Source organism: Panthera leo, chromosome A3 (assembly GCF_018350215.1).
Source record: "Panthera leo isolate Ple1 chromosome A3, P.leo_Ple1_pat1.1, whole genome shotgun sequence".
Lineage (NCBI taxonomy): Eukaryota > Metazoa > Chordata > Mammalia > Carnivora > Felidae > Panthera > Panthera leo.
This window is the reverse complement of record NC_056681.1, coordinates 75,966,155-76,038,243: the sequence shown is the minus strand read 5'-3', so window position 1 is coordinate 76,038,243 and position 72,089 is coordinate 75,966,155. Positions and strand designations below refer to the sequence as shown.

The window sequence follows — 72,089 nt, the reverse complement described above, 5'->3', positions numbered from 1 at the left end:
ATGCCATCCCCACAAAGCAGTTTTTAAGTGGGCAAAACATATTTAATGGTAGAGTTTGTGGCACCCAGAATGGAAATACAATGAAAACTGTAGGGAATATGTACTTACCCTAACACTAAACAGGTTCCTTATAATTCACATATACTCTCTGGGGGATATGGTATCTCGCATGTACATTCTAAGTGTTGCTAATGAAATGTTTATCATCTGTGGCAGCCTCAACAGAAAAGCATAATCTGTGGCCAGCTAAAGGGCACTGTTAACAACAGCAATAATGCATATTTAATATGCACATAATTATTGATCTGTTTAGTAAAAAAGCTTATGAATAATATTCATATTTAGGGCTAGGTGCTAAAGTATCCTGGGAATCAGGCATCAACAGCTTAGCAATTGATAGATGTAGACAGGTCAGACAATGTCAGTCTAATGGCATCTAATCGATAGAGACAAATATGTCAGAAAGGTGGTTTGAGAAATACCTTTATAATGTATAAAAAAGACCTGGTTCAGTATCCCCTTTCCTTTCTTAATACAATACACGTATTTTTATAAAGCAAGAGTGTTTTTTATTATGTCTATCCCAAGCGCTCATGGCAGGTCAAATTAAAATACAACATACGTGCAGTTCAGCCATCCTGCTCCCTATATCATATGATATATAAAAAAGCAGTGTCAACAACAGTACAAAACTTGTATGCCACTCTTAATATGTTTTTCGGCATTAAAATTTGGGAGCACTCTGAGAACAAACATTCAAGAAAAATCGTTTGAATGGTTTTACTGTCAATAAAGGCAAATTTTCTGATAAAACGTTGGGGAGCAGACCCTATGTGAGGCCACTGACAGTTCCTTTTAATACATTTACCTGATTTCTGTTTGGAGGACACATTTGTTGTGAAAGACAGGGTTATAGTTTTGTGGCACTTTAGAAATCTGTGATCAGATTTCTTATGATGGCATGAGTTGAAGTTTCTCTCTAGTTGACTGAAGGGAGAAGTTTTGTATTAAACCTGAATTTCCTCTTTCTTTCTCTTTCTTTCTTTCTTTCTTTCTTTCTTTCTCTAATGTTGGTTCATTTTGGAGAGAGTGAGTGTGAGTGGGGGAGGGGAAGAGTGGGGGTTAGGGCAAAGAATCCAAAGATGCCTCCAGGCTGACAGCGGCGAGCCTGATACAGGGCTTGAACTCATGAAATGGAGATGATGAACTGAGCTGAAGTCGGATGCTCCACCAACTGCGCCACCGGTGTCCCTAATTTCCACTTTAATAGTCACTGTAGAGGGAATCAGAATCAGTGCTTCATCTCAGAAGGCATTTAGATCCAGATGGCATTGTTATGTTTCTCTCTAAGATCTATGCAATAAATTGTATGAAATGTTATCAATGACTTTCTTGCTGGTAATTTTTATTTTTAAGAGCAGGTCACAGATGAGGTCCAGGGGACAAATTTAATTTCTGTGTGAAATAGTTGAGTTAGCTTTATTCTGTTTCATTGTCTCCTGTGAAACTTCATGAGAACAGAAATTTGGTCTTGTTTCTTTAGTAACTAGCAAGTATACTCAATCATGTTCTTTCAAAGGAACTAACATTAATAAATGCATGTAAAATAATATCGAAAGGAAGGTAAAGAAAAAGACTCTGTGGAAAGTTTTGGACAATATTTTTTCCATTTTGTTTGGGAATATTTTTCAGTATGGACAGTGATCTAAATTGAATGTGTTTCTGAAAGTAAGATATTCAAATACACTGTAAGATACTTGAGATATATTGAGAACAATTAGTAGTTCAAATATAAAGAAAAGGTATAATCTAAACATCTCATTATCAACTACAAAGGAGGCAATGGGCATCTTTACTGATGAACAATTTCACAGGTCAAAAAAGTTACCAATGGCCAACGAAAGAATAAGATTTTTTTTGATAATCCAAATCAATTATTCTGACATTTTCCCAGAAATGTTCATGGACATTTAAGAAGAATTAAGTATTTCTAATTTATCCAATGTCAAGCAAATGTGAACATAAAATTATGCCATCAAGTTCAATAGTCGATGAAGGACAAAATAAAATGCACTATTATTGTAACTGATACACATTTTTTTTCTGAAATACATATTTACTTTATGTACATACAAAAAATATATACATATATATGTATACATATACATACATATATATGTATATATACATGTACATAATATATATTTTTATTTTTTTAATAAAGGCAACTCTTTGCATTTATAAAGAAATGTTATTTAATTTTTACAGCCCTATATGACACCTTATGAAAAAAATTTTACAAACAAAGAAATTTTCTCTTTGGATCTATGTGCCTATTTTTTATTTGGAACACATGAACATCCTATGTATATATTTTTTACAAAATATATATCTGGTATAGATAGTAATGAGTCTGTTTTACTACACAAAAAGACAACTGGAGATGATAGAGGAATAATAATAGCACCGAAGGAAAAACAGAAGTGAAGCCTTCTACAAAACAAGAATTGATTCTGAGAGGGACCAATACATGTTTGCATATAAAAATTACACCTACTTTGAAAAATATAATGAAAGTGCTGAAATCTGGAAGTCATTCATGGAAAATGAACAATCGAGAATAAAAGGCACAAAGTGGGGACTTGGATAAAGTTGTGCAAAGTTCTTCCTGAAAATACTGATTACGAGCCAATGAAACAGAAAATTGGCTCCAAATCTACACACTCCCGGTTAGGACCTAGTTTGCTTTCTCTTCTACTATTCCTTTCTCTACACTTGTCTCCTCTTCCAAATTCCACTTCAAGTGCAGTTTTGGCCCTCTCTCTTCTATGCTCCCTGGGCTTGTACTGCCTGTTGGCCCCTAGGCTCTGAAGGTTCTGAGTCACTGTATCTTTGAATAAACAATCGTTACTAGTGAGAAAAGTTAGCCTAAGCAGAGAGCTATCTTCAAAAGAAGAAAGCTGGCTCTTTTGTCAAGGTCATAAGGAAATTTGAAAGGAAGATGAAATACTAGCCTTAAAAAAAACCCAACAAACAAACAAACAAAGAAACAAAACCCCACCACCTACAAATACATGATTTTCAGGTTGGTATGCATGCACCTTTCATCTTGCCTGCTTTGATTCAGCATTTTTGGTAGCGGGGGTATATAGGCATGTGGTAATTTTTTTTTTATTAGAGCTAAGGACTCTCATAGAGATAGGGGTAATCCAAAAGAAAAATAGTAGAAACCACAGAAGTTAATAGTATAAGTTAGTATTTAGAGAAAGTAAGAATAAGCTGTTACTGTGATCATCATCAACCTGATGCATTATATGCAACTTGTAGTCTGGAAAAGAGCGGTTTCAACTACAAAATTACCCTGGATTTCTTCCTTTTAAGTCTCTTACCACCTTGTATAATGGTTTCTATGTGTTTAGTTTTTCATCATTAGGTAACTTTAACTTAAGGAGTTCAAAGACCATGTCTTGCTCAGGCTCCTCCCGAAGTATGTAGTTTAGCATCTCAGTAAATATTTGTTGAAATAAAATGAACATACTTTTAAAATAAACATTTACTGGGGCTCCTGGGTGGCGCAGTCGGTTAAGCGTCCGACTTCAGCCAGGTCACGATCTCGCGGTCCGTGAGTTCGAGCCCCCCGTCAGGCTCTGGGCTGATGGCTCGGAGCCTGGAGCCTGTTTCCGATTCTGTGTCTCCCTTTCTCTCTGCCCCTCCCCCGTTCATGCTCTGTCTCTCTCTGTCCCAAAAATAAATAAAAAACGTTGAAAAAAAATTTAAAATAAACATTTACTGAACATCTATTATGGAGAAGGCAGTGTGTGTCAGTGGCTGGGAAAAGAAAAAGAATAACATTTAGGGGTTTAAAGTCTAGTTGAGTTGGTAGGTGTGCAGGAAAGAAAGATAAACAGTAAAGAAGATAGGGTCTGATAAATGCCAAGTGGGATTAGTAGGAAGCAAACAAACTACCAAAGTTAGTCACCCCTCAGGGCTGGGAAGGGTAAAGAAAGTATGGATCTCTTATATATCTCTGCTATTGCTCCTGAAGAAGAAACCTCCATCCTACATGCCGCTGTGTACATCTTTGAGTGGGATTCAGGGCCCCTAGCCCTATTTACCCCTTGGCTTTCCAAATACCAAAATTGGAGCGTGCAGAATTTTGAAAGCAATGAAGCATTCGAGGCTTTCTGTTCTTTCGATTAAAAGATTCAGCAGAGCGTGTTTAGTTTTGTCGCTTCTGAATTGGTCTAGGCTACTTCTCCTGATGCTAACTCAGAAGCCACCTCTACCTGAGCTGCATTGAAATGAAAGCATGGTGTGCCTAAAGAGGATGGGGGTGGCTGGGCGGGGTTTATCACAGCAGGGGGCGCTGCCTGGAAGGAGAAGAATTGGAAACCAGGATCCTACCTGGATGGGGCAGATGCTTCAGCTAGAACTGTGATCAGAGTGGAGGGAGAGGAGGCGGTGGCATCTAAAGAACAGAATGGCAGAAAACCGTAATCCCATTAGCGCTAGTTTCAGTAAGACCTAAGTCTCCATAGTTGAAGGCAGAGCTGGGTAACTAACATTTCAATTTTTATAAACTTTTAATTGAGTGCTTAATATTCATTCATTCAATCATTCATTCATCCAATCTATATTTAATGATCCCTTTGGGGATCTAAGGAAGGAACAATATAAAATGTATCATGTGCTACAATAGAAATTAATAAGTACAATGGGAATAGAAATAAAGGAGTGCATACTTTTGCCTCAGGGAGGGGGCCAGGGAATGTTCTATAAAGGAAGTGACCTTTGAACTAGATATTAAAAGATGATGGGCTTTCACAGGAGGAGGAGAAAGGGCATTTCAAAGAGCAATGAGTGAAAGTTGAATTATTTAGCTTTGCATGCACTACTGAAACATGGACTTCTCGACTGCTTATTAATCGTGTGGCTTCAGAGGATTTTTGTAAGGAAAATGAAACATGTGAACAAGGTTTGAGCCCTACACTGTTCCTAAATTTACCATTATTTGCTAGGTAACATGCTTGAAAAATCAGCCTATAAAGTTCAGGAGAAATTATGTTGAGGTATTGAATAAAAATGACGGATTTGGTTGAGAAAACATAATTTACTGAAACAGATGTAAATGAGGCATAAAGTAGGCAGTTAAAGCTTTTACTTTGTCCTGTTGGTATAGCCTCAATCTAGTCTTTGGGTAGATACACTATTTTACATAGAGATGGTCTCACAATGGGAACTTAATGAACATTTGATAAGATAATAGTGATTGGTAACAATAATAAAGATGATGATGGCCACAATGATAATATTGTTATTACACATAGTATCATTTTATAATATGTATCTCTCCTGCTTTTCAATTCCTTCCCATTTAAAGAGGATGGCTCAATTCCTGATGGATCAGCTGTCCTTAGATGAGTGAATTGTCAGGGCTTTCTTAGGATCCAAATCCACTCAACTAATCTAAATCCCCTCAGACACAAGTAGCCTTAGGAAAACCTAAAGTTTGAGCTAATTGGGTTGTATTGTATATAAGTAATTCAGATGAGGTATTGAAAACAAGATTTTAGAGTTTACAGAGGATACTAAAACTGGAGGCTGAGCAAATAATGAGGAACAAAACAATCAGACTCAAAAGGATTTGGATTGTATAAGTAATTGGATCAGCAGATGGCAAACGCAGTTCAGTACAGGAAAATGTAAAATAGACTTGAAGCAAAAGAAACAAACTAGAGAATATGCGCTAAATGGAACAATCATCCAGAACGCTGACCAGGAAATGGAAAGGAGGGGCTATTAAAAAACATAAATCATGGCAACTCTGAGCTTACGGCTAATTCTTTTGCTTTCAGATCCTATCAGAAAGAATGTGCATGCATATTATCTATAGTGGGAGTTTACTGGACCCTATGGGAACCAGCAGTATGCTTCAAATTTCAATCACGTCACCACTCCGTTTTGTCGAGGCACCTTTCAAAAATTCTTAAGGTGCTACTTTTTTGAAGGCAAATTTTTTCTCCTTTTTGTTTAGGCTTATGCTCATTATTCTATAATTATCCTTCTCAGACATTGCTGGAAAAATTCAGAACAATGTTTTCAGGATAGTTTACTAATTACCCTATATTTCACCATGTCAGAAAATCCCCAGGAGGATCCACAGAAGGGTATCACACTCCCCATTCGCCCCATTCCCTGATTGTATAACGTATACTTTGCAGGGGTGGGACCTCAACTGTTTAGTGAGGCAAAGGTATAGGCAGTGCATTTAAAATTCTCTGCGTGTGCATAAGAATTACCTGGGCAGCGAGTTTAAAAATGGAAATACCTAGACTCCTTCTCCAGAGGCTGACATAGACCAACTGAGAGGGGGCCTGGAGATCGGCATCTTGATGAAGCCCCTTGGTGATGTTTGTGGAAGATTTGGGAGACATTTAAAACAAACAAACAAACAAACAAACAAAAAACACTAGGTAGCTGGGGAAAACTGTGGAAAGAACACCAGTCCTGGTCCCTCCTCATCTAACTGAATGATTAACTTGTTGACAAACTGCTCAGGCCCCATGTTCTTTAAATGAGTATATTATCTGTCCAGTATATTATCTGTCCAGCATACCTGGCAAAGGAGCAAGTGAAATAATATCTGAAATCTTATTGCATACAAATATAAACCTAAGGTAAAATGCTTGCCAAAATGTAATGTGTACTATTGTGATCCCACAATAACATGCTGTTAAATGGATGATTGAGGCAGCCATCTATACCCAGCCGGAGTTAGATTTTTCTTTTTATCTGTTGCCACAGGAATTCTCACCCATAGTTGATCCCTGCAACCAAATAGGTACTGAAAGTAGTAGGTGTTTTCCTTTGTGTACTCTTTAAAAGTGCTAACAGAAGGTCACTGTGTCCCCATGGTTTTGTTACTCCCAGGGAGCAACGTTTTGAATAGCTGTCTTCAGGGTTTAGATTCAGATGCATACCCTATGGTCACTGGTACTCAACTCCAGCTTTTGTTGTTGAGAATGAAAATGACTTCCACTGGCCTGACATGCACATGATAATCACCCTTTCATCTCTACTACTGAGGTCAGTGTCTCATCTACAGAAAGCAAAACGAACCGGTCTGTTGACAAATCAGACTGAGTACACTGAGCAAAGTATCCTGTGAAATCAATTGATCTTGCAAATATGTAAAGATCTCTATACTTCTTTACGTATAGAAATTTTTGTACTATCCAGGCACCCTCCTCCAGAGTGTTGTCTGTTGGTTGAATTAAATGATGAACCCAGAAGCCATATGAATCGGCTAAACTGAGGCACCCAAAGACACTGTACTCTAGGCTGAGAGTCACAATAAGCACACAGGAGCGTGTATGTACAGCTTCTTCACGCTGGTTTTGGTTCCATAAGCCTCTCTTTGGAATAGTCTGTGAACACAGCTACCATGTAATTAGCTGAGCAACATAAGTAAGGTGTTTAAAAATATTTTTTCAGGTGCTTTTTTGTATTCATGATAGATTCTCAACACCAAAAATCAATCTCAATCAAAGCAGCAACTGAGTTTATCATAAATTAACATGAAAAGGTTTTCTACTGAGTAGATGGTTAATTACTATCTAATTTGAATATTTTTGCATATTAATGAGAAATGAATGAAAATCATTTTTAGATTTTTAACTTCAGCTGAGAAACCCATGGAGATAATGGATCCTTTTTAAGAGGCATGTGATCTCTGTTACTAAAGGAGATACCGATTTATTTATTTTTTTTAGTTTACTGGCTTGTTTTAAGTTGATTAATGGATTAGTGTTTTGCCATTAATAAACTATATCCAAATGAAAGACAACTTCATTATTTGACTTTGTAGCCCCTAGCTGCCTGCCAGGTAAGAAAAATGGAAAATAGATGAAGAGTTTGCTAAGGAAAAATATAACCTTGCATAGTCCTTCAAAATGTCTGTAGGCAGACATTTGTATGTTTCTGACTGTAAATGAATTTTTATTGTAACTTGTAATTTTTTATCACTTAAAGTTCTATATATATTGTTTACAAATGATATTTAGATTTAGGATATACATATTGAGCTGAAGTAGGGATACACTCTTAAAACTAATACTATTCTCCAGTTTGAAAAAGTGACTGACAATTGCCTCAGGCCTCAGAAATTATAGCCAGCCAGAAGTCGAAAGTCACTTTTATAAAGTCTCCTTGAAACCTTCTTTAGCATTGCAAACAAAGAATAATGTTTCTTATCTTTTTATACCCAGTTAAGAGAAAATTATTTAAAGAACTAACTACTTACCTCCTTCCAGTTTTCTCTTAACTTTTACCTTTTATTTCATACTCAGTACTTCCTTATTGGAGACACACTTTTAGGCTAACTTCCTTTCCCTCCTGGGGCGGGATCTGCCTTATCCAATAATTCCAGTGTATTTAATTGGGTCTAGTCAGTTTGTTTTGCAGACTAATGCAGACCGGTCATGATGAATGGAATTGGATAAGTATTTTTATACTTTCGAACTTCATCCAGGATGAGTGGTATAACAAGCTATTATTTTTTATAGTCCACATTCAACTTTAGGGACTTGGCTATTTTAATTATGTCATTACCACTTCAGCCCAACAGTGATTTTGAAAGGCCTCAGATAAACAGGAACGTTCTTGCAGATAAGCTACTTGGCACTGCATTTTATCCAGAAGAGTCAGTTTTGGATTGGACTCATACGACTTCAGTTGGGCACATAGGCCTCTGCGCATGATATAGAGTTCAAGAGATGTTTTGGATTGTTTAACTCAACAAAAGAGGAAAAAGTAGGGAAGAGTTTTCTCTCCGCGTCGAGAGAACATATCTTTTACATTACAAAAAAGTCCAAGTACATGAGATGGGCCATACCTGAAAAAGCGGTGGACGCTTCCACAGTCACTTCCAGAGTTGTTCCATTCACTACTCACCCACCATCGTGGTCAGGACCTTCTCGGCCAGCAAGTGAATTGGATTTTACTAATACACGGGTGATAGACTCTAAAAGTGGCATTGACAATACATCTGAAGAAAAGTCTGGAAAAGAGGCAAGCCATTTAAAAAAGAACTAAAAACCTTGATGTTTCCAATTGAGCCATATGCCAGGGTAACTCTCAGGATAAGAAATGAACTATATTTTATATGCACAAAGTAGGATTTTTTAACAAAAATATGAAATCAAGAGTGGCATTAGCATGAGCTGTCCACTCCCCCTCTCCTCCTTCTGGTCTCTTCCAGTCTCTTTTGCCAAAGAACTGAGAATGAATTTTTGAGAGCCAAGGATATGGAAAGGAAGACAAAATAAAGCTGGGAGAATTTTGGCGGAATTACATGCTTAACATACTGCACCATTTCTTTAATATATTTAAATAGTCCTGTGTCATCAGTTGGTGGCTTTCCTTTTCGACAATTTGCAATATATTTTGTTTTTCCTTAATTAAGCTTCACATGCTGGAATTAATTACTGCTGGGTAGTTGAAATCTGGTGGTCTCATTTTCAACTTCAGTTAATAGAGCTCAAAGTTTACATTTACCTCTGAAATTACCAACCTTACCAAATTATATTTGTCTACTTACATCTTCTAGATCATGAATATAGAGGGCAGCTGCAAGTGGCTTTTCATGTGTGACTCATGAGTCCATCTCTATTTATACGGAAACTGTTTATCATATGCAAGGACTCTATATTTCAGGATTACATGTAAAATATAAAGGGTGCATGTGTACCCCCCAAACATTAAAAAAATTCCTTTCCCCAGTCATTAAAATAAAATAAAGCTATATCAAAATTCCATTTGTCAAAAAGATAATGTGAAAATACTGAAGAAACTCAGTATACTAGCCTGGAATAGCTTTGAACTCTCTAGATACCATTATCTAAAATTAAACATTCATGGATTTTGAAAATTTTAGTAACTGGCCCAAAGGAGGAAACCAGCCAGAAGTCCACAGTTTGATCTCAAACATCCAGTGTTAAATAACAAAATGCACATGTGCACACACCTATATAATAAATTGCTTTCACATGCCTGCTGAGGCAAATAGGCAGGTATTATTATTTTTGTTTTGCAGATGAATAAATAAGGCTCAGTGATATTAATTAGGGTTACTCTATGAATAACTGGTCTTCAACTTTGGTTATCTAAATCACAGCCTGAGTTACTTTTCGCTTATACCGCAAGTACCTATCATAAAAGTAGGAGAGGAAGAAATGGAGGCAAGAGAGTGGAGGCTGGTCAAAAGAAAGAGGGAGTGGGATCCATACTAACATCTCTGCCTTTCTCTCTTCTACACATTGTTTCTTGTATTTCAACCAATTCTCCCATGTCATTGGTATTTTCTTTCTCTAGTCTATCTGGGTAGCTGGATTATTAATCAACGCTAAGGCATAACTGATGTTCAACTTAAATTTAGTCGATAGCAGTTATATACCTAATTAGGGCTTAGATCTACCAACTAGTTGAATGTGCTCTGGAGATTCTATATTCTACATCATTGCCTATGTTTGTTTCACCTCCTCATTTATTTAGCCTTCTATAATAATATTTACATATGTTAGTTCATTTGACTTTACAGCAGCCTTTATGAAGTAGGCACGACTCTGATCTTTATTTTACAAATGAGGAAATAGAGACTCAGAGAACTCAAGTGACTTCCCCAAGTGACAGAGCTAGGATTTGAATTGACATCTGTTCAACTTCAGAGCCAGAGAGTTACTCCCCACCTTGACAAATGGCTCTAATCTACCCACATGAGCTGAGCCATGTTGGGCAGGATATTTAATTGGCTGAGCGCCTTAATCTCCTCCTTATTTGTCAAATAGGAATAGTGACCACAAAGAGAGAGTTTTTTTTTTTTTATTTTGACCATTAAATAATACCATATTTACAAAAGTTTTTTGATGTAGTACCTTTATTATCAACATTGGGTTAAGGAGGGTGAATTGATACATGGAATATTCAAAACTTATAGACTAACCTGGAGTTAAAATCAGGTAGCCACAAGACTGCGGCTTTTGGAGGGTGGTCTTATAATTGAAACTTTGCAGTGGAGGTATTTCCTCATTTAATGGGAAGTCTTGTTAGTGTTAGGAGTCATCAGTTTTAACTTTCTATGACAAATAGAGCATACCACAGATGACTGCATGGTAAAGCCTCAGTCAGAAAGTGGAATTTACTTTTGTTCATCATCAGGAGTTTTGGTCATCATTGTGCCATTTCTGTCTTGGAGAGGAAGTAGAGTTGGGCACAGTGGAAACCTTTTCAGGCATATTCTTTTTTCTATATTGTTTTGCCATCCTAGTGAATGTATACATGTACACGCATCTATCTACACACACATGCATATCCATAAATACATTTCTTGTCTCTTTTCTTTATTCTTTTAGTCCATTCACCAGGTTTCTCTAAATATGTGATGATAATATATGCTTGATGAGACTGCCACCGTGAAGTCAAACCTCTTTAGGTAATCCTGAGCCTGATCTTCAGAAACAAAATAATAGAATTATTATTTTATGTTGTTAGGTTATAAATGCTTTATGTTTGCAAAGTGTTCTTAGGTTTATGTAGAATCAAGTATAGTGAGTTACAGCAAAGCTTTATGATAACTGGAACTCAGATTAATGTATTTTGCTTGGTTTTTAATATCATTTTCCACTGGAACATATATTTGGTCTTTTCGGTTTTGAACTGACTATTCCTATTTGGAATTAGAACTTCTAAGGAACCACAATTTTTTATTTTGCTGTCTCCACTTTTGTCCTTTTTATCTAAATATATATTATGCACAGTTCATTTTTAGTGTAGCTATTTGTCAGTGCAACAAAAACTTCTGTAAACTTGTACCTTTTTTTGTGTGAAGATCTTAAAATCAAAATAATCAACAGTAAACACCACAACTACAGCTGCAGTTTTAAATATTTTATAATCCAATCAAATTGTTCGAGTAGTAATGCATTTAAATGTTGTTATGGAATCCCCTCCAGACTTTTTAAAATGGTTACTCTGTTCCTGGGTTTACTATTTATGAAATTCATAAGGGATGACATTTTTTAATAATGGAGCATCTGACTTAGAGAGCAGTGTTTCTTTTTGTGTCTCAATATAATCTATAATTTTCCAGCCTAATTTTCAGAGGGACACCTCTACAAATTACACTTTTCTTAATGAACATATATACATCTGTTGTTGCTATTGTAATTAAAATGATCTGAAAGGAGAAGTTTTATCTGAGTCATTTAGCATATTTTCAGATATTTGGATAAAAAAGCAGTTTTACCTAAGAAGACAAGGTATATACATAAGGCCTGTAACCAAGTATGACAAATACATTTATAAAAGACTCAAAGCAGAGGTGACCTACAATTAGGTATCATGTGATATTTTAGGCCAGGCCTAGGTCCTGATATAATTTAAATTACTTTTAAATTGTGTAGACTAGAAAAAATAATGGGGATAGAGTTCTATTATTACCACTACAAATAGAACTAAAATTAACTGAAGCCTTGCTATTGTGCTATGTCTTGGGCTAAAGCACTTTATACAATTTATGCCACAATTTAATATGATTATTTCCATTTTTTCAGATGAGGAATCTAAGCCAAATAGAGGTTATGTACCTCAAATAGTAAATGTTGGGATCTGGGCTGACCTTAGAGCCTTATGTTTAGTACATATGTATTTAACTAGTACACATGTATTTAATTGTACATATTTATTTAATGCAGCTAATGGACAGAGGATGTTCATTTTCTGAAGCAAGGATTCTTGAACTTTCAAAACACTTACACTCAATGAAATGGATTTTTTTAATTTACAAAAGTTGGAACTTTTTCTCTTTAATGTATTAAATTGATCTAAATATTTAATTAAGGAATTTTGTGTCTGACTTAAGAATGAGAAAGTAAATTGATATCAACTATTTTTGTTGGCATTTATATAGGAAACCTAGTAACTGTTTTTGTGGTTATATTTTAACAGGACTTATTCAACTAATGCTTTATTACATACTCACATATAAATATTATTGGACACCATTAAAAAGTACTTTCATTTAAACTGAAATATGATGTAGAAATGATATTTTAAGACAAATGTGTAAGAAGAGAAAATAAAGATTTGCATTCCTTGGTCTTATTAGAGACCAGATCACATAAAAGTGCCCTTTATACTTTTACAGTTTGGCATGAAAAAAATTCAGTTTGGTGTTAACATTCTATGTATCTCTCTGAAGTATCACAAAATTTAAAAAGTAAGTACAACTAGTGAAAATACCTTATCCTAATATTCTAACATCAGAATAAATACATACAGAATAGACAAAAACATTGGATGGCACAGTAAAGTTACAGTGCATCTAAATTTTCAGAAATACTTGGGTGCAATACAATATGATCAAAGGAGACAGCAACATTTAAAGTCAAGGAGATATCTATTTAGTCCACCAAACTGCTCTTTGTTTAACTTTAACTTTATTTAACTTTATTTCCTTGTAATTTAGAGGAATAAATTTTCACTGAAAATGGAAAACAAAGATATAGATATGTTGGCCTAGTTCTATCAAATACTATTTGCTGATACTACTGCAAATATACTATTTGCAAATACTATTATTTGCTGATAGTCTTTGAACAAAGCAATATTTGAAAAACTGTTTTAATGCATATTATATGGGGGGGGCAATGAGTTAAGCACTCTTGTAGACAAATCATTTAACCTTCACACAATCTCTACAAAATGTCTATTTTCAAACAGTTGAGTTTTTAAAACTCAGTAGGCTCAATGACTTACCTAACAGCATGTAATTGGAAATAAATGGTAGGACCAAGATTGAGTTCCAGGTCTCCCTACCCAAATCCCTTGTGTTCTGGCCACTTTATGATGATCTTAGAATGTCCCATAGGCAGTAAATGCTTCCCCTTCAAGCCTCATTCAAAGCAATTTCTGTGCCTGAATTATTTCCCATGAATTTTTCAAGATGCCGGAAGCTACTTGGCTGCCATGAAATACCACGGTAACAAAAGCCACTTCTCTTCAGTCAAGTTACAAATATCCAACTGAACAATCAGGAACACTTCATACAAAATTACTTGGCATACATCAAATGTGCCCTCAGCAATTCTCTGAGTTCTTCTGTGGTTCTAGATGGGGCTTTGCCTCTGAACTTAAGGGATGCTCTTCTCTCCTACACCTGCACGCCTTCCTGAACAGATTCATTACTTCACTCTCTCCTCAAACTTCATTCTTTCTTGTTGAAGAAATTCTTCCTTGTGGAAACTGTCCCTGCTATCCCTTTGATGAATTCTAACCTGAACTCCAGGCAGTAATTGAAATTTCTTTTGCAGATATATTTCCCTAAGACACTTTGGGTTCCATGTTGAACATGTCTTTTCACTGTAAGTAGGGTCCCAGTTGTCTGACTTCTTTAGGTAAGTTACATGCTTGCTTTCCCTATAGACCTACACCAATTTTCTGTGTTTTTCCCATGGAAAACTTTAACTAGCTCCTTTGCTAGGCCATCCTTAGTTATGTATACAGTTAGAAAATTAGAAAGTGACTTATTGAAAATTTTATCAAAACTATTTGATGTGCATTTAAGTCAATTAATATCAGACATTCATAAGTGATACTGGTATAATCTTATCTTCATTTTGTAATATAAATCTAGGCCTTTTGTAGGATCTAGTAAAACTCCCTGTTCATATATTCAGCAATTATTTGGCAAGGGTCTATTATGTGCAGACACTCTTTTTGGAGAGCATGTATATGTCTTAGGAATCACTGTACATCCAGTGAGTAGTACTGTATATTATATGTAATAGGTCAATTGACAAGGCTTGCTGCTTGGCTAGGTGCTAAGAAGTTTAACAGTAACATCCCTTGACCCTCCCTGCCGTAATCAGATTTTGATCTGATTTGTTTTTCAGATTTTGTTCTAGTTTGCCTGTAATTAAATGTTCATAGAATCCCGAATCATATCCATAAGTGTATGTGATTATCAGTGCAAAATATCCATGCTCAGTGATGCATATTAGTTATGCTAATGCCTCCATCAAGTTTCTCTGGGTCTTGCTTGTGTCACTTTCCCTATTCCGAGTATTTACTTCTTTCAGTATGACAGGGCAACTTTAAAAGATGAGAACAAAAGTCCAAGTCCACTTAGTAGTTACAAAGTGAATCCACTTTGTGTGGCCAAGGGACCCCTGACAATGGACATGGCTTGGTCACAGCTGGTTTCTGCAGCCATCAGAACGTATCAGCTCCATCTGTGATGTCTATATCATCTGGCAATTCACGTCTTTTGTATCTAGTAGAAAATTCTAGCTAATCTGAGGACAACAGGGAAATAGATGTTTCCCAATGTGTGTTCTGCTAAACACCCATCCCAAAGGATATTATGAAAAAGAAAGGGGAGGAGGCTATATAGTTAATATTGTGGGGTTTTATTATATTTTTAATATTTTGGAAAACACTCACAAGGGATCATCGAGTTGTGTAGGATCATCGAGTTTGTCGAATAATTTCTCAAGGCTTTTAACATGCCAGTATTAACAGGGACTCTTCCAGAAAGGGATATAAGGTTTAGTGTTCCTAAAATACCCCAAATGTATTTTGACTATGGAGCCCTTTATTATTCTTTTTCTCAGAGCATCTCTAAGAACAACTGCTCAAAGAAACTTGGGAACTTTGCTTAGGGAACTCTGAAATACAGGACCACAAAAAGCATATCTTAGAGGATCAAGAGGTTCTCTGAGAACCTTAATCCAAGCTGTGTTACTAATATTACCATGGCATAATATTTAGTATGAAGTAAGCATTGTGAATTAAGGATAGGTCATTATTTTCATATTTTGCTGATGAAGAAACTGAAATGTAGGCAATTCAACTCGATTTCCCATGGTTTCTCTGTTGGGAAATGTTACAAAACAAAATAAGTGCAAAACAAACAAAAAGAAACCTAGGTCTGTCTGATCCAATCTGACAGTCATTCCCCTATACTGTCCATTTCTCACTGGCTTTCACTGGGCAGTCGGAGCAGAGAAATAATGCTAGTCTGCACCCCTCCTGCTCCTGGGCCATGGCAGATTTACAACCAAATCTGAGTTTTAATCTCAATGCTGAATAAGCTCTTGAGGTATAAGAGGATGACATCCACTGGGGAATTTTCCCATGAGTCTAATTCATAGCCTCCATTCTTGCCCATGTAAGAGGATTGGCTTTGGAACTGACAGAGGATTTAACCACCACAGCCACCATCACCACTGAAGCTGCTGGTATTTATTATGTGTGGGGTTCGGTAACAAACACTTAAAGTCATGAATGCTTTATCTCATTTAATCTGCCCTCTGAATCCTATATGGTTGGTAAGACTATAAAGACACAGATTTAGAGAAGTTAAGCCAATAATAAAAAGTTAAATAATTAGTAAACAGAGGATCCAGAGATCAAATCCAGATCTGATTGACTGCAAAGCCCACAGGCTTTTCAGTAACCATTTTGTCTCCAAAATCTACACAGATAATCCCTGTATAAATTTCTCCCTGGGGCATGAGTGGATTGGGGTATGAAAGTGCCATAAATTTCCTTTCTCTACAAATTTACCTAGTTTCAAAGCTGAGCATTGTGTTTTATTGTCATAATCCAGGAGAGAAGAAAACAAGGGAGTCAGCATCCTAGCAATTCTGATAGAATGCACCTTGACTCTGTCAAACTCCAGAACTGACCTTCCTGTGTGCTGAAAATCAGCATGGAGAAAGGGATTTATTTGGAGTTGTAACAGCCCTGGCATTTAGGCAACCCTGTAGGAATTGCTGCTAGGTGCATATTTTGTAAGGAATAGACCAATGATGGAACCCCCCTGGGACTGTTTTCTTTTACCTCAACCCAAGGTTTTAAGCACTACGGGCTTATTTTACTCATCAGGGTAATTATAAGGGATTTGACACTATAATCTGGAAAAAAAAGTTTTATTTTTTTGTGAATTGACTCTGTGGATAAAACATTTTTCTTTTCATTTCTAGAATATTTGCTTTTATGGCTTATAGGATCAATAACTTTTTGTGTTTTAAAAATTTCACAAAGCTTCTAAGAAGATCTGAACACAGATGATGGCAAGCAAAAGATAGACGTTCAAATGAAACTATTCAGGAGGTCAATAATTTAACACTTTCAGCAAGTATGTTATATCAATTCTCACACAGATCTCTAAGATAAATTTCTTCATTAAAAATCTATTAAGAGTTAGAAGGAATTTATTAAACAAATTATTAATATTTCAGGGCACTGCTAAATAGCAAATTAAAACAAAGCTAAAATAGCACAGGAAAAATATATTTCATGATTAAAAATGAATTTCCACTTGACAATGAATTTTACCAAAGGCTAATTATTTCTCAAATATTTCAGTTTGGAATCTTAATCTTTTTTTTTATTCATGAATTAACTAGTAGTCTTTTTCTTTTTTTTTAAATCCCGTACTATTTTGGGTCATGTGTTTCTCTTTTGAGGAAAGAAAGACACACATATACGCATACTAACCATTTCTATTGCCTGTTTTTCTTTACAAATGCATATCACCACAAATTATAGTACAAGAGTCATGCTCACTTTTCTTCCTCTTGGTCTTTGTGTATGAATGACCTTTGATGACCTTCAGTTTAGCCTTGGAATTTCAGTTTATAATAATAGCTGTGTATTCTATATTTGTAAATAATAAAATGTTGAACAGATGATGGTTTTAATGTTCATAGGATGTTTGTTTTATAGAAAATCAAATGAGTTTAACCAACAAACTTAATCAAGTATGGCTTTTATCAAAAACACTGAAGAACTATTCTTAAATCAGGTCAAATATTTGGTTCAATTAATTAAAAGCTTGTTAAGTACAATTTGATAACACTTGGTTGAATTAGCAACAATATGGTACTGTGAAGGCTTCTCAAGGGTTTAGTAAGAGCCAGTCATTTGAATTCAAACGTTTTTGAAGCATTACTTTATCTATGTAGAAACAATGGAACTTGCTTTGTTTTTAATGCTTTAATCCATCTAACCATGTATGCATGCATGAATGTATGCATCCATCAAATGTTTCTTGATAGTTTACATTAAAACACCGTACTTAGTGCAACAGCGTTAAGACATTAGAGGAACATTAAGACAAAATTGTGACTATTATCAAATAGCTGATAGATTAGTCAAGAGGATAAGCAAAGTCAGAGCTGCTGATTTCTGAATTTTGTCAGACATGTAAAACAATGTGTGACAAAAGTTGTGTCAATTTTAAGAGATTCTTGAAAGATGAGAAGAATATGGATACGTTGAGAGTGAGGAACATATTCTAGAATGGAGGAAATAGCATATTATCCTTAGGAGGACAACCGTAGAAGAAGGATTCTGGATGCAAGTTGTGAATTGAAGAGTATGAATTGCTAGCTTTAGAGGTTGAGAGGGGAGATTACGACAAAAAGCTTTTGGTAACAATTAATTTGGTGCAGAGCAGAAGTTGAGTTGGAATTGAAAGATAGGAAACTATTAGGATGGTTGCTGGAGATGTCCCAACATAGGCTGCAGACAACTTTGCAGGAATGAATGCCAAAGGAAAATGAAGCATCAGATGGGGAGTGGGCTATATTTTTAAAGTCCCTTCCAGCTGTGAGTTAGAGAAGTAGATTAGAACCCTGGGCTCTGGGTTGAACTCTCTAATTTGCATGCTGGTTCCACCACTGTGGACTGTGACCTTGGATGGATTACTTAGTTCTCAAGTCCTCCATAGTTTACTCGTCAGTAAAATAGGAAAAAGTTTAGATTCCATTTCATCATGTTAATGTGAGATTTAAACAGGGTAGCATATATGAAGCCCTTAGCACAGGGCTTCAAACAGTTAAGTCCTGATAAATGTTTGCCTGCACCGTTATTCCACTTCCAGACATTAAGGTTCTAAAGTATACTAACAGAAAGGGGAGAAAATGGGTTAGGTAGGGAAAGCAGTGCTGAAGTAGAATTCATGGGATTTGGAAACTCATTTGATCATTAAACGTAGATCAAACTAGGGTAGAGGACCAGGAGAAAGTAGCAAAAACTGAAAGTTTTAAGAATGTATAACTATGAGGATTGGATTGCTTCTCTATTCAAAATTAGAAAGGGAGATCCCCCTCTCCCCAAAAGAGATTTTTTTTTCCTGAATTTTCTTTTCTAAATTGAAGAAGTTTAAACACTTAAATTTATGAATTAAAAAAAAACTATTTTTGTGAACAGAATTGTTTTTAAATTGTTTGCTTCTAATTTGAGGAAACAATCAGTCATTTGACTTTTTTCCATTTGAGCTAAAAATCTTAGACAAAAGTGATCCTTTCAACATGCCTATGGACACTGAATGAGCATCCCGTACTTAGTGCAACAGCATAGACTAGTGGTGGGAAGGAAGATCGTAGCTAGGAGGTCTGGGACACTATGTGCTTTTCACCATATCCAAAGCCCGTTTTTAAGCTACAATTTGAACAAAATTATCTAGAGCAGTGTAAATAGACTATTTGACAAATGAAACAAAACTAGTTTAAGGGATTTCTATTTTAATAACATAAGGCTTATTTACTAATGACTAAGAATATTTGAAAAATGCTTTCTTTTTTTGGACTGCTTCAATAAGTAGCTTAATATTCAAATGTTGTAAAACGTACTTCTTTTTGCTCTAGTTGAAAATTTCAGCTATTTTAAAGAAGTCAGGCATTAAAATCTTTATTAGCTTTTAATTTATACCATGGAGGAAAATGATGTCATTTCCTTGCATTGAATTTTCTTATTCAGATAGGTGCCGTATATCAATCACTGACCATTTGTGTGCACTACAGAACACAACAGAGGGAACCAAAATTTGCTGAGACCCAGATCTTGAACTGACAGGTTTATGATCAACCATGTACACGACTTACACAATATGGACAAAAGAAGTTAAGTGCTATGTTACTTGTCTAAAAAGCCATGGAAACACAGAGGATGAGGGGACTAATTTAAAACTTCTAGGGGCACAAAAATCTTTGCAGGATTCAGTACTCAGGATATTGCCCAGCACAGAGTAGACATTCAATAGACATCTGTTTAATAAATGATCTATAAATATATTAATATCTCTAAACTTTATGGTTTAAAACAACTGTTGTTTTATTTCTCATGGGTTCTACGGGTGGGAATGTAGAAGGGGTTTGGCTGGGTAGTTGTGGCCCAGGGTCCCTCTTGGGGTTTGCAGTCATACAGTGACCAGAGCTAGAAAAGTGAGTTTCCAGCAGCTGGGGGCTCCTAGACATCTCTCTCTCTTGTGTTCTCACGACCTCCACACAGTCTCCTTTTGGTGGGTTTGGGCTCCTTCGCAGCATAGTAGCCTCTGTGCAGCTGGGCTTTGTACAAGCTTTTAAGAACAAGTATTTTAGTTAACAAAGCAGAAGCTTCACGGCCTTTAGCAACCTAGCCATATCCGCCACAGTCTGTTAGCCAAAACAGTCCAAAGCCAGTCCATTTTTAAGAGAGGGTACACAGATCTCATCTCTTGTTGGGAGTAGTGTCAAAGTTACATTTAAGATAAGCATGCAGGAGGGAGGTATTGTGGCTACCTATGAAAAATAAAAGCCCTGTAGTGAATTCAATGTAAGATTTTAAGATATGTAATGTAATGTTTTTATGTAACCTTCCTTTCTGCCTTTGTTTTTGTAAGGAACATGTCATGAAATAAGAAAAAAAATTTAGAAGTGTGTTTGGAATCAGAAGTCAGTATAGATTATTTATGAATCCAATTTCTACTCAGTTTTATATAGTGTTTCTTCTGAATTTATATCCTTTAATGTGTAAAGCCCTCATTTAGGCTATGTCTATAAGATTATGTGCAAAACATCGGCAAATGAAACAACCTGTCTAATTAAGTCACTATCACGACCAAAAATTAATCTATGAAATCAACTGTTTGGCATCATAGAACAACAACAACAAAGCAAACAAACTGAAACAAAGAAAAACAAACACACACACACACACACACACACACACGCACACACACACACACACAAGCAATCCCTGAAAGCAAACCAAGATAAAACTTACCACATGTATAATTTACTTTTCACTTGTCAACAAGTTGCTTTGATATGGCATAGAAGACAAAGTCTTATTTAAAAAGAATACATCTCAGATTTGATTAGCAAAGTGTTGCATGAGGGTTACAACTAAAAGGGTTTTGTTTTAGTTCACATGCAAAGAATTTCTTGATTCCAAGAGCTTTGTGACATACAAGAAATATTTCAGGCCAATACAATACCACTTGGTGCACCAGAGTGGCATAATTCACCTCTTTCACTTGTATGTACCTATCCCAACAGAGAGTAGAAGCACTGAGAGCTAGTAGTATAAACAGTAATACCTCTAGTGACTGAAAGCATGGTGGTAATTTCTTTTGATCATGTGACCATGAAAGCCATTTAGTGGAAAATGTGAACTAACAGATGTTTCAGTAATGTCCTCTGATTTCTGGAACTTACACCTCACAAAGGGAGACGTCAAGCACTGTATGTATAGTATTATTTTTTAAATTAGGAAGATAGGAGAGTATGTTTTCAAAGTAGACTCCATGATGCTCTTTGGATTACAAAAAAATTTGAGTACTTAAAAAAATACTTTTAATATTTTTCTTTTAAAAATTAAGTAGCACACTTAAAACTTAAAAGTTTTTATATATTAGGATTTTATTAGAGTTCTAGGATAAGGAAGCAGTCTGAAAAGAAAATATTTTGCCCCAAGTTTATCCTTATTATGATAAATATGGGAAAAGAAGCCTATTAAGGGAAATATTCTGAAAATAGCATCTGAACGTAGACACAGCTGATACAGAAAACACAAATTTTTATTCAAGTCATTACTAAAATATTTAAACATGAACTAGTGTTTAAGGTATAATATTGCTAGTGGAATCTGAAGGTTGTTTGTTGCTGAGAAATTGGGTGCTCATTTTATTTTCGAGAGGTTTTTTTGTTGTTATAAATATCTCACAGCATCACGAGAAATAATAGCTCAGCATCTATCTCTTCAGCTGCAAATACCTTTTCAGTTCATTCATCTCCTTCATGTGTTCTGAGCTGCTAGATTCAGACCTGGGGAAAAATATTTTTCTCTTTTTCTGCAGTATTTCTTGCTTTGTTTTAGTTACCTCAATAACTCTTTCCCTTTGTTCTCTTTGGAAGGCACAGCCATTAAAGAAGTTCATGACTTATATTTTCTGTCTGAGGCCCAGAAAAGTTTCTCAGCATTTTCTCAAAGGCACATGGGTAACCTTATCACTTATGAAATTCAGGCACAAACTCCATAATGTTTTAGCTAAAAATAAGTATCTGATTCCTTTCCCATGGCTGCGACAACATTCTGGGTAACAATGCTGGGTACAGAGAATCACAGAAAGTAGAAAGTCATAATTAAAATATGTATTTGTTCTGGTTCATTCTACTGGTACTCTCTTGCTTTCTTTTCCCCTTTAAGAGTCATTACATGCTTTCATTTTTCTAACCCAATTTTTTTAATATTTATTTTTGAGAGAGAGAGACAGAGAAACAAACAGCATGAGTGGGGGAGGGGCAGAGAGAGGGAGACGCAGACTCCAGAGCAGGCTCCAGGCTCTGAGCTGTCAGCACAGAGCCTGACACAGGGCTCAAACTCACAAACCACGAGGTCATGACCTGAGCTGAAGCCGCTGCTTTACCAATTCAACCACCCAGGCGCCCCTATGCTTTCATTTTCAATGTCAAAAAAGCTGTATTTTTAACATTAAAACTCTAATTTTAACACAATAAGAGGAAAAAAAAAACCCAAGGTACAATCTACAGGGAAACCCATCTTGGTGAGCCACCCCCACCCCCTACGGGGTTCTGGACCTGCATGCCCTGCGGCACTCCCAGTCACATATATGTACACACACGGGTGCATTCATGCACAGGCTGTGTGTGGGAGGGAGCTGGCTCAGGAGCAAGCATCAAAATAGTTTTAGAAATGACTGTCCTGCCTAGCACAGGCATTAGAGAAATATTCTTTGCAAAGGGAGGTGGGAAGAAGCATGTGTAGAGTAGGAGGTGGCATGGGCTGCCAGCCCCAGCTTTCCTCTCCCCGTGGCACCGGGCCTCCAGGGTACTCACTGCCTGTAAAAGGGGTCAGTCTGAATCTGCCCCAGAGGCTTTGGGCAGTCCTGAGTCCACACCCTGAAGTCAGGGTGGGCAGGTCCCACGGGAGCCCACAGACTAGCAGGTGTAGGTCCATGTGAAGGGCTAGGCAGGAGCCAGGGATGCTGGATCCCAGCTTCCAGCAGTCTCATGGTGGGCCGGTGGTTCTGATCTTCCTCATTCGATCAAGGTGGTTCAGGCTTGAGCCTTGTCTTAACACTAGGTTCCTCAGATTCTTTTCAGATTCCTCTGAGGAGCCCAGAACATTTTTCATGTCTTTTCATCTCCTGTTGTGTCCAGTGTGGCGTAGGCACAGTGTGGTGGCGGAGTTCATGGACATGCACAAGAGTATGGCCTCTTGATGTTTCTGGGGTGTCAGCTCCCTCCCTGCAGACAGTACCAGGACTCCCATCACAGCTTCATGGGGCCAGCATGATGCTCAGGGTCCCTTTGGCCTGGCTCAGCTTGGGTGAGTCTGGGAACCTGTAGCTGGCATGGGCTGCATTGGGCCGCTTGCTAATGTCCAGAGAGCTGAGCAGCTCTGGGATGTTCTGAGCACTTAAGGAAAAGCTTTCAAATTCCAACTGGGAACATCAGGTAAAAGCCCTGACTCTTGCATGTGAACACACAGGAGGAGATGACACTTATGTTCTCCTTCCGGATGCAGGAATAGTGGTTCTGGGGTCACAGGCCATGCATAGAGAAGAACTAGATTCCACTTAGGTTGGTGAGGCAGGCCAGGCAGGTCTTAGCACAGTCCTTACAGGCCACACTGGCAAACAAAACCAGTGCCATTTTGTGCAGGAGACAGCCTTGTCATCAGTTTGAACTTGATCTTGGCACTCACCGTCGGCATTGTGAACACCCTGAACTGCTCCGCACGTGCAGTGTGTGGGGCATGATCCCCCTTCAAGTCAGGTGCCTGCGCGGAATCCCGCTAGGCCACTCAGGGCGCCGGCTGTGCGCGATCGATCGCGCATGTCAGGCACAGCGAAGCCACCACCAGCGTGTGCGTTAGTTGCACCTCCTTCCCTCCTCCTCCCACCTCTCCGGCGGTCCTCGCAGCGCGCACCCGCATTGCGCAGGTAAACATGGAGCCGGAAATCTGTGCCAAGCGGAGGTCGGTGGTGCGCTGCATATCCAAGGAACGTGTCAGCGAAGTAGAGGCAGCGCATGGTGCCGGAGAGGGAGTGGTCAGCCAGCAGGGCTTGATGGGGACTGCAGCGGCGTCATCACCAAGTCCCGGGGGCAGGCCTGTTCTGCGTGTGGGCCTCCTGCAACTTGCTGTTAGCAGTAGCTGCCGTTTCTCGTCTGAGACGCAGCTCTTTTGAATTCATGGATGCGCAGGAAAGACTGGCGCTATTTCGCTTGGAGCACAGCCCCTTCATGGCCTGGAGCTTTTTTGGGGTGAAGGGTACGCGTGGCCAGCACAGGGCTCTTGCACTGGAGGTTGAAGAGACCATAGCCATGACTGGTGCCAAAGGCTACATGGCTCCCAGGTGGAGCATGACGGACGTGACGGCAGCTGGAGGCAGGCACTGAACCAGCACATGGGACCAGAAACGGGAGGGTGAGAGCTCAGCCCCTCGTAGCCCTTCCATGTGAAGCCCTGGCGGTCTCAGAGGAGGTCCATGCTGGCCATGCTGACCACCTGTTCCAACGGCACATCGTTAGTTCCAGCATCAGCACCTAGCCTGCAGTGCCCACCACCACCATCTGGGCTGTGTTCTTTTAGGGTGCCACTTTTTCCGCGCCCAGCCTGGGATAGTGACTGTGGATGTCTAAGAAGCCCATCTTGCAGAATGGTGGCCCGTCGTCTTGTGAAGCCTGTTGGTGTGTATGCTGGGCCAATGGGCCACACTGTTGGCATGCTTGCGATCTGCCTGGAAGAGGCCAGTTGTGCTTAGCTTGCAGAGCAGCCACAGCACCACGGCTGGAGACATCCCAGAACACATTGCCGTCCTCACTGCAGGTCGGCAGCAAACCTCACCGTGATGGCTCCTGGGCCAGGTTTTGACCCCTGGTGATGGGGCCAGCTGAACGGCGCTGGAGGCCGGCTGCGGGCATGGCAGCCCACCAGAGCTCAGGATGCAGGCCCACAGTTTGGCGGGAACGTTGGCGACATGGGCCAAGCAGGTAACAGCCAACGGGTAATCTCTGTCTTAATGCTGAGTGCTTACAGGAGGATAATTTTTCTAGATTTTAACTATACCATTTCTCAATACATGATTAAGTTGCCACAGTTGGCCATTAGTCTTTATTTGAAAGAGAAGCCAGGTACAAGAAAGGTGGAGTAATCAGAGTATTCAAGATGGAATCTACCTGAACTATTTGTACTATGAGACATGGCTTAGTTCATAACCAACTATATTTTATATCTACCAATTTCTAAGTCATTTTCTCATTAAAATAATGGTTTGACCAGGTGTACCTTAAAATGCCTTCAATCACTTCTGTGTTAATTTGAGAGTAGAGTTTTGGAAACCAGTGAGATTTAATTTTCAAATCCCATTCAGTTAAACCAGGGAGAGAAAAAAGGAGGGCAAATTGGAGTTTTTGGTTTTGCTTTTACATCTTACAATACCGTTAGGGCTTTTATGACTGAAGGGAAGTCATAACTACAGAAGAAAATTATGACAGTTCCAACATTTAGTACATTAAAAGGTTTTAAGTACATTAGCAAAGTCTCCTCAGTAAATTTGGAAAGAATGGGGGGAGAAATGTTGCTATTTGTGTTTTATACCAATGTCAGCAGTATTAAATTAGTAAAGAATATATAAATATTAATATTATATATTGGGGAGCCCTGAGAATATTATATATATATTAAATGCAAAAATACACACACACACGCACACAGTACAAACACAGAATGAGAATAGCTTAGCATTCCCAGTTTTTAAACTTTCTCTTCATCATCAATCGTTCCCTTTAAGGAAGTTTTTCAGGTAAGCATCCTAGAATGTTCTGTTTCCCACCTCATTTATCATTAAGTGATCATGTTTTATTTTTTGTCTCAACTGTGTAATGTTAAGGGGTTGATGGTCTAGTATATACACAAACTGACGAGAAGAGCTAGAGAAGATACCAGGAGGCTCATGATGAAACCTTTCTTAATGACATTTCCCTTATGAACACAGCTTGTCTGCAAGCTGTTACAGAATTGAGAGTGTATCACCAAATGGAAGTTTGAAATTGACCCCCCCCACACACACACGCGTGTGTTCGCGCGCGCGCGCGCACACACACACACACACACACACACACACACACACATACATCACAGGTGCAAAAATTCTGCATAGAGTTGACATTTGTCGTCTACTTTGGTTCCTAGACTGTCACTAACCTCACCAATGAGCAAACATAAGTACATCTGCTTTCTAAGAAAGTTCCCAATGAATTACAAATACTACACTATAATTTCCAAGTTAGTGTGATAATTCATAAACATTAGCATTGCTCCCAAACTATGCTGAGTAGGCAAAATAAATCATGAGTCACAAAATATTTGCTCCAAAGCCAAGCCCATCGTTCACATGAACAATTTTCAGAAATGATGCAGACAGACTTATGAACAACACTTGCTTAGTTTTAGAACTTTTCCTGCCATTTGAGACTATTCTTCAGCTTTAGGTTAAAGTCCTACAGTGAACTGAACACAAAGCTTAGAGATCAACAAATGTAAATTAAGATAAATGATTATATTTCCATTTAATATGTTGGAAGAGCATACTGAAGGAAATTTTACATTACTTAATTTTCTGAGCTCCAATTTTTGTTTTCTCATATATCCCAATACAGACACAGACACAAGTACACCCACTAGTACACACATGTCTTGACTTCTCTAAAAATGGGTTGACATTCTGGATTCAGTGATTTTCGGTGGTATAACCCAAACTTTCTCAATTAGGAATTTTAAGTGCATCTTCTAGGATCTCCGTTCATTCCTGTCAGATTTCCTTCTGTATAGGCATAGGTTTCCTCTGATAGTCAGGATCACCGTTAACATATTTGCGATCAGGTAGATGTCAACATGTTTTAACTTTTATTTTTTAACAGCAAAACAGCCCAGATTTTCTTTGTAATTTATTTTTGGTATCAGTATCATTCCATTTTCTCCATGCTGCCCTTTTGAAGTCCATTTAAATCTTCCTTAAAATATAGTGAGCACTCTTCTAGAGAATGCCTGACTTTATTTTAGTTCCTTTGATTTGCAATGCATAGCTTTAGCAATACATCTCAACATATTATTTGTTTTCATCACTGAAGCTCTTTGTTGCAAAGAGTTCTCAGAAGTTTGCTTTTTAGGACAACTTCCTAGACTATAAGGTTTCTACTTAGAACTCCTTGCCTTCTGACTGGTGTAATTTACATGCAATTTAAATTTTCTTGATTTTATTACATTAGGGAATGGCCTGACATGATTCTAGGTTTTCAAACTTCTGTATACTTAATGCATTAAGGGAAAAAAAATGCAAATTCAAACTAGAGGCTCAGGACCAAATAGGGAGCAGGGCATTGGCAGAATCTTGTGTGGTGTTAGCAGTGGTAGTTGGGGCATGGGGTTAGGCAGTGTTGCCAAAGGACATCTCATATCAAAAAGCAAGTCCGCTGATAATTTTACAGTGACTATTGCATGGATGCTGCTCTAAATGCTTCTTTATTCTTTCCCAATTAAGTTCGTATCCAGTCCAGCGGAAGAATAGATGTTGATTTTCTTGGGGAGCCCTGAGAATGCCAGAACAGATGCCAGGTGGTAGTGGAGTTTAGATTCCACTTCTGTAAGGATGACATAACTTGGTTACTTCCTTGCAAGTGATCCATTAGGTAACGTGTCTTATAAATCTCTCATCAGCAGGGATAGTTTTAAAGAAAACAATGGTAGGAGTAAATGTGACGCCCTCACTGACAGGTGTTTTGACCACAAAACCACTTCTTAATTCTCCAGATGATGTATTTCTATGTGTGTGTGTTGTACCAGTATTCAGTTCTGTGCTCTGTGCTAACTTAGTGTAATACACAATCTTGGAAATGATTTCTTTCCTTCCAAGATCCGAGGCATTACTGTGAATAATTAAAAAAGCAGGGCTCTGCCTTATTGGTAGCATCTTTCCAACTTGAAAGAATCCCATTTGTTGGCACTGTTGTGGTCATGCCTGACCTTTCACCCAGTTTGAGGGCTTGTTTGCCAGCGTCTGCCTAGTATGGCTCTACACTCTAAGCACCCGCTTTCCTCGTTGAAATGTTTCCTGACAATGTAAATGTAATATTAAATGTGCATGCGGTTCCTCACCATGTTCCTCCTTTGTGCCAATTATGTATCTTGATTTAGTCTTTTGTGTCTATTTTTTCCTAACTTACACAGACTTTTTTCTCTAGCAAAACTGAATATGTACAGCAACAGCTAGTGTCCTGCCCCAAATGTTCTCTCCCCTGTCTATCAAGGTGTGAGTTTAGTGCTAGACTTTTCCTTTTGTATCCTGCTTAGAAATTCTGTGACATTCATTGTTTGTATTATTTCCAGAAAGTGCCCAATAAATATCTGAAGAATTGAAATATGTTTTCTCCCATTAAAATATAAGCCCCCTGGGGACAGGAATGGTGCCTTGGTGTAATTTGCAATGTACATAAGGTATTAGACATTTTTAAAACATATTTTTTGATTCACAGATTGTTTGATAAATTTGATAACTTCTTCCTGAGTTTTCTTTTTTTTTTAAAGAAAGGTCAGATTTTTGATTTGTCCAAATCTTGCAGTTCTTCTGTTTCAGATAGTAGTTCCTCAAAGGAACTCAGCTGTTTCCCTACTAGGTCACTCTCCAGTTTCTGGTTCCTATTGGCTTTGCTGTGTATATCTTGTAGGGGAAAAAAAGGCATTTGTCCAGCCTGCTGCTTTGTAGAAAGAACTGAAAGGGCAATAATGTGGCATTTGTTAGATTTTAAAAAATGGAAGGAAGGGGAGGCTTTTAATTGTATGGGAAATTTAATTAGATTTAGACTAATTAAATTCATTTTTTATATTAACATGTTCACAAATATTATTGCATCTCGTTAGATTTCATTCTTCTAGCCTTACTGAACAATATTCAGTAGTAGTTTCAGATTACAATAAGTTCATTATGAAGATAAGGTGGAATTAGTGTAGGAAGCTCAGCTGGTTGAAGGGGTCTGTACTTTAATTACTGCACAGGGCGTGCATATTAATTACAACACAAGTGATATTTACTGTACCTCAGGAACATATGACAGGGTAGAGATACTGACAGCACCAGCTAATAAACTCAGTATGATAATGAGGAGAAAAGACCATAAAAATAGAAGGAAATAAAATTATTCATAAAGTATATTGATCCCAAAGTAAAGACATTAAGCTCTGATGAAGGGCAACAAAAGGGAAGTTCCTCACTTTATCAAACAAATAACCAAAGTAGAGAAATGTTAGCAGGGAGACAGATTGTGATTATACTGGTCACATGATCACACTCCAGAGAGTACACGGGAGCCATAACATGGGAGATTTTTAATAAATCAGCAGAAAGCCATACTGTCACCTGCAGGAACCGAGGTCGCGGTGGCTAAGGACAGCCCCGTAGAGAAGTCAAACATGCTGTGGTGTAAACTGGAAGGAACCACACGCATACAAAATCTGGTTCGGGAGCCACTGTCCCCTCTGGAAAAACGAGGGCACACCTAAGAATACTGCAGGAATTACTCTCAATGGCAACTCCGGGGGCCATCACCCACTTTTCCCTGTTATTAGAAATCACCAGCTCTGATTCCGAGATGACAAAAGGGAACAGTTGGGGGTTGGTTAGATAATTTTTCTCAGAAAATGCTCAGTTATGGTGTGATCCTTTCTAAATCTACACAACTCAAAGGAAAGTTCACAAATTTTGGCTTCGAGTGATTAAATATGAGATTTGTTTTGTTTTGATTTTACATGGGCCTTGCAAAGAAATGGTCGTTTTTTAAAAAACAATTATTTGATCAACTTCTAACAGTTACAAACAAGCTCATTTTCGGGGGAAAAAAACCCTGGCTAAAGTGCTAATTCTTAATTTACATCAAATAATTACTGTAGTCAGGTGTTTGCTAAGTATTTGTTATTTTTAAGCTTATTACCCAAAATCTGCCACAAATTGTGCTCAGAGTTGAGTTATTATGGATAGAAAGTACATCAGTTAGCTGTTTATTTTAAAACATAGAATAATGATGTTGACCAAACTCTTACAATCGCTTTAAGTTAATTTTAGGAGGAAAACATGTTGTGGGTGTATATACGAATAGCGATTTTAATATATAGTGCAAATATGTGATGTATATATGTACAAATGAACTTTAATCTGTATATAATATCATATGTATTTCTGGTTAAAGTACCTAAAAAATAATAGTAAATCTAGATAGTGCATAATCTGGCCCTGTATTTTGGTAACAGTTAGAGGTGTCTGGAAACAAAAAACAAAAGGAAAGATTATTCGTTTTGGTTGAAATCTATAAAATCACGAATTGAAAGGGTTAGATGTCAAATTACAGAATGACATTATGGCAAATCTCACTTTGCAACTTGGGCAAGACAAATAATATGTATAACCAACTCACTCTGAACTGAATTATTTTAATGTACGCATCCTGGAGCCGAAGTGAAGACAACCCTGGACTCCATCATGAAATGGGGGTGCCATGCCTGGTTTGCTGTGCCTCCCTCTGCCCTTCTCAGTGCCTTACTCTATGTATCCCAGTATTCCAATGTTTTCATGCTAGCCTTTCTTTCCTCTGGTAGAGGGGTTGTTTCATTCATATTAAGGTGAAATATTTCCAGGGAATATTTTTAAGAGAACAGTGTTTCATGAAAGCTTATGTTGTAACTTGACCATTAACGAAGTACTTCTGTATGAGCAGGGGATCTATCTGAAATTACTCAAGTGTATCAAATAGTTATGAACACAACCCACATGAAAGGCCAGGCATAATCAGAATGTGGGAAAAAGTGGTAATTCAAGTTTTATAATCGGTACTGTTGTGAACTGGGTTATTTGCATCAATACCTGTGTGATATTACAATGTTAAGACTCAAGGCTGTAGGATTGTATAGTACCAGGAACATGGTGGGTAGATGTTAGATGAATATTTACTGAATGAATGAATAAACAAATGATTCATTTACTGAATGAATGATTGATTGAAGGAGTCCTCCTCAGGTGGTGTTTCCTTAATTCTTGAAAGGTACCGGTGGTGTTTCTGTTGTATCTGGTGAACTGGCTACTCTCTGTAACTCTGGCATTTTCCTTTTTGTACTGGCAGTCCCTAACCACGGTATCTCTTTCACCACCTGAAATGTAAGTGCTGGCCGGAGTGGATGACCACTGTCAAGTGGGTGGGCTCTTGCTCTGTGTTTGGAAGCAGAGGGTATAGGTGATAATGGGAGATTGATGCACTTGTGTTGAAATCTGGAGCATGAAGTCATCTGTAGCTTACCCATTGTGAAGCTCAAACAGTTTTATGATAAACATGAATGGCTTTAGCAGACTTTCAGTTATCAAGATGTTGATTATGGGTTTTTATTTTGTCCAAAATATCCTGATATTTGGGAAGAAAAGAATGGTTTAGGTGCAGACCAATTATATGTGTAAATGGGAACTTGCAAGCCTATGACCCCTATCCACTTGGATTAGTGTTAAGGAATTAGAACACAATAGAGACAGAATATATGGAAAACTTATTTAAAATTTAGAGAATAATTCTGATTCTCTATTAGTGTTTCATGGGTTTCTGTTAGGAGTTTGCTTCTCTTTGTCAGAGTTTTAAATGTTTCCTGTTAGTATTATTTTTCCTTGTTCCTCTTACAAGGTGCCTGCTGTCCTTGTGCCATCATTTGCCCTAAGCTTTTCTCTTCCCTTTTCTCATATTCGCTGCTTCAATGATCTATAGTTCATTGTTCACCATTATTTTTCATCCTCCTCCCATCCAATTTGGTTCTGATATTTATTTCTGCAAACATTACTTTCTGTCTTCTGTGTCTCTACTTTAATGGCTAATTTGACATTCAGGAGCTTCTCTTCTCTCTTCAGCAGAGGAAGAGTTGAGTTTGTTGAGAAACTAGTTTGGGGATATCTATTAATGTTGACTTAAGAAAGAAGGGAAGTCCTAAGCTTCCTTTATTTCTGCTTTGAATAATGAGGAGGCAGAGAATATTTGATGTAGATATTAAATAGAGACAAGAATTCTGATGCTCAACATGTTGTAGAAAACAGGATTTAGGAATTAAAATATCACTGAGACAAAATAGGTTGTATCATCTAAAGATTGGGGTAACTAGTTCATATCATCAATTAAGAAAATCATTATTTTTACATTTGGAATTAGTATATGGTCAATCTTGCTGCACTGTGTTGCTTGAAATTAAAATTTTAATGTTAAACAAAATAGATGACCTTTTAAAATATAATACAGTTGACCCAATATGCCCAATATGCTTTGTAATCACTACAGTCAGAGGGAGCCACAAAATTCTTGTGTTTCAACCACACAGAAACTCTTGTTAATTGTCACTGCAGTGAAGCAAAACTTCTAGAATGTCCCCAAAGCTTTTGAACCCCAGTGCAGAGTTTAATTTCTTGAAGCAGCTCAAGCTCCAAGTAATTTCATAAAGTTTTAGAAGGTTAAGTTTCTGTCATAAACAAATTTATGTTTGTGGATGTTGATAATTAGAAAAAAGTATTTTGTGAAAATCTGAGGAAGTAAGATTGAATAGATAATTAAAAATTGCAACATTCTAATCAATAAAAAAGATGGATATGATTGTTCTTGCCATTCTATTTCTTGGACCTTGTAAATCTTCATAAATCCTTTTCCTTTCTTTTTTTTTTAAGATCATGTTGTATATTCATCACCACAAAGTGGAAGTCATAGTTAAGGTTTTCTGAAAGTCTTAGATTGTATAGCTCCTATAGTGTGCTAAAATAGTAATTCATTGAGAAACCTCAAAAGTGTGTCATAGAATAGTATTAACAGGAATAAAAGAACAGAAAAGGCAACCCGTGATGGAAAATTCACAGATCTGTTAGAAATTGTCAAATTGATCAGCATCACTAGGAACTATTGAGAGGAGCAAAGGTGATGTGCTTATTATTTGATTTAACAACAACAAATATCAAAACAAAAATGTTTGATTTCTTTTGGGAAGGATCATTTTTCCATTTACCTTTTCTGAAACAATCCCCACCCTCTGTTCCCCTGTTCCTGTTACAATTAGTCATTACCTACTGTTGCTTATGATTTGTTGGCAGTCTCTGACTGCAATCTGTTGCTCTGTGACAGATCAATTCTTTTAGCCTACAGACTCATTCTTGAATTCAGCCAAAATGAAAAAAAAAATACATGTACATATATAAATATATATATATATATATATATATATATATATATATATATATATATGTAAAAGTCTAAGTCACATTGCTTTGGCTAATGTGGCAGATCATTCTTTTAAAGGGGTGCCCTTAAAGGGAGATCATTAATGAATCCTGCACATATATAAAGGGAGTGAATGACATTGACTCCCTATGCAGAACAGGTTCAGAGTCCATATGTATAGACTGCGGAATTTGAAGTATGTTCATTTACCATCGTCACTTTTAAAGGAGACAATTTCAGAGCAATATTTTAGTTAGAGGAGTTGCTTCTGAGCCTACTGAAGAGAATTTGTAGAAATCCTGTTGTTTATACCCACACACATATAGATGTATACACACACCACTGAGTTTAAATAATCCCAGTAAGATTCATATTGCTCAAGTTTTTCAGCAAAAGAAATTATAGTTTTCTTGCAATCAATTTAACAGTCAGAGCTTTGGTGTAGCAAAATATATGCTTCGTAGCCCTTCAAAATTTACGCAGTTTGTACATATAGATATATGCTGTATATATTTTGAAGTGATACGTATGTTGAAATTTTTCCTCACTTAAAACCATGCTGCATAATTGATTGGAAGAGTTACTCTCATCACAGTCTATTTTTGCAGCAAAGCAGAGGCTATTTGAGATGCTTGTAGTTTTTTTTTTTCTTAAATGCTTTACTTTAATGCAAGGAAGGGAAAAACTAGTCATTATATAGCAAGATATTATTCATTGTTGGTTTGTTCTGAATGATGCTGAATTAAGTAACATTACTGCCTAACAAGAAAAATATGTTAAAAACCATTTTATCCATTAACTTTTGGTGTCACTGTTGTCGGACTCAGCAAGACCCTCTTCGGTGAGACACACATACACAGACTAGTCACTCACATACTCATTGTCCTTTAAAAAATATGTAATCCCTTAAGTTTGCTACCTTACAGACCCGAGGAACAGCTTGCTTCTCAACATTTCTATACGATAAGGTCGCCTCAATCACAAGGCCGGAGCTGCCAAATTAAGAAAATTGGTGGGCTATCAAGGAAAGTAGTATTGAACCAAAAGGCAGATGTTTCACTGTATGTTATACATTGGTGAAACACCCTCGGTCTGTCAGCATGCATTTTCTAAAAGCATACACTAGCCACTGTCTTGGTTCCTGTTTTCATTTTGAGTTTGTAAAGGGCCCTCCTTGTTTGGCTCCTGGAAATCTACCAACTTTTCTTGCTCTAAAAATAAGACAAGGTATTCATTCACTAGAAATTACTCTAACCACTTGAGAAACACCTTACAATTTTTTCAAGCTCAATTTGGAAGGAGGCTGTAGGTATTAGGGCCATGATGCAACTTTACAAATAAATCTATGACGGGTGAAGCAGAATATAAACAGCATATCAATATACACAAGCCACAGGGTCTAGGACATAGTATGGGTAGGATCGGGTTGCAAAATGCTTGCATTTTTAGTCTAATTATTCTTTTCACTAATTCCTTCTATGAAGAAATGGAAGAGTCCTTAAACATACAAATGTGGAAATTGAGGACTGAACACGTTACTTCAGGTAAACAAGGGATACAGGAAGGGACAGCTCTTTTATACTTCGTTTTGCACTATTTGGTTGCATTTGACTGTGTTTGTACTCATGTAGGATAATCTTTTTCAAAGATTATAAGAATTATTTTACAATTAAACTTTTTAGATAATTTTTACAGAAAAATGACTTAAGCAAATATACTAATTCATTGAAACATTACCTAAGATTAAAGTTTACTTTTAACATGATATCATTGTACATAGATTCTAAAGACTATCACATTGTTTGGATTTTACTATATTTGAATAAATAGCAGAAAACACACAGAAACTAATTGAAACATATTCCTTTGTTCTGGTAAATTACTACACATGCCTCTAGCTGCCTAGTATCTGAGGTTCTGTAAAAGGAGATTTTTATTTTATTTTTATTTTTTTTGCCCTCCCAGTGTGTTTTATCCACCATTTAAAAACACATTTGAAATATATTGCAATTGCGTGAGAAGTGACATAAATACATTTGGTGATTAATATTTATTTGATCAACTGTGAGTGCAACAATATGACTTCTAATTTGAAACCACACAAGCTTCCTTTTCAGCAATCCTGCCTTTCAAAGCCTTTCATTTGCTATATCCCAGGCTGATCTTGGAAAGAGAATCTGTTCGATGTACTTTTCCCTACTCCTTTTCCAACTTGAAACAGGAGAGTGGGCATTTGGCTGTATTTCCAGGTGTGCCATATTGGAACTTATGTAACACGCGAAGGAATGGGGAAACTCTTAGGCTCTAGACCTGTAGATGATTCCTGAGAGCTTGGCCTGTTGAAACATGCTCCAGGGTGTATGGATTGGAAGGTCTATGCATACATTATCTGCCATATCTAGACATGCTCACACACATTTTGTAAAACGCCAGAGTTGATGTCTGGAAAACTTCTCCCAATGTTAACTAAAGATCCTGTTCTATTTCGTATTATTATTCCTATTGTTTTATTTCCATCCCCTGTGCTCGTGGTGTCTTTTGTGGCACTTCAGCTGTGATGAGATGGGCGCGTGAGCAGCTTCCTCCAGAATTGGCGCCAGCTGGTTTGGAAGACTGGCAAACCTTCAACTTCTCCCTCGATCCACCACGTTAGAGATTGACTTTATTATCTGCTATAGTTCCATGCCATCCATGCCCAGTTTCCAGTGGCCCAGAATGCAGGCATGTAACAGGCCTGTTCACTATCGTACTTATTCTGATTTAGTCATAACCTCAGGAATTGCCTTTTAACAACTCCAAAAAAAAAAAAAAAAAGTGAGGGTCATCCACTTCTAATGCTGGAAACCCTGTGATAATCTGTTCCATGCATTCAAATGAAAATATGACTTCTTGGCAGAGAATAGCATTATAATGTAAAATCCCATATGCTGTTATACAGTATGTTGCAATCTGTTTTACGGCTGCCTCTATTCTAACGAGTGAATACTGCCAATAAAGCAATTGAAGATAACACTAATTGCTTATTTCTGTGATCCATAATTTTTATGGCTGCCTTATAGCTCTTTAGTCAAATAGATGCTTTTTGGCCTTTAAGATCTAGAACTCGTGTACGGTAGCAATTGAAACTGGAAATGTACATGCTGGCCTGAGAGACTTTTCTGTACTTGATGAATAGGATGCAGCAGAGAAAAAAATGGAAAGTTGTGAAAGAAAATAGACATCTTCAATCGGCTCTAACAGGTAACCACTAGATTTTATCAATATTTAGGTGACTTTAAAGAAATACATAAATACGTGGCTATATTCGGTTGTTAGGTTTTCTTTGGCTTCACGCATTTTGGGGCCTTTTGGACACAAAAGCGACCACGGAAGACACGGTGGTGTGTGAACACAGCTGGTTGGAGACAAGGCTCTGTGCTCCATCCTGGGTTTTCCACACTCTGGCAATAGGACTCGAGACAGTGATTCAACTCTTCTGAGTGTCGGTTCCTCTCAGAAATGCTCTGGTGACTAAAAGGCTGGGAATACACCGCTGCCCATAAAGTACTCTACCCATGTGTGTGGTTGTGCTGGGTGCCTGTTTGGGGCCATCACGACATGCTGTTTCATGAATACTGTCACAGAAACCCCAAATTATGCAGCGTTTGTCCAAGGATTTATACAGTTCTTTGCTACTCAGAGTGTAGCCTGTGGATCAGGAGTGCTGGCGTCACCTGGAAGTTTGGTAGAAATGTAGAATTGCTGGCCCTCCCCCAGGCCTGATGTTAAGACTCTTCCTTTGATCAAAATCCCCAGGTGATTAGTATGCACACTACAGACCAATACAGTCTAACGTACCTTATGGATGAGACAGTGGAGATTCAAAGGCAAGGTGAAGTGATTCGTAAGAGGCCACGTAGTATGTTCAGAGCTAAACCACGTTGAGAGCCTGGGGCTTCGCCTCTGTGTTTAATCCATGCTGCCTCCACCTTAAAATAGCGAAGGTTTAATTTTATTGTGTGGCAGATTTCAGATTAACTACATAGGCTCAAAAGTGGGCAACATATTTGTAGCTTAAAATATTGTAAGTCGGGAAAGCCATCTGTTTCTGCTTTATTTGGTCAGATAGTGAAAATACAAATCAAAGCAAACAATAGGTTGTATTACTGAGCTTAAGTTACATATGAAAAATGTCTAGAATACCCATATATTTCTACTCATGGAGCTCTGTAGATATGTTCTCAATTGAAGAATTTAAGAATATGGTCTGAAATTCAGACAAAGTACATGTGCAAAGATCATAAGGTCCTAGTATTCCATTTTTCTATTTTGTATCCAGCTTTCTAGCTACTATAATTTCTTTGATAAGAAAAATAGATACTTATGTTTAAGTAGGCATTTATTTTTCCTATTCCAACAGAAATATATGTGCTATGTTCAAATAGAGGTTGCAGAAAAATCAGCTAATTTTGCAAATAACTGAAAAATGTTTATAATTCCTGATGAGATATATACATTATATAAGCAGTTCTGAGAAATACCACTATATTAGCTTAACCATTATACATATATGTAATAATTATAATAATTTTATATATAATAGTATATATATACACATATATACTATATATACATGTATATATACTATTATATATGCTACTCTGCATGCTGCCACTATGTTATTGGACACACTGGCAATGTTTTTCACATGTACTAAGAGCTGAGCATTGCAAACCAATATAACTTATTATCCCATTTAATCTTCACTACAAATCTGCAGGGGTACTACTATTATCCTCATTTTATAAATGAAATGATGAACCTCCAGTAAAGAACTTGCCCAAGGACACACAGCCAGCAAGATGAAACTGACTGAGGAATGAGGAGTTTAAATGTATCTTCCAAATTAATGTTGTGACTGGTAAAACTTTTGAGTCCCAATTTCTTAAATTCTGATTTAATTAGATCTTTTCTCTCCATGTGAATTTCTACCTTAATTTCATGCAGTGAGGCTGGGACGGTGTTAACCTTTTCTGCCTTTTGCACCAAGCACCTGGTTAGGTGAACCAGCTGATGTCCTGTGTCTAAGGAGTCTGGGGCTGGAGTTGTCTGTAGCCAGGGAAGGAAGGAGTCTTAAATACCCTACTGTTATCTCCATGGTCAGAAACTGCTTCCCCCCAAATGCTGAGTCTAGGTTCTTGGTTCTTCAGCTCTTACTCTCTAGTACTGAGATTGACAAACAAAGGTTGTAATAAAAATGCCAACATACTTGCGAATATTCTTAATGAAATCAGTGGCACAGGCTTTCACAGAGAAATGGATACGGAAGAAAGAAGGAGACAGGGCTACCCAAAATGGTTCTCGATACAGCTGTGGGAGCCTTGTGACCGAAGGTTAAAAGCTCAAGAGAAACATGTGAGAGAAAAAGAAGGTGCAAGACGGAGGAGGACTGATACTAGTAATTGCAGAGATAGTCTAGAATAGCGATTAATAAGCAAATGGCAAAGGAACCGATCTGGAAAAGGAAGAAAACACTCACACACAAGCAAACGTATAAAGCTCACCCTCATTTTATATGACACGTTTGGCTCCATGCTGATAGTCCACGTGTAGAATCTCCAAAAGCTGTACCTTGCCAAATGTTAACTGTTAGTATGTGCCGAAACCTCATTATGTATGAAAGGATATGATCAGAAGAGAGGACTGTTGCAACCAGCTGTAACCTATAGCATTCAAATAACTATCTTGGTGTAAGAGACAAACACTGATTACTTAATTCCAACACTCTATAATGCTTCATGGGGAAAAAAAGACAGTTTTCCTTGCACTTGTTATTTTCTTTTATATTAGATGACTAGGTTCTACATTATCTTAGAGTATCGTGGTTTGACTACCTAATTTTTTTCTTTAAATACTGGATAAAGGATCAATTTAAATATCTCTAGCCTACCAACGTGGTGTCACTTGGATATATTGCAGTATTTATGATACCCTATGATTAATGGGATTTTTCAGAGAAAAAGAAAGAGATCATCTCTTGAATGTAAAAAAAAAAAAGTAACATATCACAAAATTCTGATTTCTTAGATGAAAACTCATGCCATGTGCAACCTATCAAGATTATAGAAATAGAATGATCCACTATTATTTCTTCTCTAAATCCTGGTTAATTTTTTTTTGAAACTTTCTGCTTTACTTTAGAAGTGGGACTAGCATTGCCTTCTTGGGCTCTGATCAGTTTGATTTTTCAGCTACACCAAGGGGCTTTTATTTCACCTCTTTGTGAAATTGGCTGGTTTCCTAAAGTTATTCTTCTATTATAATTTAACACAGTAAGAAGAGAGTAGGAAAAAAAAGAGAGATCTAATATGGTATTATTTTATTACTACATAAAACTCCATTGTCAGAACGGAAAATACAGGAAAGGCTCTACACACAGATGGCTAAAAAGTTAAAGCCGAGTAAATGATCAGAGAGAGAGAAAAACAGAATCGTATTACAGTCTATGTTCCTCGGTATTATTTTGTATGCATGTCTTTGAATTTGAAATTCAAATAAGGCTTTTTATATATATATATACATAATTGAAAACAATTTTTTGATAAACAAGCAGACCAGATATCCAAACAAGAAAACGCTGCTCTGCCCTCTTTCCATTTAATCACAGAAGCCCTTGCCTTACCTTATATTATAGGAATGGAATTGTAGGGATTAATATGAACAAACTTAACCCTTTTTAACTTACCCTCACGTAGTGTTTTCAGCTTACATGCCACGGGAAATCTGGGCAGGGCGGGGTAGAGGGGGATAGGAAGGGTGCAGAGGGAAGGAGGATGTGAGGGGAGAGGAATAATAGAAACCTTTTTAATATATTGATGCGAAATGAAAAGTAATTCAGAAATGCAATTTAGTGATGACCTCTCCTTTGGGTAGTTATGAAAAACAGCCTTTTCTTTTATAAAGAAATGCTGGCATGCTTGACTTTAGTGAATCAAGAGAATTGTTTGCCAAATAGCAGTGATGGTGTGTGTCCTTGTCAGAACACCTGCTGTATTCTCCCAGCAAACACTGGGGCCATGGCGTCTCTCCTCTAATGACACCTCATCAATCCGCTCCTATCAATGTCCCAGCCATGGAGGTGACTTCGAGTGTTCAGAAGCCTTAGAAAATGTCAACGTTTTGGGAGAAAAGGTCAGTCACAGCTTCCCCCCCACCTCCCCTGCCAAGCCACCGTGGGCCTGGCGTTCATTATCCTAATTAAATCCAGCAGCTGAACATCTTCTTATCTGTAGGGGAGGAGAGCAGGGGCATGATGCAATAGGATTGATTTGCATATCCAAAGTTAATTAGTGCGGAGGAGCAGGTGTACAGTAATAATAATTATCACACATGACAATCACCTGTGACCACTTCCCCGCGCCCCTTCCGGGATTCAGCACAGTGATTGCTGGCTGGTTTTTTTCCTTGCTTGATACCCATCCTGAGCTGTTTATGTCCTTGTGCCTCTCTTCACAAACCTGCTGTGAGTAGCTCGTCTGTTCCTTAACAGGCGCTGTATTTTTCTCTAAAGGTATATTTTCCCCTGTTTCATTTGGAGGGAGAGACTATTGTAAGGCAGCTATTTTCAATTTTGTTTGCTGAAGTTGTCACATCCTGGTGGAGCCTGGGTATTTATTTTTAGATTACATGTAAGTGGATAAGGAAAAAAAAAGTGCTCAGGATCATAATTTGAAAATCCCACTTTGCATCATTTGAACATTTTATCTTGAGCATATGCTGGCGAATCGGTCTGATCCAAAATAAACTTATTAGACAGCAGACACATGAAACCAAGTGACAGTTTGATGTTTGCCACGAGACTGTCCGTGCCAACGTGAAGTGGAACGGCAAGACTGGATCCACAGCCCTCTGACCTCTCAGGCTGTGGACAGTACGATAGAACCCAGGCTCACTGGACACTGACCCGAAGAAACCAAAGAAGATTTTGGTGGGTTGTTTAGGGCTTGGCAGAGTCTAGGGTAAACAAACAAACATTAGAATGATCTACCAGTAGGAAGACTTCAAATTGTAGCCTCGGAGCAAATTCAGTGCAGCTCACAGGATAGCTCTCATGATGCCTTCATCACAGAAAGCTTAGATAGATTACACTCTTCGGATTTCACTTGCACATAAATGTGTAGGTTACGCGTGTTTAAAAGTGTTTTCTCTGTCAAACGAGGGTAATTTTTTCAAATTAAGCCAAAAAGCATGCCCTGGAAATGGGATGTGCTTTTATAGAAATGAATTATTGCTGTGTGCTATACAGGAATTCAACACTCACAATGGTGGGCTAATGAGTAGGTAAGAACAGAATATTAAATACAAAGAAATTTTTCTGGGTAAAGGGGAGGCATTAATGTTAAATTAGCTATGAAACTGTGACTGTTGTTAATTTTTTTTTTTCACTCTGACTTTTGTCTGTTTCACTTTTATTTGTCAGGGTACACTTTTGCCAATCAAGTCAAGTATAACAGGTGGGCCTCCCTTTCACACGGCTTTAATGATAAGTGACAGAGATGGCAAAAGGCACTCAACCGCCTGCAGAATGCATTAAAAATTCAAAACTTTACTTATCAGTCTTTTATTAAAACTTTCTGTAATTGTGCAAAATTATTTCCCCACTGGGTTAGCTTTCAATACGGAGTACAATTACATTTCTGACACAAAAATAATTACAGTTAAAAAAAAACTACAAGAAAAAAAAGAAGTATTTTTTAAAGTGAAATCCATCCATTTTACATCCATGAAGAGGCATTGCAATGAAAATTTAAGTGATTACTGAACTAAAGCTCCAGTTTTGAATATTTAACTTTCGGGGGCGCCTGAGTGGCTTAGTCGGTTAGGTGTCTGGCTTCGGATCAGGTCATGATCCCACAGTTCGTGAGTTCGAGCCCCACGTCCGGCTCTGTGCTGACAGCTCGGAGCCTGGAGCCTGCTTCGGATTCTGTGTCTCCCTCTCTCTCTGCCCCTCCCCTGCTCATGCTCTCTCTCTCTCTCTCTCTGTCTCTCTCAAAAATAAATAAACATTAAAAATTGAATATTTAACTTTCAATACTAGATAGCTGGGTGGAATTCTAGTTTGTAGAAATATAAAGAAATTGTGGTTTAGGGTTAAAGACTTTTTAGTCCTTGTCTGTTTACTAAGGAAATACTTTTGTGTATTGTATCTTTCATCTGTCACTGTTAGCATAGCTAGAATGGTGGATCTAAATTCTTTCCAAGAGGATAAATATTAACAGTAAGTAGTTGTATTTCATGGAATTAGCTGTGGTTTTTCTATATGACTGATGTCTTCTTAGCTTATGGTTTGTTTTTTTTTTTAAAGTGTGTTTATTTTTGAGTGAGAGAGAGCATAGGAGGGGCAGAGAGAGAGGGAGAGATTGAATCTCAAGCAGGCTCCGCACTGTCAGCACAGAGCCTGATGTGAGGCTCAAACTCTTGAACCACGAGATCATGCCCTGAGCCAAGACCAAGAGTTGGATGCTTAACAGACTGAGCCACCCAGTCACCCCTAGCTTACGATTTTTAATGTAAGCACTGATAGCTCTGGACAGAGGGCTCTGCTTATATAAAGCAACATTCAAATAATTCCCTGCTTCTACTTTGGTCATCTTATCTCTTAATCTAAAATCCTACCTGTCAAGTTTGCAGAAAAAGAATTGCCATGTGAACATTCCCCTAAGATGTAGAGATCAACACGTTTTCACATAGGCATCTTTTATGTATAAGACCCTGTAGTTGGAACTCTGGGAAATAGGGAAGCATGAGTTTCTATTTCAACTGGGGCTTTTGGAATCAGCTCAGATTTCCATGAAAGCTGGTGCTACTGCACTTTATTTCATTCCACCCTAATGGCACATTCCTATTGAGGAATATCCATTGTGTATTTATTAATTACTCACATAATGTCAGACAATGCCACTTAAATCTGAAGTTTTACAAGTCTTACTCAAATCTTTGTTCTTGTCCTTCACTAGGTCACAACCTAAAAGGAATATAAGAGAATATAAGAGATTATATAAGGAATATAAGAGAACTAAACTACAATTGTAGGTGAAAAACACCAGGCATCTCCTCAGTGGGGAGTACAAGATGATCCACTGGCTCTGGGGAAATACCATAACTTCTGTATGTGTGTATATGTATATATTTATTTTAAGCTCATTATTTTTAATTTTTTTTTTTTGAACTTAATATACATAGCATAAGGGGCACCTGAGTGGCTCAGTTGGTTAAGTGTCCAACTTCAGCTCAGGTCATGATCTTATGGTTCATGAGTCCAAGCCCTGCGTTTGAGCTCTGTGCTGACAGCTCAGAGCCTGGAGCCTGCTTCTGATTCTGTGTCTCCCTCTTTCTTTCCGCTCCTTCCCCACTCATGCTCTGTTTCTCAAAAATAAATAAACATCAAATATAGATAGATAGCATAAGTATATAAATTGAGAAACTAAAACTTTATTTTCCTGTTAGCAAGCCTTTTTATTGTTGTGTGTGTGTGTATGCGTGTGTTTAAATTGAAGGGCCCTTACTGGTCCTGCTTCCATGAGTGGCAGCAGCCAGGGGGAAAAAGGGAGGGGAACCAGGCAGCCCAAGGAAGGAGTCATCTCCACAACATTCCATTTATATACAGAACGAAACAGACAAGCACAGAGCCACTATTGCAGGTAGAAGTTGGCAGCATGGGAAAGGGGAGGAACAAGTGGAGAGTTGGGGTATCATTAAAAAATGTATCCCCCCCCAAAAAAACTGAGGTGCCTGGGGGCAACTGGTCTACTTTAACCCAAGAGGAATCAGAAGATCAAAAGCAGTTTGGGAAGCCCAGAACTGTCAGGGAAGGAGGCAAGAGGTGGGGGCTGTTTGGCAACTGGGGTGAAGGGACTGCTCTCCCCCTGCTGGGATTCCACCAACCCCTCCAGTCTGGCAGGAAGAGGAAGGCTTACAGTCCCCCGAAGGTAGGTCTGGGGCTGCCAGATGCTCTAGGCAGGAGGCCAGAGGGGTCTCACAAAGGTGTGCCCTCCAGGGAGATGATGGCACTGCCCCCCTTCCCTTCAGCTACTCTGCCAGGGTACCGTGGTCTTTGACCTCGTTGTAGCAGTTTGGTTGTAATTCATGCTTGACCCCTGTAAGCTTCTTGATGGTGTCCTTAGAGCTGGCATAGATCACTGTGCTTTTAAGGGGTTCAGACTCAGGTGCCCAGAAGATAAACAGCAGGTCCTCCTTCTTGTTCTCCTTGGTCTCCTAGGTTACATCATAGTGCGCATAGTGGCAGTACTTATCTGGAGCATCTGCACAGAGGTGACATAGGGTTCGTCTTCTACAGTTTGGCCCAGATCACCTACCAGAATCTCCTTGCCCTTCTTCAGGATGATATTCTTGTCCTCATTCAGGCAGAAAAACATCAGCACCTTGCACTTCTTCACCTCCTCTGGGGTTGATGACTTACGTGCTTTCGTGTCATCGAACACTTTGATGATGCCATCAGAGATGGCCACACCAGAGGCCATGTTTCCAGATATGAAAGGTGAGGCAGAGCAAGGAGAGACAGAAAGATGAGAGCTATTGCAGCTGCGGCCTTGATCCAACAGACGAAACCAAATCTTCAAATTCAAATTTTAAGTGGTCTTTAACATGGAATATGTTTATGTGTTTAGCTCATACGTAGATGTTTTTGTATTTCATTTGGGTACTTGCATAATATGGCAGTGGTCATACTGTGAATGAGAGGTTTGGAGACTTTCATGGCTGTCTTGGTTATACCACTAGTTGGTGTGTCCTTAAGTGTGTAATTTAATCTTTATCTAAGGTTCTTTGTCTTATCTCTTCCTCCTGAATTCCTCCTTTTCTTACATAATAAGCAATTATGGAAAGATCACTGTGTGCCGGTAACTTTTGTAAGCAATGTATTAATCCATTAGATACTTACAACAACCTTATGAAGGAGGTACTATAATCACCCTTTCAAAGAGGATGTGCTACTTAAGAAAGCTGGGAGAAGGTTTGACAAAACAAGTTTCATGGGCACTGAGAATAGAGTGGAGAGGAGTAGGTGGCCATGGGAGATGTTCTTTGGACCATCTAGATGATTCATGAGACTGATGACTGCTGGTTGCTTGCTCCTAACTTCCTGACCTTTAACCCCAGAGGTTTCCAAAGCAAAACTTCTGCTGAAAGTTTTGATTTGGCATTTGATGGAGGAATGAATGTAATACCACTAACAGCTATGCTTATAGAGGAGACTTCTTGAGAGCAGAACAATTAGACATGGAGGTTTTATACTGTGAGTTTAGATTTGCAGGCCTTACACGATGCTCAAGTCCTGCCATTGTCTTGCCCAATCAGATGTCAGCCCCATCTATTGCAAATTTTAGAGAATAATATGTCAACTTTGTAAATAAAAAGAAATAGCAAGTTTGCGTAGAGTTTAAATCACACTGAACACTTTGCAATAAGTCTCAACAAGTAACGATACTACTTTGCCACATGTCGTCTCCTTGACCTGCCAAGGTATATAAAGCTTTGTAGAAATAATAACTAACAAAGACAGGCTGGGTAAGTGGGTGGTTGGAACACCAGCTCTTCAGAGCTCTTTCTAGCCTTGGTGTTGAGTCATTTGAGGCAGACACTGGGTCAGATTCTTGGCTCTTATGTGCCTGTTTGTCCCTTGGAATAAGGGGAAGAAAGGCCATAATTGGCATCCAGACAAGGTTCATGAAGTGCTTTAAGAGCCTATCTTGAAAGGCTGTAACGTCAAACAGAAGTGGATAACATTCTATGTTTACTGATGGCATGAATAAGAAGCACAGGTGATTGGACTGAAAACATCTCTGAATAAGAGTGTTTTCAGAATTGGGGAATGATTGACAGAGGCCCAGAAGGCTGAGATGTCGTACACCTTGGCCCTGGCCATTGTCACTTGGCATGCAAGGGTTAGCATTAGAGCTGGCCTTAGATCCTCATGGGCTTGGAGGTGTAGGAGAGGGAGGGCAAGCAGAGAGAGAGAGAGCTCCTTCTCCACTTTTGGGACCCTATGACATGCCACTGAAGTAACTGACACCTTGAGACTCTTAATACAAATTTAGATAATGCAGCGCTTTGGGGGAGATGATGAAATGAAAACACCAACGAAATAAAGGGTCTTCGTTTACTTTCCCTTTTCCTGGTATATGGCTAAACAGGTTAAACACCTGTGAGAAGAGGGTGCTTCAGGGACACCCTCATACTCAAATTGTTCATGGGTGTCTTGGAGATTGCACTCCTGTCCTTGTGCGGTGATTAGTTGCCTCTTCATCACTGGTGAGGCTGGCAGTGAGGAGCAAGGCCTTCACCTGCAGGTGTTGCCATGGCAAAGGACACTTGGAATAGATTCAGGCAACATTAAAAGGCAAAAGTGAAAATGAGAGTAGAGAGAAAATAGAAGCTTGATTTAAGGAGCATTTGAGTGGATCCAATCGCCTCCCTCACAATAGCCATGGCCAAGCTCCAGATCACCCCTCCTCTTTCCTCCTGACTTTTGAGCTTCTCAGAGTCCTGGTAATCTGGTGCATAAGCTAACTTTGTTTAAAACTTAATTTTTTTTTAAAATACAGCAAGATTTCTTTTTAACACACTGTAAAAATTATTCTGCTCCTAGGAGACACGGTTTGGTTTCTTAATCCAAACAGAATTAAGGGATTATGAAATGGGAATTGGTTTATTGACTCAATAAAACAATTTCTTTTTCCTATTCAAAAATCAGCTAGCAAAGTAGCTTGTTTTTTCTGCTATTCTGGATTTTTCTCTCATTACTACCTTCTTTACCATCTATGCAGTTTCTCAAGGAAGCCGTGCCACATTTCTCCCATGTCACTCAGACTTTGCCTCAACTTTCACTTGGTTTGAACGTTGAATTCACTTTCCTCTTTCTCTTCACTTCTATATTTTGTTCTATCATTCAGAATAACCTGGTGTCTTTCCTAAGCACCCCCAGATCTTGAAGATATTTATAGTCAGATTTTCTACAAGTCATTATTGTCAAAGTTAGAAGACTACATCTCTCTCCGTATATTTTAGAAGTTTTCAGTTAAAGCCAATAACAGACTCCCTTTTTTCACTCTGGTTGGTAAGTTCATTTTATCTACATAGTCAGGTTGATAATACTACTAATAACCATAATAATAATAATAATAATAATAATAATAATAATATGTGTTGACTGCATAACAAGTTGCATCGGTATCCTTGGGGGTGAGGCCCTGGGTATAGGTGCTGTGTCAGAGCTCCCCAGGGGTGAGGAGTCATGTGCTAGAGGTGCATGGGATGACTGGGAAGGCAACGCCTGTTCCAAGGTATATATTTAATACATATTAGTTTCCTAAATTTCTTATGATTTCTTTTTATAAAGTTTTTTTAATGTTTATTTATTTTTGAGAGAGACAGAGACAGAATGCGAGTGGGTTAGGGGCAGAGAGAGAGGGAGACACAGAATCCGAAGCAGGCTCCAGGCTCCGAGCTGTCAGCACAGAGCCCGACGTGGGGCTCAAACTCACAATCCACGAGTTCATGACCTGAGTCAAAGTCGGACGCTCAACCGACTGAGCCACCCAGGCGCCCCTCTTATGAGTTCTTACTAAGAGAGATGCACCATGCGTCTAGCTGCCCTTTCTGTAGCAGGACAGAAAGAGAGAGGTGGGGCTCATCTAGGCCTTGGGAATGTTTGTGGGGGAGGAGGTTGGGACTGGGGACACCATCTGTGGGAATCTTCTTTGTGTTCCCTTCTGAATAGGTTGAGAAAGATCAACCCACTCTAAGGTACTATTTCTTCTAGGAAACAGGTTTAAAAATAGGATGATGTTTTTAAAAAATGTTTTATTTGAGAGAGAGAGAGAGAGCGAGAGAGCGAGCATGTGCATATGAGTGGGGTGAGGGGCAGAAAGAAAGGGAGAGAGAATCCCAAGCAGGCTCTGTGCTGTCAGTGCAGAGTCCATTATGGGGCTCAGTCTCATGAACCGTGAGATCATGACCTAAACCAAAATCAAGAGTTGGATACTTAACCTACTGAGCCAGCCAGGCGCCCCTCGGATGATGGTTATTAAAGTGTGACGGCTTGCAGGTAACTCAGATGTGTACAGCGAGACTGCATTGTCGCTAAGCACTTGGGCTGGACAGAACCATCTAGAAATTGGAGTTACCTGATGCTCTCCGGGCGTTTTGATTTCATGTTATTTCTGTGTTCCCTGTGAAACTGAAGAGAATGTTTCTTTACAATGTATTTTCTCTTATATGATCTGAATGTGATTAACCTTGCTTGGCCTTCATCTTAAAAGTCAGTTCAAGTAAACAAAGGACCTTCCTCAAGAAAGGGTTGTGGGAGGTTGCCCTGTGACATCTGTTCTGAGATAGAACCTGGAGAGGCCTCATAGGCCCCATGACAAGAAAATGTCATTTAAATGGACCAGGAGTGGAAAGGGCGGAAAGAGAAATGAAGAGGGCCTGGCCATGAAATCTGTTTTTCCCACATCCAGAGGTTAACATAGTTCCTAAGTTTGCTATGTGTGAAGAAAACAGTCCCCAAAGTGAGTACTAATACTTACCATTATTTGACATTTGAAGGTCAGCATGGCAAAATTTGCCAACCCATTTTTCTATACATGTTGTCTGCCTAGACAAAGTTGCGTACAAAGATCGTCACAGATTTTCTGAATATTCTAATCAGAGTTTGATCTGGTTGTACTGTCTAACCTACCTTCGATATGTCGACGCATAATGGGTGAAGCTGAGGCATGAGAGTGATTCATGTCCCCCGAGCATCTCCTTTAGGCTGCATTCACACTGTCTTACAGTAAGGCCCAGAAGTTCTTTGATGGGACGAAAAGAATTAATGCCAAAGTTGAATGAGTTACAGCCGCTACCACCTAATTAAAATGATTTTGTGCCAGTTGCTTTTGTTGGGCTGGATCCACACATAATATAATTTTAATCCTGTTTATATACACTCTTGGGATAGATTTGAGATTAGCATTGCCATTTAAGTGAGGTTAATCAAGCATACTGTATGCAGCTTTTGTTTCTCCATTGTATGTGAAAGGTGACCACTGCTGATGGGTTACCCAACTGGCCGCTTACTCTATTAACAAGAAAGAGGTGGTTTTCAGTGTCTGATCATTAACCCAGCCTCAGCCCCAGCGACACTTTCTGTCTAGTCCTTGGAATGGTGCAGCTGTTGTCAGTCACAGAGGAGAACTCTAGTTAGGAACCGCTTTGCTTTGGCTGTGGCTACATGCCTCCACACAAGGGGAGGGGGAGGTGAGGAAAAGAGAGAAAAAAAAATACAGCTCCCCTCAAAAGCAAACACCATTTTTTGTATGCCTGGCTCTGTTTATGTATATAAAATGGACATTATGGTGGAGTGAAAAAGACCCTCGTAAAAATCCTTCTTGAAAACTATTGTTGCTGACAGCCGTGACCTCTGTGAGTCTGCATGTTTACCCATAATTCATAATTAACAAAGACATTAGAACTGCCACAGGAGAATTCTGGGCTTTATTTCTTTCTAACTGGGCAGTACTAATGCTGGAAGTGCTCCCAAATCAGTGATTTAACATTTCAGGAAATCTTGGAGAGGCAGCAGAAGCCTCCTTATATAGCTCATACGCTGGGACTTTGGTGATACAGATACGGCCGAGATAATTATTCAGCTCTCGTTATTGCTGGAGCTCTGCACCTGATCCCCGAGCCATTAGAGCACTCTGCAGGTTATTACAACTATCAAACATCAAGGTCTCTTTTCTAGTCTCTTGACTATGTGGTTATCATTTTACTTCTTTTAAATCCCCCATCTGCATAGAAAGCCTCTGTGTTTTTTACCGAGATCTGCTCACAGCCTCCCCCCCACCCCTTTCTTTATTGCTCCCCAAATGGAGCCCTTTTCTTACCAGCACATTAGCATAAAAATATAAACCTCATGCTTCTCCAGTTGTATTGTTTTTATACCCTCTCTCTTGTTTGATTTCCTCTTTGAGGCTGTGTGCACCTACACTTTAATTTGGGCAGCAAATGAGTCAGTAGAAGAGAATTCTCTTGAGCTCAAGGAAACCACGATAATATAATTTCAGATGATGGGAACTGTCAGTGCCTGTGTTTAACCTTCTGCTTAGTTGAGGGCCTTTTTGACTTTATTGTATATTTCTGCCTATCTCTCTTCAGTGGCACCCCCAAATAGCAAATTAGAAGAGACTCTGATGACAGTTTGTAAAAAGGGGTTTGGTAGTGTGGACATATTTAATGACACTACCTTTTAATCTCCTCATTAGAAAGTGTACCCTTGGAATTTAACATGAAATGCTTCTCTGATGAAATGTATTTTCAGTTTTGGTCACTGAATCTAGTGGCGTAAGAAGTTTGTTTCTAATACTTTTCTAGACAGACTATAACATGATCGAAACCAGACAGCTCTGAATATGCTGGGCACTGTGTCAGCTACCTAGGGGCAGGCAGTCACTTATGATATATAAAGATAATACTATACATTAAGAGTCTGAACAGTCCTCTGTGGATTGCATCTTAAGTGAAAACAAGTTGCTATTTCTGGATGTTTTGCACACCTCACTCCCCTTAGAAATCTTTATTTTGTGTGTGATCTCCACCAAACACCTGTAAAAAAGGCATCCCACCCGCTGCAGGCCTATCTGATGAAAAAGCTAACCCACAAGGGTGAGGGCAGTCACAGACAGTATGCTGGGGCTAAGAAACATATGGCTTCCTCACTTAATATTGCTGCACAGTCGTCCCACACCATATTCCCTTAAATGGGCATTAGCTCCGTAGCCAAATTAGCAGACTATAAAACAAATGAAAAGAGAGGCATTTTTTGGTGTTGGAAAAAAGAAAAACAAAACAAAACAAAACCATGAAATGTGACTTAACAGTGTCTATCCAGTGTGTGTGTGTGTGTGTGTGTGTGTGTGTGTGTGTGTGTGTGTGGTATGTTACATCTAAAAAAAAAAGAAATACAGAGAGGTTTTAAAGATAGGTGGTGTTTTTATCATAAGTAGTGTAAGTTTGGTAATTACATGCTTTAATCTGTGCTTTGTTTCATCAGCCTATACAGAGAAACTGTCTGATTTTTCCGACTTAGGGAAAGATGGGTTCCTTTCAGGATCTCTCCCTGTCCCTTTCTGCTGAACCAACAAAGTTTTACATATTTAAAAATTATATTCTTCTCTTTTGTTAACTTACTGGTGTGTGTGTATTTTCTTCCTTAGGAGCTAAGAACATGGACTTTAATTGTGTGTGTGTGTGTGTGTATGTGTGTATAGTCATCAGGGGGTTAAAGCACTATATATATATATATATATATATATATATATATATATATATATATATATATGTAGATTGACTATAAAAGTAAATCAGTATGTCACATTTTTGTGAATTAAGCTTTCCCATAATCAATGACAGTGATAAGAATGCTTCAGTCAGGGAACTTTGTTATTACTATGGAATCATTTGAATACTGTCAGGGGCTCCCCGTTTGTATGTACTTTTGTTTTTGCTACAATATGCAATTCTTTCTCCTTCATATACAATTATCCTTAATATTAGAGTTTTTGAGTTGAAATATTTCTTACTATGTAGTATGATCCTCTTATTTAATGAGAAGACAAACCCAGAGAAGCCAAATAACTTGCTGAAAGTCCTACAGTTTGCTAGTTTATGGCAGACTTTGGCTCTGATCTCTTGACCCTCATCCTCTTTCTATAACACATTGCCACTTCCAATAATTATATAATTATTGATATCCTCAAAGCAAGGAAAAGCACTTGTGAGTTTTCCTTCCAGAAGAAATGATGATTTGTTCTTAGCCATCCACTCTCTCATTGGTGAGAAAAATGCATAAATTTGCAAGATGGTGGGCCAGCAATATGGCAAAGGCCTTTTCTTTGTATGACAACCAACTGACCCCTAAATGAATTGAACCTATGACCCCCTTCCTCATTAGCTCCAAAAAAAAGCTAACTAGCCCAGAAACAATTGTTACAAGCAAGCTACAACACAAATCCACCATGTTATTCCTGTGGGATTAATTAGAGAGCTAAAACAATGCTTTATCTTTGAAAGACATACAAAATCATATTGTTATGTTCTTCTGGCTTGTGAACCTCTTGAAATTTTATGCAAAATTTTATGTAAGAGCTAATATACATTGCTCTGGGGAGAGGCCTCCAAATTTTCATAAGACTTTCACAATATATTTGTGTGATCCAAAATAGGTTAAAAAATTGTTCTATTTCATGCTCTAGTGATTTGTGCTGATGTCATCCCTGGTATTGGTACTCTACCAAAAACAAGAATTGCATTATGCTTTGCTAAACTGGAGGAATATATTATTTCTATTTTTTTCCGTGAGGAGAAAAGAAGGAATAGAAAGTAAATATACACATGTGGCCCTTATGATTAGCATAAATCAATAAAGACTAATTTGGGATATTATGACAATTTAGTTAATGCTAGTTTGAGTAGAGATGGATGTCACCCAAATCTTGAGTGCTGACTTTTGTACACAATGAAAAATACAATGCACAGCTCTGAGTGTGAGGAATATGATGGTGGCATCCAGGGTAAGAGTAGAACAGATAAAACATAAAATACTTGAATTATTTGACAGCTTCTTTAACTTACTTAGATGCTGTATAAGAAATAAATCATCAGTAGGACCTTTCTAGTCATCAGGGGGTTAAAGCACTATAAAGAAACTTGCATATGTACTTTGTTATCCAAGAGACAGATAGAGAGATGTCGTTCTACTGATATATTACATAAATCATGGTGCCAGCCAGAAAAACAACAGATGACCAATTTGTACAAAGCATTTTTTCCTTATGTTACATTTATTTAAAATACATTAAATCGTTGTGCTAAAATTGAGGCAGCTGGCAGTCCAGGCAACCTTATAAGATTTGTGTTTTCTGGAGCCAGGCCCATTCATTTAGAAAGGTGGAACCATTGGGCTAGTGTATTTGCTTAGTCATATGCCAAACCCTTGGGGAGCATAGGTAGTCCAGAATTTACCATGCGTTCATTTTTTTTGCTTTTTATCAGAAATCTCTTGACAAATGGAAGTCAGATGGTTGATACCCCTTTAGTCCCAAGTGAAGTTACTAATTAATGGTAACAAGGCTCAACCCAAGGAAAAAGACTCATATGGCATGGCGTCTTAAAAATCTGGCCATTTTCCAGGGGCTTCTTCTCTCTTACTTCATGTTCCTTGACATTGATGTGATGCCTAGTTGACTTTAGGAATAAAAGTCAAGTCTGTGTTGATTTGGTTTATGTTAAGCTGATTTAAGCATGGGCCAAATTTGTGGAATTTTAGTGGTTGTAATTGCATTTTTCTAGTCCATACCTTCATCCGATTCTTACTGAGGCTGATAATCCTCTCAACAAAGTAAGAGTCACTTGTTAGGGTTTGACATATATTCACTTAAACCAGCTTCTGATGTCTATTGTCAACCACATTCAAAACTCATATTGGATAAACCAGAGTCAGAGCAGAGAAGCCCATCACATGTCTTGCATTTCTACAGCTTCTTCAGGGGCAGCTTAACCTCTAGAGATGTAGGGGTCTTAAAGGGCTATGGTAGTGTAAACACCTACATAAATTAGTCACTCAAATGTGAAGTTGTTGGTTTTAACAAATTTTCTTCCCTGTTGGTCAATAGTTAGAAAGGATGGAAGAGATTTCTTCCAGAAGTTGGATCTTAAAAATTGAAGTCACCAAAAGTGATAGAATTTTATTTGAGTTCAACAACTATTTTGTGTCATTACTGTATTCCCAACATGCTAGGAACATATTTGGTAAACTTTTAAGGACTTAAACAGACGTTTCCCACCCCCACCCCCCTTTAGGATACTGAATTAGAGTAAAAAATATAAAATGAAGTCTGTTCTCTCAGTTAATGAACATAATGGAGAGATTTGTATTTTGTGGAGACATGCAAACAATTAAAAGACAGTTCCAGACCTTCAAGTACACCCAGTGTATGTCAAAACATGATGTATACAGAGATGGCCATGACTGGTTAGAAAAAGCAGAGATTATGAAGATCATTTACCTAAAGAAGGCATTATGGAAAGTCTCTATAAGGGAAACTAATAGAAGAGGTAGGAATTGAAATACATTCTAAACCATAGAGAAGATTTAGATGTGTAGGACTGAAGGAGCATTTAATGGTTTTGGTTGACATTGAGACCATACTGATAGGTTCACAGTACCACCATTAGGGTGAATATAAGGGAAGGGGAATATAAGGAATATAAGGGAAGTCTTATTTGTGAGTACTTTCAAAAAGTAAGTTAGTGGCATAGATCTATCTATTGATCGATCGATCGAGTTTGAGTTCTTGAATTATTAAGTCATTTCCTTAAGCAAGGGGATTATATCTTTCCACATCTTAACAAGATACAAAATTTTGAGCTATTTATGATAAAATCAATAATCTGCTTCCTATCTGGATACACCAGGCATGGTCAAGGATAACAGCAGACTATAAAGGTTCAGTGTTCAGACTTTGGGATCAGAAGGACTTGAACTTGAATCTTGGCTAGTTTACTTACATGCTGTGGTTAAGTTACCGAGACTCTTTGAGTCCCAGTTTCCTTAACTGTTAAATGGATATGATAAATCACACTTCATACACTTTTGAAAAAATTAAATAATATATGCAAAGCACTTCAAACAATACCTGGAACACAGAAAGCCTATAATAAATTGCACCTTTTTGATATGGCACCCACATCTGACTTTCAGCTCTTTGGTTGTACCTATTATATTAGCTTGACTTTGGAACATAGGAGAGACATTTTCCTATCCCTTTCACATAAGAAATCAAATACTAGGCTTTAGGAAATAGAGCCTATTTAATTATTGACTGGGTCTTTGAGAAATAATTACTTAAAATGTAGACTAAGCCTTGCTCTGCGTCTGATCCTATTGGAATCCGCCTATTTCACCTTCTCAGCAGGGACCAACTCAGTCTTACTGAACTGGCCATGATGTTCCAGAACTCCTAGTTGATAAGTCCTCCACACTGGTTTGTGTGCATATTTGGTAGCTATTTTCTTCCATGACAATTAAAAAAATATTTTAAGTTTATTCATTTATTTTAAGAGAGAGAGAAAGACAGTAGAGGAGGGACAGAGAGAGAGGGAGAAAGAGAATCCCAAGCAGTCCCCATGCTGTCAGCATGCAGCACAACATGGGGCTCAACTCATGAACCTTGAGATCATGACCTGAGCCTAAATCAAGAGTCAGACACGCTTAACCAACTGAGTCACCCAGGTGACCCTCCCCAACAGTCTTAATATATGTTTTTTATTATGTGCAATCCATGTCCTAAATGCTAATTAGCTAAGCTGGAGATCAAATAATTCTCTTGGAGATAGACTATGCATATTTTTAGAAGTGCTCAAATAAAGATTTACAAAATAGGCCAAAACAGCTTCTCTCAGGTGGATTGAATACCTGCCTGAGAAATGGCCAGAATATTTACCTGATTGATTGTAACTGTTCTCAAAGATAAATCATAGATCTAAACTCTTTAAGTGTATATGGGGACTGAACCATTAGAGTCAATGAGGATTGAGTAGCTAAAATCTCATGCCATGCTTTAAAGGTGAAAAGCTTGACCAAAAAAAGAAAGCAAGAAAGCAAGCAAGCAAGCAACAAAGGAAAGAAAGAAAGAAAGAAAGAAAGAAAGATCGATCACTGACTCTGTTTTAAGCTCTTCGGGTAGATAATGCAAACTGACACAAAAGCTAAATACAGTTTACAGATATTGAGAACTTACTGGTATTTAGGTAAGATAATGCAATACTGAGCTTTAAAAACAGTAGTCTACATGTATGTTTATTTGACAATCTGAAATGTTTCCAAGAAGCCATTAGGACCTTTTGGGTAGATAATACACAGACTGAAATTTGCAGTTATGTCCAAACATATCTTTAGAGGACGTGACATTCTCCAGTGGCGCTACCATTATAATCTAATATGTCAACTGTTGTTCATGCTCTAGATTTTTTTTTTTGCACTCATTACCTCCCCATTTCATTTTTGTGTTTTCTATTCATACTCTCCAAAGCAGAACTATTTGCTTTTCAAATGCATCTTACAAAAAAGGAGGCATGTTTATAGCTATGCTTAGGTGAAGACACTGGCTGAAAAAGCGAGGGATTTTGAGTTGGGAGCCAAAATATTCTGGCACTTCAACTGTACATCAGGGACTAGAATCCTAGACCTGCCCTTAATGTGCCTCACTGTGATTAGTTGTTGTGGCCAAAATGGGTAAACTCCCTCTCTGTTGTAGGAATATAGGCATGGGCTCTGTCGCAGAATTTAGGCTCTACTGCTGGGTGTGGGTATATTTGCATATCTTCTTGGGGCAGTGGTCTTCAAAACAGAAGGAGTCAGTCTTCAAGGCTCTGCTTTTCTTTGGAGACTTTGATGGAGGGGAGTTGTAGAAAAGGGGCAGAAAGCTGCAGGCATACGGCTGGTTTTATCCTTCCTTGAACCTTCTTCACTGCCTGTCTTTAGCATCTTCGCTTCATTGCCCACGTGTCACCTGTGCTTAGCCATGAGGTGATATATCCTCTTCCATTCCAAAAACATTGATCTAAGTCTCTCTCCTTCCATTTTTTAATAAATCTTAGTGAAGCAATATAACATTCCAGGTCAGTCCTGTAGTGCTGTTCTGGCCTCGCTGGAGTGGCTGCTGCAGAGCATGGAAACTTGCTGGCACAATATTGCAAAGTGACTCTGTGGGGGCTGGACGACTTCCAGCCAGCAATGAACCACGGCCAAGAAACGCCAATATGGATAATGCAAACAAGAGAGATTTGGGGCACATTTCGATTTAACCATCTGATTTAATTGACAGAATAAATGCACCTGTCAACGGGTAATATTCTTGTGATTAGTTTTGGCTGTGATGATGAGATGATATTAAAAGAATGTCAGAACAACCTGTCCTGGGACTCTTACAGGCAGTTTGAGTGAGGGAAGGTCAGTTTTTAGCTAGTTCAAAGAAGCAGGATTATCCTCTTGTAGTGTGATGGTATTTTATGGAGACAGTGAACATTTTATTTGACGTTTTCCCTCTGTGCTTAGCCTTCACCACAAATCAGACCAAGTAGGGGATAGAGGCACGCGGAAGTAATTGGCTTTTGAATCAGTCTCTATGGCTACTGGGGATAGTTCTCCTTTGGAAATGGAAACTCTAAGCATTAAGCCTAAGACTGCACCTGAGTGGTCTTACCTTACCCCAAACTGTGGTTCTTTTGCTGCCAGAGTACGCGATTTAAACAGAATTTCAGTGGGGTGAAAATTCAAAGAAGCCTTTCATTGAACTCCTGTTTTCTTCAGAGAAAATGTAATTTATGAACTTAGAACAAGTATTTTAATTAATACTCACTCAGTCCTTCATTAACCATTTGCAACCTAACCCCAATCTCTTCTGACGTTGCTGATGACCGAGTCAACAACTAACGTTTCTTTTGGCTCTCAATGTCTGATCTCTGTGGTATTGAACACTATTGATCTTTTCCTGGTTTTTGAAACTTTCAGTTACCTGGCTTTCCTAACTGAACTCAGGGCTCCTTTAGGGGTCACTCACTCTGTATCTACTCTACAGAGCCATTATCCAAACTCTTAGGTCTGGCCACCTTCTGTTTTCTCCTCTCATTTTTCCTTTTAAAGATTTCCCCCATTCCTATGGTGTTCCTCTTCCTCTTTCCACAGATTGCCTCCTAAATTTACCTTCCAGAACAAACTCTATACTCTATATTCTATTACTGGTCACGTGATCAATTGCTAGCAGCATTATCCCAGATTGTATGAATTGTTCTGGCTTTTCTATTTCTATTGCTAATGTTTTATTTCTTTTACCCACAATATGTAAGTCATGAAGCTGAACATTTCAGAATAGAAGTATTTTTGAATATCTGATGAAGGCTATGGATTTTCTTCTCAGCATTCATATATACCTATGTTTACCTAACCTCTTTGAACTTCATCCATAGCATGAGGGTTCACCATCCTTGGATTGGTACCTACTGTGAGCATCTTTGAATTCTCTCTTTATCCCCTACATCCAGCTAGTGACCAAGTCCTGTAGGATAGTGTTTCTCAAAATCTGACTATATGCCAAGAATCACTTGGATTGTCTATCTTCCCCCACCCCATCCCCAAATCAGAATCACTTTGAATGAGATAAAGAAACATGTTCTCTTTAAAACAGGTACACCATAGTTTGAAATCCACTGCTATAGAGTGTGCTTTTGTAGTCCACCTTACTTCTACTTTTTCCTTCACATTCCCGTTGCCAACTCTCCACTGCAGCTTTAATTACTTTTTACCTAGAATGCTATAATAATTGCTACCACTATTGATTACCTATTTGATGTCAAGTGCTTTTCATACATTATCTTATTTAATGTTTACAGGTTCCTAGGAGATAGGCAACATTAACTCGTAGTTGTGGCAACTCAACTTAAGAAAGGTCAAGCAAGTTGTTCAAGGTTACAAAGCTAGTAAGTGGTTATGCTAGACTTCAAATCTAGAATTACTGGTACCCACTGCTTCTCATTACTAGAACCTCTTGGCCTTTTATCTCTCTCTCCATAATTCTTTAGTTGTTTTCACATTAATTTTACTAAAGAAAACTCCTGCCAATCTTTATAACAAATCATGTCACCTTCCATTGTATTTGATTTTTTCTGTCCCTCTATTACACTATAAGATCCTCACTTCATAGGCTATGTCTGTCTTGACATAAAGTAAGAATCCAGTAAATATTTTAAATAAATAATACCTTTATCTTATAAGAAAACTAGTGATTTCCTATTGGCCACTAAGTAATTTGTAAACTCCTTAGGGAATCATCCAGGTTTTTATATTCTATTTGGTCTCTCTTTTCTCTATATAACATTTCCTATGTTATAATCAAGTATACCCTCCCAAAGATGCTCTTTGCTATTTCGACTTTCCTCCCTTTTTTCTTGCTGTTCTCTTGGTCTAAGATTTGTTTCTGCTCCATCCTATTATTATATGTTACCAGCCTTTCAGGTCTTAGCATGGATAACACATTTCTGTTTCACATTTCCTATTCTTCACTTATTCAGAATCTGACTTATTTTCAGACCTATTACAGCACTCTATTATCTTTAAACTACTAGTTTTGTTGTTTCTATTGTATATATTGTATACATATATAATTTTGCCTATTACGTTATAAATGTATAAAACAGTGCAATGTCTTATTAATATTTAGAATCCCTGCATATCTATAAAAGTGCCTTGTATGTAGAAGATACATAACAAATTACTGAATATATCACTTGTCAGCAAATTCAATGTGAGAAAATTTGGTAAAATAGTAGTTATATAAAATATTATGTTTAAAGGATCAGGTATATATATCTATATCTATCTATCTGTCTATACATATATATACGTATATATGTGTCTATCTATCTACACACATATATGTATATATATATATATATATATATATATATATATATGTGTGTGTGTGTGTATATATATGTGTAGATAGATAGATAGATATCTTCATGACTCTTAACATTATGCTCAATTCTTGGATGAATGAAGATCAACTTAAAAGGTTTCAGAGAAGACACCTTTGCTTTGCTAAGTATGGATGGATATCTAAAAAGTCTTGAAACATGGCATTTTTGATACCACAAGTGAATTACTGGCCGAGCCTGCAAGTCCTAGTAATCACTAGCAACTACAGATCTGTAAATGTCTCCAGGTTAGTATGTTTAAACTTTCACTTGGGGCCATTATCCCAGTATCCTAAGCTTTAGGAAAACTCTGGTTTCATGCCTCTGAAACAGACTTAAAGTCAGATCAACACTGATAATATGAGTCAACTTTGAGTCCCAAATATCTCTGTGTTCTCTTGAATCTGGACTGACTGTTAACTGTCATTGGTAATACACGGTCAATGGTGAAATGAAGTGGATTTGAATCTTGGACCCCAGAGTGAAAGATATAATTACTTTAAGATGTGCTTTAGCAAAAGAAAAGGGAAAATAAGCTTGCAATTTAAGAAGCGTAAGTAATGTACTTAGGATCCCTAGAATTCACAGGGCCACTTTTTGGTAAAAGAACTAAATACTGGAATGTTCTCTCACTGGCCACAGTGATTAGATCTTAGGTATTAACCTGTCCAGCTATTGGAACACTGCTACCTCAACAACTTGCGGCTGAAAGTGCATTTGTCTGGTTTTAATAGGGTTACAAAGAATGGAAGTAGTCATTCTTGGAATGACTTCCATTCAATGGAAGTAGTCATTGAACTACTTCAATGACAGGTTCAGAGGCTTAATATACCACTAAACAGAGGGTTTGGAAGGGCTGGGGGTGAATGCAGATGTACTTGGTAGCAGATAGCATTAAGCCTCATACTTAAGTCACTAAAACCAGATATTCCTGTGAGGCCATTGGGCAAAAAGGCAGAGAGTGACTGGGTCCAAGTATGCCTGCCTTTACCACACTCTGCAACCCCATCTGACCCAACTGGGTGAATAGTGGAGAATTAGTAGGAGTGCCAGATGTAATCACTGACAGATTGCCAAATTTACATGAGAGAGCAGGAATGGAGACAACAGTATGGGCAAGTCTTGAGAACATAGATTACATTTGTATTGTGTAAACACAACATTAAATGGATATATTATGTTCAAAGTTGTTAATGTTTGTTTTTCTTCTGGATTGTTGGGTGAAGGCAATAATCTAGGTTTGGGTCAGAAAACATTTTCTGTAAGGGACATTATTCTGTAAATTTTTAAGCTTTGTGTGCCGTATACAGTCTCTGCCTCCCCTTTTTTTCTCTTCTTCCTTCTCTACCTCCTTCTGCTCATCTTTCTCTTTTTCTACCTTTTCTTTCTTCCTTTTTAAGAATTTAAAAACTATTGTTAGCCCATAGGCCATACAAAACAGGCTAGAGGCTAGATTTGGCCCATGGGACATAGTTTCCTGACCCCTGTTCTAGGTAATCAAATATTACAGTTAAGTGAATAGTCTTCATACCAACTTTGGATAGATTTATCATATTCACAGAAGTTACATAAAATGAAACACTCTTACTAAATTTATGTGAACATTTATTTTTATTTTTGATTATTATTTAAAGCCTAAAAATACTTTGCAATAAATAAAATGAGAATCAAACATCAATTTAACTTGGGTTAAATATTTTTAACCCAAGAAATATAAATACTATAAATATCAAAAAGTTACTTGTTTTACTAGGAGAAGGGACTCCAGAATGAAGTTTCCTTTCAATTTAAGATGTAGAGATCTACCTGAGTATCTGATATACTAATTCATCACTGCCATGAAAAAAAATCCCATGCAAACCTGCCCTGTGCCTATGTGTTTCTAAGGTAAAAGCCATAGGTTTCCTCTCCATGTTTCTGTCCTTGACCACTTGCCCATCTCTACTTCTGGTTCCTTTTCGCTTACCACAAAATTCTCTGTTAAAATTATTTTGCATGACACAAATGCATGAAGTATGAATGCTAAAGTGTAGAGTGGTGTTTTATTTGATTCCTGAGGTTACTGAGACAATAGCTTAAGTGTATACAGTAAAACCTTGGATTGTGAGTAACTTTTTCTGTGAGTGTTCTGCAAGATGAGCAACCATTTCTAATAAATTTTAACCTGATAAATGAATGATGTCTTGCAGTATAAGTAGTATGTGATGCCAAATGTCACATGATCACAACTGAGCCAATGGTTCTTCTCTCTCTCTCTCTCTCTCTCTTGCTGAGGGATTGTGGGTGATTGTCAATGCAATGTCATATTTCTGCAAAATCCTCAAAAGGAGGCAAAAGCAAGTGTCTTTGGATAGGTTTGTTGTTAAAGTTGCACGAAAAGAAAAAGATTTCATTTAGCTAATAGATAGTAGTAATTCTGTTAGTGATAGTGAAAGTAGTCCTACATCATAGCCCTCCTCTCTCTTGTCTCCCTCACACCAGCCACGAAGGTTTTCAAAGGTAAATTCAGGTTAATTTGTCTATTTTTCTCTATATTTTGTATTTGCTTTATTATTTTGTATTATATTACAGTATTGTAATCATTTTCATATGAATATTTTTGGGTTGTCGAACAAATCATCTGAGTTTCCATTATTTCTTATGGGGAAATTCGCTTTGATATACAAGTGCTTTGGATTGCAAGCATGTTTCTGGAATGCATTATGCTCTCAAACCAAGGTTTTACTGTATACTGATAAGTTTTCTTTCATACTTTAATTCATAATATCCAGATATTGGGATAAAAGGCAAATAATAGCTTAAAAATGTTTCTTCAAGTGGGTAGTATGCTTTGGCCTTCTTAGTAGAATTTGAAAAATGAGGAGTGAAGGACTAATAGCTGAAATAAAGGGTTGAATGCATTACATAAACTAATGGGATAGTATGGAAATATGATTTGATAGTTTCCCCTATAGAATTGTTTACAAGCACCAAAATCATTTTGCACATCAATATTCTTACTGCAGCATTACATAAGAGAAGACATTGCCAGCCTATCAGATAACACATTTAGAAATGTACTTTAAGTGTGATAGGAATCGTTATTTTGAAATAAAATGGAGAATTGATTTCTTATATCTGAATATGGTTACCTCAAACTTCATGCAAAGGATCTTATTTCCTCAAATATTCATTAATTGTAAAGCTACAGTATAAATGGAATGTCCTACAGATTCAGCTGTGCTCTGAACTGTGAGTAGATATTACCCCAGTCCTGAATTTATTTCATTTATTTTATATTGAGAAGTGTTCTATTTGTGATGCTTATTGAGATTGTTTTTATGCTAGAATTTCTTTTGTGTACAGAATAAAAATTAATCTTTTGTAGACAAATATGTACTGTTAAACAGTAAGATAGAGTTCTTTCTAATTATTCTCAGGGAACAATCATTAGGGTTAGACAGAATGAGAATGGAAGAGTCCAATTTTGAAAGTTATTTCTTTGTCTCTGGATAAGTGTACTTAAGAACAGCTTTTTACTGGGATTGGCATTAACATAATTTTAGGTTCATATAACGGAGAGAAATATTAGACCTTATTTTCAAGTTTATATAGAAAACAAGTTATCCCGGCCTCTTGCTTCCCTTGTTTTTGACCTAACACACCATGCTTCTTCTATGTCATACTTCTATGACATTCTGCTATGGTACCTAGAAGTTTGCTGGCAAGTGTGTTAAATTTGATATTCAAGTGCTATTTTTGCATTTCCATAGAGAGTTCGTAAAAACCAAGAACTTTTCAGATTCAAGAAAATGAAAAGGTAAGGGCAAAAGGTACAAGTTGGTGTTCTTGAATATATATGTACAAAAACTTGCAACCTGTATGCCACGATACTACAGAAACTCTCTTCTCTGTCTCTGCATTTTCCACACATAAGATTTATAAGTTCACCATTTTGTAGTACTATGAAAAGTTTGGAAGAATCATATTTTTTAAATTCGGAAGTTCCTAGAATAATAGTATATATCAAAGAAGAAAAAAATTATCCTTAAAAGAAGCACATTAATTATCCTGGCAGATAATATTTCCAATGTTTAGGCCACTGTCATGGCCCAACTTCATCTCCAGAGCTGTCAGGGTCTCCTGGAGGGTGGCATCTGTTTAAGGACAAGAGCAAGTGGAGGAGACATGGAGTCAAGGCAACTCTTCTAGATTCTCACCGAGCCAAGTTCAAGCTGCTCTTGCACTGAAAAGGAATGAAAGAGCAGAGTATGTCCAAACTAAATCCTAGCTTGAAGCTTTCAACTAGGATACGAATCTGCCCTGTTCACCTTCCAAAAAGCTAATCCCAAATCAGTTTATGAGATTAGTGCAGTAAATCACTTAATGGTATTTCAGGCATTTTCATGAGAACTAACTTCTACTGGATATTTTCTCCTATTTTATTCCATGCAGTTAAGCTTCTCACTGGAACATCTTATGAGCTATAAAGAAAGGGGGCTCGATACCCTAAATGTCAAAGGGGACTTCAGGCCTTTAACTGTGATATTATACATTACTAAAATTAAAAAAAAAACAAAAACCTGGTCAAACTCCACATAAACTTTTAATAGGCAACTATTTGCCCATGAGGAAGGGTATACATTTCACTCTATATTGTTATTTGAAGCAAAGATCAATATTTCACAAATGTGTAAAAATTTACTCTGAACCTAACGAGTGATAAGTTTGCCAGCATTGGATGTTTTGGCTTGATTTCCAGTTCTTAAAAGCAGGTGTAGAGAGGCAGCCTAAGTAATGGAAGTACTCCAGCTTAATGATGAAAGTAGTTAAACTTACCCAAGAGAAGACAGCTTCCCGTGTCCTGTGTGGCTTTTTCAGTTGCTTTCTTATGATCTCACCTTTACTCCTTCAGTGAACACTAATCAGGTATCTAGTGTTTGCCATATGCTACTCTGTGCATTAGGGATGAATGACCCATGATCCCCGCCCTTGAAGAGCTCCCAGTTACCTATCTCTTGAATCAGTCTCAGTTATAATGCTTCATAGAATATATAGATTCTTTTACATTTTCGTATGAAGCTATTTGCTTTGAAATATAGGCCACTTTTTCCATTGCTTGTTTCATAAAATTAGAGGCATATTCCTGAATTTAAAAACTATTTTAGGGGCGCCTGGGTGGCGCAGTCGGTTAAGCGTCCGACTTCAACCAGGTCACGATCTCGAGGTCCGTGAGTTCGAGCCCCGCGTCAGGCTCTGGGCTGATGGCTCGGAGCCTGGAGCCTGTTTCCGATTCTGTGTCTCCCTCTCTCTCTGCCCCTCCCCCGTTCATGCTCTGTCTCTCTCTGTCCCAAAAATAAATTAAAAAAGTTGAAAAAAAAATTAAAAAAAAAAAACTATTTTATGATGATTTCCATATTTGTCTGTCTAGAGTATTCTAGTAATTTTTATATTAATGTAATGTATTTTGGGAACTTAAGTTCTTGTTTAAATGGTGTGTGTGTGTGTGTGTGTGTGTGTTGTGAGTGCGTGTGTGTATATACACCACTTATGTAAGATGTACTTATTATCTCTTTTCTCAGTTCTACCCCCAGAACAATATGGTCAACTTCAGCTTTGTTAGTTCTCTTTTCTTCTTTCCCTTCTCAGTGTTTATCGATGCTAGACACAAATAACACTCTCTATCATTTAAGCATTTCTGTTTTAACAAGATGGAGTTTACTCAGGTGATTTTCTTTATATTTTTGAGATTCTACACTGTATAAAATTAATTAGCTCCCTCATAGTCATTTCTGATAATTTATAATACTGTTTATCAAGTTTATGAGCAACCTAATTACTTTAAATCTATTTTGAAATTCATATAATTATATCAGAGTTGTATTGAAGTTTTCTGAATTAAGAACTTTATCAGTTTTTAGGGCATCTTAAAATTTGTTTATTATCTCAAGTGAGGAATTTATATGTTATTTATAGTGCTGTTTGTGTAAAATTGAATAAGTGAGGAGAAGGCCAATTTGATAAATTAAAGTTGCATGAAAGATCCCCATAACACATCTTGTGGTGAAGTGAATAGTCTTCCATTGAGGCAAGTATCCTACCTTAAATTAATGTCATAATTAAATATAGGACTTTTGTGGGGAACAAAAAGAATCTTAATCATGAAACAACTTCAGAATAAAAGGAAATATATGTGATACTTTGGGATGGGAAATATTAGTATTATAAAATCACAATCCCTGGAGTTAATAAGTAATCGCCATAAGCCTTTGTATAGACTTAGTGTATTAGTATAACTTACAATGTATATATGCTAGATAACACAAATCTTAAATGCACAATCCAAAGCTTTTTATAAGTTGAACATATCAGGTAACCATCAGCAGTATTTGAGAGTTCCCATTGTTTAACATTCTTGCCAATACTTGATACTGAGAATGTTTTTGATGTTAGCCATTTTCATGGGTGTGTAATTGTATAGCATTATAGGTTTTCTTGGCATTTCTCTGATAAATAATCATTTTGAATAGCATTTCATTTTCTTGGCCGTTTGGATAATTTCTTTTGTGCATTACTTCTTTAGGTCTTTTGCCCATTTCTCTGTTTTCCGTAATTGTCTTATTTGTAGAAGATTTTATATATTCTGGATAGGGATACTTTGTCAAATACCTGTATTACAAATATCTTTTTCTACTCTGTTATTTATTTATTTATTTATTTATTTATTTAGAGAAAGAGCTGGGGAGAGGCAGAGGAAGAGGGAGAGATAGAGAATCCCAAGCAGGTTCCATGTCCAGCAATGAGCCCTGCCTGGGACTTGATGTCATGAGTATGGGATCATGACCTGAGCTGAAATTAAGAGTTGGACGTTTAACAGACTGAGCCACCCAGACACGTTTTTTTTTGGTCTTTTTATATTTGGTGTCTTTTGATAAAAAGTTCTTAATTTAATGATGTTTGATTAAATTGATCTTTTCCTTAATGATTAGTGTGCTTTTGTCCTATTTGAGATATTTTGTCTGTCCATGCCAAGATAGTAAGACATTCTATGCTTTATTTTAGAAGTTTTTAAAATTTTTGTTTTTATTTTTTTAATGTTTATTTATTTTTGAGAGAGAGAGACAGAGTGCGAGCAGGAGAGGGGCAGAGAGAGAGGGAGACACAGAATCCAAAGCAGGCTCCAGGCTCTGAGCTGTCAGCACAGAGCCCGACGCAGGGCTCAAACTCATGGACTGCAAGATCATGACCTGAGCAGAAGCTGGGCACTTAACCAACTGAGCTACCCAGGTGCCCCTTAGAAGTTTTTTTTTGAAAAAAATTATCTTTTTTGTTTAGACTTTTCTGTCAAGATAAAATATTAATATATTAATAAAATATTTTCTATTAACTTTTTTATCAGGAATTTCTAATTCCCATTGGAATTAGTCTTTGTTTATACTGTAAATTAGAGATCAGCCAAGATGAGCCAAAAAGATATGCAACAAAATGTAATGCAGTACCCTAGATGGGAACCTGGAACAGAAAAAGGGCATTAGGTAAAAGCCAAGGAAATCTAAATAACCTATGGACTTTAGTTAACAATAATGTACACATAATGGGCATTAGCAGTATTTCATACTAATTAAGATGTTAATAGGGGAAACTGCACGTAGGGCATGTGGACATTCTGTATTATCTTCTTATACTTCTGTAAATCTGAAATTGGTCTAAAAATAAAGTCTATTAAAAAGTAAATGTTAACTGAATGAAAAATATGCATAGCAGTCTGTCAACATTATTTATTTGGATGTTGTAAGGAAGAGAGGAAGATAGTTTAAAAAAGAATATAGGGAAAGCATAATATATATGCTAAAATTGCATATATAATAAATCAGATTGATATGATTATATATATTTGGTTAAATATAAAAGCGGATGTCTGAAAGAAAAGTCACCAGAACTTTAGAACTAGTTATCTTCGATCATTGAAATTGCAGATGGATTCTCTCCATCCTTTCTCCCTCCCTCCCTCCTTCCCTCCCTCCCTCCCTCCCTCCCTCCCTTCCTTCCTTTCTTCTTTCTTTCCTTCTTTCCTTCTATTTTGCCTGCCTTCCTTCCTTCCTTCCTTCCTTCCTTTTGCTTGTTTGCTTGCTGGCTCCCTTCTTCTTCACTGCATTGTTTAAATTTTTGAACAAAGAATATATTGGTTATATACTGGTAAATTTTACTGCTTATTTATATTCACATAAGGAATCACAAATGACTTTTCTATTCCAGACATTCTTCAACCTCTGTGAATAATCAGACACATGACAATAAAAACTAGAAATCTCCAACATTTTTTAATTACTCTCTTCACACATTCAAATAACTACTGGACCACACAAGAAAACCATTGGTAATACCCACTAGGAAAGACAGATGTGTCATTGGGAGTTATGGTAGCTGAAAATTAAATCTTAAATTGTAGGAGCTTTTTAAAATCATAATTTGATTACAAATTTGTGCTTCTTTGAAAATAGCCTGATTTCAACGAGGTTGCATGTATCATTCATTGTATGAATGAACACATCATGAAAACAGCCATCAGTATTGTTTTCTTGCTTATTCTTTATAATAAGTTCACCATAATATTTTGCAAGACTTGATTCCCACAGTAGAATAATTTCTTTTGGGCTGATAATTACTTAATACTTCAGGATAGTATGAATACTGAGGAAAATATTTTTTTGAAAATGTAAAATTCTATTCTAGGTATCTGCAGAACAGAGGACACTTTGATTATTGGAGAATTTAGAATTCCAATTGAGTTTTAAAGTTTTTTATCTTTTTAATTGGCTAATCCTTGACCAGATACAGCCAGTTCCCCCCACCCCCACCTTTTTCTTTTTCTTTTTTCTTTTTTTTTTTGTGGAATATAAATTCACATGTTTATTTGGAGTCCAAATGTCACCTTATGTTTCAAAGTATAGGTCTTTCAAAGTAACACTTGATTAGTTCCATGCAAATGAGTTGCAACTATAAGAACATTTCTAGATTTCTCTTTGTACATGCGTAAATACACAACAATATACATGGATTTTAATGTAAAATATCTGTGTGGGAATACATTTGTGTGCTTTGGAACAAAATGGATAAGAATTCTTCTAAAGAAAACTTGCTTTAAATTTTACTTAAAATATATCTATGAAATGTAGAAATATTTATAATGTATTAATTTTTAAATTTTGAAATCACTATAGATTTCTGAGAAATTAAAAAAAATTTACAGGGAGGTCCAATATACTCTTCTCCCAGTCTTTCCTAATGGTAACATCTATAACTGTAGTATAATGTCATTACCAAATAATTGGCTTTGTTACACACAAGACTATATATATTTGTATCTTATCTATATGTAGATATATATATGATGTATCTATCTATATGTATATAGAGATATATATGAATTAATATTTTCAATTGAATCATATGAAATTGCCAGTATTCAACTTTTGACCCATAAATTGGTCATTTCTTATGAGACAACATAATATATCATGTCTTATTTCTATCAAAGTATATATAAATTATTTCAGCATGCTAGCAGTTTGAACCACTTAGAATACTGGGATAGGGTTGAAAGTATAGGTGCGAAAAGATTAAGGGAAATGTTGGGAATTATTTTAGAACCGTTTAGAAGAGTGCATTTTTAGCAAGGTTTAACAATCCATGTAAAATCTGAAAGAACTCCTCTAGAAACCCCAAATTATTTTCTTGGGTCAAGCCAGACCATCAAAGTGCTGTGTGTGAAATTCCAGGTATCATTTTTCCAAAGGAACATTCCTATATGAGGTTCCATTTTGAAATTTCTAGAGTCATTCCTCAGTCAGAAGCTATTTATCTACTTACAATCCCCCAAAAGTATACTTCCTGCTTACTTTGCTCTCCTGAGGTCTGAAAAGTATACTTACAAAACTAAAAATTTCAACAAACACCCGGAGAATATTTTATTCATACTGATTATTATAGATTAACAAAAATAAATTATGAGATAACGTCTTAGCAATATCTTAGAGAAGACCAGGAATCTAAAATATTTAGCATAATAGTGGAGTCCTCAGCCATAGTGGGTCTCCTGTGATCTCTAGCTATGGAGCCAGCTGTGTCCACAAGGTCATAGGAGAAGGTCAAGAAGAGTCTGTATTTCACAGTTATCAACGTCTCATCAGAATTTTATCACATGAGACACAGTTCCCTTCAGACAAAGGAGAGATGTTATTTCTTTAGAATTACTATTCAGAAAAGGATATTCCAAAGTGCCTGCATCTAGGTTAAGTGAATTATTAGGATTAAATGAGCTAATCACATCCAGAAAAAAATAATGTAAAGACACTGGGTGTGCTAAAAGAGATGGATATTTTGAGGGGTATTTATTGGTATAGAGCAGGAGATCACAGAAATTTGATTTAAATTCATCAAATCTTTTCAATTTAATTTACTATTGAGATATCCTCCCCCACCCCCCCCCCCCCCCGGAAGTCAAATAGGCTTGGGCTAGAGATGTGGACAGTTCAGAGCTTCAGGTCTAACTAACTCAAAGAATAACTTTAACTGAAGTCTGGGGAGTATGGGAACTCTAGTTTCCATCTGCTCTAATGACAGTTCAATGGGCTTGTCCATGGAACATTGATTTCAGTATCTCTGGGGAAGGCTGACAAACACTGTTCCCTATTTAGAGTTATGTCCATGGCTGGTCATCTGGCGTGGCAGAGCCATCCGGCTTCCCGTCCTCTGGGACATTGCACAACACTGATCTGTTCTCACCCATAGCTTATGTTGCTTGCCTGCTCAGCTGGTGCCAACCCAAGCAAGACCTAGTCTTTCTCAGTGACCTTGCTAGCCCAAACTGAACAATCACACCACATAGCTAAGTTTGCTCTATCCTCCTATTAATATAAGCGTTATTTCTTTTTTCATTTGTCTTAAGATTACAGTGATACCTGGGAAAACTTGAGGCATAAGGGACTGAGAGGAGGAGGGGAAGCAATGGGTGACTTGTGATTAGAGGTATCGATAAACTAAGAGTTCAATGCCCAGCTAAATAACTTTTCCCCTCTTTTCCACTAAAGACTACTAAGAACATTTACATATTTGAGATAGACTGTTTATAAGGGACACTTCCTATTTCCCTTCATTATTTTTTCCAAGTAGGTCATTAAGAAAGAGACTAACAATATTAACTTGGTATTTAATATTTACAGGGACATCCAACATGATAATAACCATGATGTTAGAGATGAATACCTAATAAGGACATGCTGATGATTTTAGAGTTGACTGTTAAGGATGAGTTTAGAAAATGGACCAGTAGTGGTTGACCACAAGCAGCAATTACGGTTGTTGTGGTATGACCATGAGCTGACTATGAGTCACACAGCATCCTGATTGTGGGTACTACCTCCTTTGTAAAACTCCTCTCCTGGTCTGTCACTCCTTTCTTACTTATCTTTTTTTTTTTATTATTATCCAGAAGTCCCTTCATTCTCTGCTGGACCCTCTGAGATAGAAATGTATTTAGGCTCAGTGATCAGCACTTGTCTCACTGTACTTTAGGCTGTGTCATCCAGACATTTCAGATATAACTCAGTGTCATAATTCATATTAATTTTGCCCAATCTCTCTAGTTCTAATTGACACATCTAGAGTTTCCCTATATTTTCTTTTGTTTTCATTCCTGTGACTTAGCCCCCGACTTTATTAATGTTGACCTAGATTCTGAGATTAGTCCCTATATAAAGCTTTCTTATAATTCTCTTTATGGTCATCTCTTCTTGGAGATAAGGAAAGATCAGGTACCAAACTTTGACTCAGAACTTTTTATGCAGAATGTTGATTATATCTCCTTTTTAGGAGATGAGGAAGTAACATCTCAAGATATGATTTAGAATT

At 37.5% G+C, this 72,089-nt stretch overlaps 2 pseudogenes; both read right to left on the bottom strand.

The window, feature by feature from the left end:
* Positions 1–23,355: 23,355 nt before the first annotated feature.
* On the bottom strand, positions 23,356–31,695 carry LOC122215233 (annotated as a pseudogene).
* Positions 31,696–44,643: 12,948 nt separating this feature from the next.
* On the bottom strand, positions 44,644–45,148 carry LOC122215036 (annotated as a pseudogene).
* Positions 45,149–72,089: the final 26,941 nt, after the last annotated feature.